This window comes from Odocoileus virginianus, chromosome 8 (genome assembly GCF_023699985.2).
Source record: "Odocoileus virginianus isolate 20LAN1187 ecotype Illinois chromosome 8, Ovbor_1.2, whole genome shotgun sequence".
Lineage (NCBI taxonomy): Eukaryota > Metazoa > Chordata > Mammalia > Artiodactyla > Cervidae > Odocoileus > Odocoileus virginianus.
Genome location: NC_069681.1, coordinates 54139613 through 54211701, shown reverse-complemented (window position 1 = coordinate 54211701; position 72089 = coordinate 54139613). Strand labels below are relative to the sequence as shown.

At 38.6% G+C, this 72089-nt stretch overlaps 1 pseudogene; it reads right to left on the bottom strand.

The window, feature by feature from the left end:
* Positions 1–63557: 63557 nt before the first annotated feature.
* LOC110137066 (eukaryotic initiation factor 4A-II pseudogene) lies at positions 63558–65212 on the bottom strand (annotated as a pseudogene).
* Positions 65213–72089: the final 6877 nt, after the last annotated feature.

The window sequence follows — 72089 nt, the reverse complement described above, 5'->3', positions numbered from 1 at the left end:
CAGCATAAGACTGATCAACTGTACTATGCAGAATATATATTATAGGATTTTAAAGATGATTAGATAGTCTGGTTTGATAGTAAAATGAAGCTTTTATGTAAGAGGCATCACTTGAAAAAGGATTTGAAGGATAAGTAATAAGTAGGTAGGTAGAGTTAGGGCATCTGGTCCCATAACTTCATGGCAAATAGAGGGGGAAATATGGAAACAGTAACAGACTTTGTTTTTTGGGGCTCCAAAATCACTGCAGATGGTGACTACAGCCATGAAATTAAAAGATGATTGCTTCTTGGAAGAAAACCTATCTACAAACCTATATTATTAAAAAGCAGAGACATTACTTTGCCAACAAAGGTCCATATAGTCAAAGCTATGGTTTTTCCAGTAGTCATGTATGGATGTGAGAGTTGGACCATAAAGAAGGTTGAGCTTCGAAGAATTGATGTCTTGAACTATGGTGTTGGAGAAGTCTCTTGAGAGTCCCTTGGACTGCAAGGATATCAAACCAGTCAATCCTAAAGGAAATCAATCCTTAATATTCATTGGAAGGACTGATGCTGAACCTGAAGCTACAATACTTTGGCCACCTGCAGCAAAGAGATGACTCATTAGAAAAGACCCCGATGCTGTGAAAGATTGAAGGCAGGAAGAGAAGGGGACAACAGAGGATGAGGTGGTTGGATGGCATCACCGACTCATTGGATATGACTTTCAGCAAGCTCCAGGTGATGGTGAAGAACAGGGAAGCCTGGCGTGCTGCATGGGGTCAGAAAGAGTCAGACATGACTGAAGCAACTTAGCAGCAGCAGATAGGTAGACAGCAAGGTTGAGATGATTCCAGGTGGTAGAAAAGAAGGATTAAAAGCAGCAAGAGGGACTTCCTTGGTGGTACAGTGGATAAGAGTCTGCCTGCCAATGCAGGGGACATGGGTTTGATCCCTGATGTGGGAAGATTCCACATGCTACCGAGCAACTAAATCCATGCACTACAAGTACTGAAGCCCTAGCACCCTAGACCCGGGCTCCACAGCAAGAGGCACCATCACAGTGAGCAGCCCATGCACTGCAGCTAGAGAGTAGCCCTAGCCACAACTAGAGAAAGCCCGTACACAGCAACAAAGACCCAGATATATATTTTGCAACCAAAATATATATATATATAAATACAATAAAAAATATTTTTAATAAAAGCAGGGAGGTGGTAATAAGACATGTAAATAACCCTGACACATTTTCTATGGGTTTACGTTTCTTACTAATATTGGTGAATCTGTGTTACGTTACAGAAGTCTGATAGTGAAGGACAGGGAAGCCTGGCGTGCTGCAGTCCAGGGATCACGAAGAGTCTGGTATCACTTAGCGACTCAACAACAGCAACAGAATTCTGAAAGTGGTAGTTTTTAGCGATGCCTGCTCAGACCATAAGCCAGAACTAAGGAAGTACCTTAGTTCGCTCTTCTGTGGAACAAATCATCCATAAACTTAGCAACTTACAATAGCAGAGAGTTATTACCTCACAGTCTCAGTGGCACTCAGGAGCAGTTTAAAGAATAAGTGGTTCGGGTTCTGGGTTCTCGGGAGACAGCAGTGAAGTCATATCTGAAGACCAGCCAAAGGAGGATCTGCTTCCACTCCTCGCTGTTGGCGAGCCTTGGAAGATCGTCTTCTGGAGGGTAAGAGCAAATTAGCCAAGATGGCGGTAGTCAGGCTCTTTCATCCCACGGCCTTCCTCTGTCGCCCCACGTTTTGTAAATAATGATTCTTTAACAGTGGAGATCATTTACAGCACTGCGCACGATCATCACGATGTGCTCGCTTGGCCCCGGACCACTTTTCTTCCGTTTGTCTATATTAGCTCCACCTGAGAACCCCTAGCCGCAGGCGCTAGGAGATAATAAACATGTCTGCGGTTTCTACAGCTCCTCACATCTTCTTCCAGCTTCCCTGCTCACTCCTTGCCTACCCTGGGTTCAGCAAACAGTGTGAACGGCGAGACACCTTCCAAACTCACCTATATGGGTTTCTCCACAGGACTCCCTCTAGAAAGGCAGCTGGCTTCCCTTAGAGCGAGTGAACCAAGACCCAGTGAGAGCTTCCAAGGTGGAGTCAGGTCTTTTTATAACCTAAGGTCAGAAATTAAAATCCAGGAGACAGGATAAATTGCAGGCCATCTTGGAGACTGCTTATCACAGAAGGCGAGGTTGATATCAGGTTGACAGAGAGGAAATTTACTCTCTTGGCTTCATGCTCTTGTAGGTAGAAGTCATAGAATTTTGAGGTCTTTAAGAATCCTGCCTTATTTTCAGATACTACTTACATTGCAGAGAGGGAGATGGGAATTAGGAAAGAATAAAAATTAGGATATTAAAGCTTACAAAACATAGTTTAATCCCTCTTTCTTCATGTGATATTATTTCCCTTTGTAATTGTTTAGTCTAAGGACATGAAAGAGATGCTGTTTCCTTCATCGTGTGTCTTGAGGCAATGGTGGCCACTGTTACTCAGTGGTGATTTTCTTTCATTGAGCCCAGAGAGTGACCTCAGGATCACTGAGTCTCTGTGAGACACACTGGTACTGTGTCCCAGATGTTTACAATCAACTGGTCAGACATAGAAAATAACTATTTTTTTCCAGTCCTAGCCTTTACAGGATAAATATTTCAGCTTTCATTCATATATGTACATTTGATTTATATAAAAAAAATTCTCTCCAGAGTAGCAAGGAAAAAATCACTTTTTAAATAAATGGTCTTGGGTCTATTGGATATTCATTTAGAAAAAAATTCATTCACCAGATGCCATATACAATTCTAGGTACATGATAGATCTAAATATGAAAGGCAAGCCCATAAAGAAAAGTATTTGTAAAATAGACTATATTAAAGGTAAAATTTCATGTATTATAAAAAGGCAAGCTATGGGTGCAAATATATATGCCATTGGTAAAAATATATGCAACACATATAAATGGTGAAGAATTTATATCCAAAATAGATTAAACACACTTATAGATCAGTAGAAAAATGGGAGACAACTCAATAGAGATAGGGGCAAGAAATTTGAAAAGGAATCTCACAAAAGATGATATCTCAGTGGATAGTAAACCCACTAAAGATGGTTCTATATCTACTGGAATAGCTGAAATGAAAGACTGAAGTTATCTTGTATTGTCAGAGATGTAGGTAATGTCAGTGTCATTCACATTCCATATAATGTGAATGTTAGTACAACCAATGTGAATGTTAGTACAACAGTCTTTAATGTTGGATAACAAATTAGGTAATCACATATTATACAACTGGGAATTTAATTCCTATACACACAGACTAGATAAGTGGTGATATGATTATGAAATACTATACAATAATGAAAATGGAAGAGAAAAACCAAAATTACATGCAAAAATTTGAATTAATCTCACAAATGTAAAGCTGAGCCAAAGAAGCCAGATGTGAAAGGATATATATTTACATGTTCATAATGGCAGCCCACTCCAGTGTTCTTGCCTGGAGAATCCCAGGGACGGGGAATCCTGGTGGGCTGCCGTCTATGGGATCTCACAGAGTCGGACACGACTGAAGCAATTTAGCAGCAGCAGCAGCAGCATGCCATATATACAGAGCTTCCCCAGTGGATCATGGGTAAAATAACCTGTCTGCAATGCAGTAGATGTGGGTTTAATCCCTGGGTGCAGAAGATTCCCTGGAGGAGGGCACGGCAACCAACTTCAGTATTCTTGCCTGGGCAATCCCTTGAACAGAGGAGCCTAGCAGGCTACAGTCCATAAGGTGGTAGAGTCAGACATCACCAAAGTGACTTAGCACACACACATACACACACACATGTCATATATATATATAAAATGACATATATATATATATAATGACTCCATTTATATAATTTAACACATGCAAAAAACAATCCATGGTGTTAGAGGTCAGGAGGTCAAGATAGTGATTGATTGATTTGGAAGAAGAAAGAGGAAATAGATGTTGGTAGGAGGAGTATGAGGGACCCAAACAGGAATTCCAGAACACTGGTAATCTGTTTCTTGACCTGCACGGTAGTCACCTGAGTGTGTTCATTTTATGATAATTTATTTTCTATGACCTTTGTACTTCTCTGTATGGAACTTACATAACACTAAAAACATGTAAATAACAGATGAAGATCTATCTCAGTGGAATCAGAGGATATTAAGGAAAAGATTCTATGCTAGTTTAGAAAATCAGTCATGAAAAAGATCCATCAACCTTGAAATCAGTATGACCCTGAATTACATAGTAACAAGGAATCTAAGAGAGTTGAGTACAGAGTTTAAGAGATAAGTGTCACTTGAAACATATATATGAGATGTGTTTAGCATTGCAGCATCTCCCTGTAGCTTATTTGATTCAGGTGAAGAATATTCTTATAATATATCCCAACTGGAATTTTAATAAAAATTTTCAAGTTAGTTAGATTCAAGTTATACTTTCATGCATTAATATTTATCCTTCCTGACTTCTTGATGTGTGAGTTTGGACTTCACAGAGTTTGGTCTAGATTTGAGAATAGGAAAGAATATTAACTCAGAAGGGATGAAGATAACATTTCTTATTGTTTATTATCAAATCAAAGAGCAAGCCTGCCAAGGGCATATTCATGATTAAGGATGCATAGAGTTGTGAGCAGACTCAGGTCCCCAGGGCATTTGTTGCTTGTAAATGTAGACCTGAAGTTAGTGGTCATAGTAGCCACACAGAAGAGGGAATCACCAGGTGGGAGCATTATGTATGAGCTCACTGTCTTTGTATATCAGTTTAGACTAGAAAAGGAAGGGAAAGGGGAATGTCAGCTCTCAGGGGTCCACTCTTACTATAAACAAAATATCTTGCACTGACTATGCTTGCTTATTTTCATCCTAGGGTATCAGGGGTGGGGGCAGTTTATGCCTTCCTGTTTTTAAGCCTACTCTAAATTTCTGCTACCTGCCCTAATGGGTTACTTTCACTTTCTCATTCCTTTATCTCTTCATTCTTAAAAAATATTTGTAAATCCCAGTCATGTATCAGAAACTACAATAACCCCAGCAATTTAAAGTTGAGTGGTACTTAGTCCCTGCTGTCTAGAAACCTTTAATAGGTACTGTCATATTCCAAAATATTTACTGAAAGAATCCAAAAATGTAAAGTGAGTATTCATCTTTTAGTTTCATGTGGCTTTGAATTTTTTCCTTCAAATTTACAAGGAAAGTAACTTGAAAAAACAAAGAGCGTATTAACATGTTAAATTGCTCTCAGCAAAGATCTGAGGAATTTTTAGAAATGATGTCCTTTCTATTGGATAAATAATTTTCGAACTTCCTTCTTGGGTTCAAAGATCAATGTCCCCATAACTGTAACAACATGTGATCTTAAGATAGTTGCTGTTTTATTCCCTAAAGGAATTAACCCATGAAAAAAACAAAGGTTGTTTTTTCCATTTCAATTAATTCTAAGTGGAGTAAGCAGACTTAATTGTATGCACGAAGAAAGCAACATTAAAACCCTAAAATTGTGAATCTACAAGTAGAAAGGATACTAAGAGATAATCTTTCCTTTTGACCCCAGGGACAAAAGGGGTCATTTGATGACAATGAACAGCTAGTGTCAAAGAAGAAGCTACACAGCTTTGACATTATATCCATACTAAAACAGCATGCATCTCTATAAAATCCATTTTAAATGACAATTTTCAGTGTAATGATCAAGAATTTCCTTGATCAAAAGTTTAATAAACTTTTCCATAGGTAAATGTACCTTGAACATTTCTTGAAGCAAGGTCCCTAGGTATCAGTTGCAATCAAAACTAGTAATGGAGTGGGCATCTCCTTTGTTGCTTCGTCGGTGCAGTGTGATGTTCTCTCATTCTATGAGAATCAGGCTTCTGGATGCTGAGATCCAGTTACAGAAGTAGGCACTTTATTATCTGCTTTGGCATCTGGCCAGTTTTGAGTTTTATTTAACCAACATTTTGGAGAACTAGGAAATGACAACCCACTCCAGTATTCTTGCCTGGAGAATTCCATGGACAGGGGAGCCTAGTGGGCTACAGTTCATGGGATCACAAAGAGTTGGACATGATTGAGGGACCACCACTTTCACTTAACTATATGCCAGGAACTCTGTTGGATGCTGACAACTAGAACAAGTTTCAAACTTCATGACGAAGCCACATGGGATATTAAAGTGACATTCCAGGTGAAAAATGATGGGCCTTGAACCAATGAGTCAGTGTGGAGGAAAATTTTAAGAGAAACTGAGCAAGAGGAGTTTTGAGAGGTCTGTACTGTGTGTAGCCACTCAGTCATGTCTGACTCTTTGCGACTCCATGGACTGTAGCCCGCCACGCTCCTCTGTCCATGGGGATTCTCCAGGCAAGAATACTGGGGTGGGTTACCATGCCCTCCTCCAGGGTTTCTTCCTAAACCAGGGATCTTACCCAGGTCTCCCACACTGCAGGTGATTCTTCACCATCTGAGCCACCAAGGAATAAGTGACTGTGATAAATGTCTATTTAGAAAGAAAATAAGAAGATAGGTTAAAACTGCTATCCTGGAAAATCTGAACTGCTTTGTCCCTTCAATAAAGACACTTCAGTTCAGTTCAGTTGCTCAGTCGTGTCTGACTCTTTGGGCCCCATGTGCTGCAGCACGCCAGGCTTTCCTGTCCATCACCAACTACTGGAGCCTACTCAAACTCATGTCCATCGCATCAGTGATGCCATCCAACCATCTCATCCTCTGTTGTCCCCTTCTCCTCCCACCTTCTATCCTTCCCAGCATCAGAGTCTTTTCAAATTAAGTCAGTTCTTCACATCAGGCAGCCAAAGTATTGGAGCTTCAGCATCAGTCCCTCCAATGATTATTCAGGATGGATTTCCTTTAGGATTGACTCATTTGATCTCCTTGCAGTCCAAGGGACTCTCAAGAGTCTTCTCCAACACCACAGTTCAAAAGCATCAATTCTTTGGTGCTCAGCCTTCTTTATAGTCCAACTCTCACATCCATACATGACTACTGGAAAAACCATAGCCTTGACTAGATGGACCTTTGTTGGCAAAGTAATGTCTCTGCTTTTTAATACGCTGTCTAGGTTGGTCATAGCTTTTCTTCCAAGAAGCAAGTGTCTTTTAATTTCATGACTGCAGTCACCATCTGCAATGATTTTGGAGCCCAAGAAAATAAAATCTGTCACTGTTTCCATTGTTTCCTCATCTATTTGCCATGAAGTGATGGGACCAGGGCATAGACTTGGATTACTGCAGCCAGTAATTGGTAAAGCTGCTGCTGAAGCCAAAGCTCCAATACTTTGGCCACCTGATGCAAAGAACTGACTCATTTGAAAAGACCCTGATGTTAGGAAAGATAGAAGGCGGGAGGAGCAGGGGACGAAAGAGGGTGAGATGGTTGGATAGCATCACTGATGTGATGGACGTGAGTTTGAGTAGACTCCAGTAGTTGGTGATGGACAGGGAATCCTGGCATGCTACAGTCCATAGGATCGCAAAGAGTCGGACACAACTGAGTGACTGAACTGAACTGAACTGAACTGATGAGACTGGATGCCATGATCTTCATTTTTTGAATGCTGAGTTTTAAGCCAACTTTTTCACTCTCCTCTTTCACTTCATCAAGAGGCTCTTTAGTTCCTCTTCACTTTCTGCCATAAGGGTGGTGTCATCTGCATATCTGAGGTTATTGATATTTCTCCCAGCAGTCTTGATTCCAGCTTGTGCTTCATCCAGCCCAGTGTTTCTCATGATGTACTCTGCATATAAGTTAAATAAGCAGGGTGACAATGTACAGCCTTGACACAATCCCTTCCCAGTTTGGAGCTAATCCGTTGTTTCATGTCCTGTTTTAACTGTTGCTTCTTGACCTGCATACGAATTTCTCAGGATGCAGGTCAGGCAGTCTGGTATTCCCATCTCTTTAAGAATTTTCCACAATTTGTTGTGATCCACACTGTCGAAGTCTTTAGCTTAATCAATGAAGCAGAAAGAGATGGTTTTCCTGGAATTCCCTTGCTTTTTCTATGATCCATTGGATGTTGGCAATTTGATCTCTAGTTCCTCTGCCTCTTCTAAATCCAGGATGAACCTCTGGAGTTCTCAGTTCATGTACTGTTGAAGCCTGGTTTGGAGAATTTTGAGCATTACTTTGCTAGGTTGTGAGATGAGTGCAATCGTGTTGTTGTTTGAACATTCTTTGTCATTGCCTTTCCTTGGGATTGGAGTAAAAACTGATCTTTTCCAGTCCTGTCACCACTTCTGAGATTTTAAAATTTGCTGACATATTGAATTCAGCACTTTTACAGCATCATCTTTTAGGACTTAAAATAGCTCAGCTGGAATTCCATCACCTCTACTAGCTTTGGTCATAGCGATGCTTCCTAAGGCCCACTTGGCTTTGCATTCCAGAATGTCTGGCTTTAGGTGAATGATTATGCTATTGTGGTTATCTGTATCATTAAAACACTGAAAGACACTTCTTCAGTTTCTCCTAAATTTGCTTTGGGGACATGTATTGTTTGACTCAAAATAAAATCTGTATTGAAAAAGAGAATAGCAATTATTCTTGCATTATTTAGGGAATAGTAAAATAGTTGATTAAAATCCCATAAAAGCTGATAGAGTTCATATGACTTGATAAGAATGTGGATGCAACTGTAGATAGGAAGTCAGAAAACCCAACTTCTAGCTAAGTACTTGAAGCAGGTGGGCTATGGGCTATGTTTGAGTGTACTTAGTCAGAATGTACTCTGAGTGGCCACAACACCCTTATAGTCTAATACCTAGCTCACTGATTCACTACTTGCCTGGCCATAAAGTCATTTGAATTCTATTCTCTTCCTTGTTAAAATTCTGCCATCAACTACTTGCATATCCTCAGGCAAGCAAAAATGTACTGCCTTTCAATATCTTCCTCTCTAAATGAAGAGTATGGTGATCTTCCTAAAGTTTTCCACTTCCAGCTTAAGAGTGGATGGCCTGCACACCATAGCAATTCATTTCTTCTACATTTTATGAACAATCAAGTTTAAGAATAAGCTTAATGATGTAGACATAATTTGTTGCAGAAGTCACTATTGTAAGCCATCACATACTCTCATGAACAGTGAAGTGGAACTTGAAATCTAAAGGCCTGAATTGTCTTGCCTGAACTAGTTGTCTCACTTTGTCACCTTTGCTGTTTAAGCATGCTATACCACAGTGTCTTGTTCTATGAAACAGAGGAAACAATTGTATCTACCGAACTTTGAGAGAAATAAGAGGATTATTAAAGAATTATACCCACTGAACAAACTTGCATGCCGAAGTATGTGGGATTTTTCAAAGGGAAGATAACTGAATTGATAAAAAGGGGAATATTTGCTCTAATCAGCAAATTTATGTTATCTAATTTATTATTTTTCCAAATGTTTGTCAGGACTCTTAGAATTCTCTTCACTGTGTTCTTGTTCTGCCCCTCATGTCAACTATGACAAGCAAGCCAGAATGATAAAAATGTTTGCCATCTGTCTTGCCAGTCTGGAAAAGTTGCCAATTTGTGTTGCAAATAAGGACTGCTTGTAAGAGAAAGCCCTTTCTATGGATAAGACAGACTTGAGAGAGGAATATGTTCTTTGGCTTATTTGAAATATGATAATCTTCTAATGTCTCCTGTACCAATGAAGACTATGATTTATTGGGGTCTAGCACCATTTTACAAAGATGGCAGTGATGTGTCATTTGCCATGTTTCTATAAAATACCTTCGCTATGCTAGTGTGAATTATTGCTCAGTTACCATTGTTTACCACCTAATTATTGAGAAGCACTTCCATCCATCACTGACAACTCAGTAAATGACTCAAGACACTATTGTATTTGCAACTAGAACAACAAGGTCATCGCAAGTTTAATTAGCCACTATCCATTACAAAACAGCAAATAGCCTATGATGACAAGTAAAATTCCAGTTTCTGAGTATGCCTCATAAAATGGTGGAGGGATTGCTCACATATCAGTGATTTTAATAACAAATACATGTAATATAATCTAAGGTTTTTTTCATCATGGTCTGTAATGAGTGATACAAGGAATTAAACTCAGACTACTCATAAGTCAATGCAAATTGTTTCTCAATTTTAAAGCAAATAATCATCTCCCAACATTTAGAGAAAATAGAGACCTCTTAACTGTGTGACATGTTAAAATGAGTTTGAAAATTCTTGGAACTTGTAAGTTGGTAAATAAAGCAAACTAGTTTTTGTTGTTGGTGATTTGACTGGGACCTACAAATATTTTGGAAATTATTCAAAATTTAGATACAATTTCACAAATCTCCAAGAATTGCTCCTGTGTACAAAATCCTACTCCTAGACATTTTCTTGCAAGAGTTTTAAAGTTGTCTGCATCCTGTCTGGTAAATAGGGAACGAGCCCTCTGAACATATGAACACATAGTCGTTTGGATAAAAGATAAAGTGTAGAAATCTGTCAAGGTCAAGACCCTGATAATCACCTTGAATCCACCAAAATCATTATTTACAGAGACCATGTGATTAGGACCATAAATAATAGCGTAGGAAGTTGATGAGTTATTTCTAACTATTTTCTCTTTCCATTCTTTGAAACTTCAATAGTTTTCTTCTAATTCTACAACCTTGGTGGGTGAAATGAGTATTATTTTATAAAACATGCTTATATTTAACATTATCTTTTTAAAAATATTATTTAAAACACTTTGTTACTTGATTATTTTATCCTATAAACATGACCCAGTTAGTTATAAATTTTAATATTCTAAAGGGCTTCTTTGATGGCTCAGTGGTAAAAAATCCACTTGCCAGTGCAGGAGATGCAGATTCAATCCCAGGTTTGGGAAGATCCCCTGAGAAGGAAATGGTGACCCACTCCCAGTATTCTTGCTTGGAAAATTCTGTGGACAGAGGAGCCTGGTGGGCTACAGTCCACGAGGCAGCAAAGAATCAGATATGACTGAGCGAATGAACATACTCTGAGAGGCTAAGTGGAACTTCCACATTTTTCATTGCTATCCAAAAGAACTCCTAAAGGTAGAAAATTATCTGCATTTCTGTGTCAAAGAGAAATGAAAAATTATTGATGATGAACATTGATTTATTATGAACACTATAATTCATGTATTAAATGTTTCACAACATATTTTTATTGATATAACTCACAATTATTTCCCATCTACAGTTTAAAAATAAACATTGAGACAACTTACAGGCTGGGAGAAAATATTTGCAAATCATGCTACTGACAAGGGATTAATTTCCAAAATATACAAACAGCTTATATAGCTTAACATGAAAAAGCAAACAATCAAAAAACGGGTAGAAGACCTAAGCAGACTTTTCTCCAAAAAAGACATACAGATGGGCAACAGGCACATAAAAAGATGCTTAATATTGCTAATTATTAAAGAAATGCAATTCAAAACTACAATGAGGTATCACTTTACACTGGTCAGGATGACTGTCATCAAGAAGTCTACAAATAATAAATGTTAAAGAGGGTGTGGCAAAAAGGGAACCCTCCTACACTGTCAGTGGGGATATAAACTGGTGGAGCCTATGGAGAACAGTATGGAGACTGCTTGAAAAACTAAAAATAGATTTACCATATGATGCAGCAATCCCACTCCTAGGCATATTTCTGGAGAAAATCATAATTTGAAAGGATAAATGTACCCCAATGTTCACTGGAGCACTATTTACAAAAGCCAAGACCTGGAAGCAACAGCAGATGTCTATCAGCAGATGACTAGAAGACGTGGTACATATATGTACAATGGAGTATTACTCAACCATAAAAAAGCACTGCTGTTTATTTCATTAAATACTGTTATTTGTAGCAACATGGTTGGACCTAGGGATGATCACTTCAAGCATACTGCTGCAATGCACATTCCTGGACTCCAGCCCTGGGTATCTAACTCCCTATATCTGGGGTGGGGTGCAGAGATAGGTTTTGCAAAGTACCTCAGACCAATATCAGAAAAAGCTGCATCAAAGCAAATCCAGACTATTAAAAGCAATAGCAAGGTGCAAAATTTAGTTTCCTTTTAAAAAATATGTATTTCTTTATTTGGCTGTGTCAGATGTTAGTTGCAGCATGAAACTCTTAGTCATATGTAGCATGTGGGATCTCATTCCCTGGCCAGGGATCAAACTCAGGCCTCCTGCATTGGGAGCTCAAGTCTTAGTCACTGGACTACCAAGGAAGTTCCCAAAGTTTAGTAACTATAAGAATCTTTTTTGAAAAATAAACTGTGAAACCTTCTTTGTAAATTTATAACAATTTTCAAGATAAAATAACACGGTCATTTATCTTGTCCATTGTTCTATTTGAGTTGTGTTATGGAAGTTAGAGTTCTCTGATTTAAACAAAGATAAGTACCACTGTTAAATATTTTAAAATATTGCCAAAAATTTAAGACTTAAATGGAAATCAATAGATTTTTTAAAGTAAGCTTATAATTTTAGTAAGGATATTTGTATGCAGTATACTGTTTTCTCTCATGATATGGCTTCAGTTCAAATAAAAAACCTGGTGCCTTAATGTAATACTGCTTTGTGGCACCAGAATACTTAACAGGTTCTCATTTCTTGCTTTATTTCAAACTATGAATATATGCTCTTAAATTTTCCTGGGGTGAAAGAACTGGTGTGATATAGCCATGTAGATGCAGTCTGCTGTTTCTTCTTAGTTTGCGTGGAGAAGAGAAATGAAGTTGCATTTCAAAGAGAAAACTCATTTTTCTTCATGTTTCTTTTCCACCAATTAAAATACCCTGCTTTTAAAAGTGCATCCACTGCAAATTCCTGTCACTATTTCTATCAAATAAGAAAGTAAATGACATAATGGCACCAGTAAAAGTCATCACATGCCCATTGAAATCATTGTCCTTTGTTTAATATACCTGTATATTTAAAATCTTGAACAATTGAAAATCAGATTTTTTATACCCATCTTTGCACAAGTTTGGATTGGGTTTTTGCCCCCACTACATGCTCTATTCAATTAATCAACAATAATTGCAATAGTAATATATTTCTGCTAATCTATATTGCTATGACATTTGTTAATGGTTCCATCATCTCCAGTGCTCTATTTCCCTTGCTTCCAAAACATTCCCATTTATTCATTTATTCTTTCACTCATTCACTATGTATTGACAGTCTACCATGCACGGTTGAAAGGTCTATGTGCTGTTCAAGGCACTGTGTTACCCTTGACGTGTCTCTCAAATCTAGTTTTTACTTTATGAATTGGCACTTACAGATTTTCAGGTTTTTATTACCTTTATCACAATAATTTTCAAAAGTCTTCTTGCTTTCTTCCTCCCATTCATCATCCCAACTCTCTTTCATCCATTTTACCTAGCCTGTACCCAGCACCCTTCACTACAGAAGAGTGTTTATGACTATGGGTTTTGGACTCATTGTTTGGGTTGACTTACAAACCTGCTACTAATTCACTGATTCACTGAATGACCTTGAGTAGATTAAACGAGGCACAAAATTGTTTGGCACAGCACCACACACCATGAAGGTCTTAATGAATATATATTTTATTTTATAGATTTCTTTATCCATATATATTGTATTATTGCTGCATGTCAAAATTTTCTTCCTAAAGCTTCAAAGCATTCCATTTATCACATAATTTACATAATCAGAAATCTTCAAAAGGTCCATAGTACTTACCTGAAAATTGAAGACTCTTCACAGTTGGGAGGCTGTCTCCATTTAAAGACTCCTCTCCCATTTCTCCTCAACACAAAAAAAAACTTCTCAACCTGATGATTTACTTTGTATTCCTCATGCTACCAGACTTCTTTGCATCTGAGCATTTGATCCCCCGGTTCCTCTGCTTTTGCAATGTTCTCCTCTATCTGTCTAAACCCTGCCTGTCCTTTAAAACACATTAAAATGCTTACCCTCTTCTCTCTCCACTGCCAACTGGACTGACAACTCCATCCTCTGAACTGCAACAGCACAAAATTGTTGTAATGTTCAAATGACTAATATTTTCTGGTGGCAATTATTCTGCTATTGTTCTGATCTCTTTCTTAAAGATCTGTTTCATTCACTTTGTATTTGATAGTTCATTCGGTTATAGCTTGTCTACCCAGCTAGTTTGTAAATCTATTTAGGATAGGGTCTGTCTCTAATCTTTACATCCCCATGTCCATCCAGAACAATATCTTATTTATGACAGCTACTCAAGTCATTTTTATTACTGAAACAAAACAACAAAAAGTGAGATAGACCCTAAATATATATTCATTCATAAACTGTGTACTTGTTTTTCTCTTTCTGACTTACTTCACTCTGTATGACAGATTTTAGGTTCATCTACAGCTTTACAAATGACCCAACTTCGCTCCTCTTTATGGCTGAGTAACATTCCACTGTGTACATGTACCATATCTTCTTTATCACTTCATCTGCTGATGGGACATTTAGGTTACTTCATGTTTTGGCTATTGTAAATAGTGCTGCAATGGACATGGGGGTGCACATGTCTTTTTGAGTGGTTTTCTCCGTGCATCTGCTCAGGAGTGGGATTGCTGAGTCATATGGTAGTTCTATTTTTAGTTTTTTAAGGAATATCCATACAGTATTCCATAGTGGCTGTATCAATTTGCATTCTTACCAATAGTGCAAGAGGGTTCCCTTTTCTCCACACCCTCTCCAGCATTTATTGCTTATAGATTTTTTGATGATGGCCATTCTGACAAGTGTGAAGTGATATCTCATTGTAGTTTTGATCTGCATTTTTCTAATAAGTAGTGATGTTGAGTATCTTTCATGTGCCTCTTGGACAGCTGTATGTCTTCTATTTAGTGGATGTGTCTATTTAGTTCTTCTACCCATTTTTTGATTGGGTTACTTTTTTTTGATATTGAGCTGCATGAATTGTTTCTATGTGGAATCTAGAAAAATGGTACAGATGAACCTATTTGCAGGGCAGGAATAGAAATGCAGACACAGAGAAAGGATGTGTGGACATGGGAGCGGGGAAGAGGGGGTGGGATGAATTGGGAGATTGGGATTGGCATATATACACTGCTATGTGTAAGTCAAATGGCTACCAAGAAGCTGCTGAATAGCAAAAGGAGCTAGACAGGTGGGATGGGGAGGGTGGGAGGGATGTACAAGAAGGAGGGGGTATATACATATATATGCATAGCTAAATAACTTCATTGTACAGCAGAATTTAACACAATATTGTAAAGCAACTATACCCTAATAAATAAAAGAACTATTGAAAAAGAGCTTAACCTCTTAAAAACAAAAGCTTGTACTTCTATCAACCTATTGATAAAATACTGAAGTTCCAGGAATAAAAAGATAAATGAAAAGAAAGGGTTGCTTTCTGCTTAGGTCCCAGTGGACAGTTTTGTGTCCTCCCTCAGGGGATGTCTAGAGGAGGAAATGGCAGCCCACTCCATTATTCTTGCCTGGAAAATCCCATGGACCGAGAAGCCTGGTGGGCAACAGTCCACAGGGGTGGGTTGGCAAAGAGTCGGACATGACTGAGTGACTCAGCACATCAGGGGATGTCAGTATTCTGCCGTAGACACAAAGGACCTGGAAGACTGATCCTCAAAGTAACGGATCCATGAACTCTGTGCTATTAATTCAAGAAGAGATAAGTCCCTCGGCTTGGAATTTAATCAACTGTAATATTAAGCCCAGTGTTTGGCTCAGTTGAGGTTTTATTCAAAGCAAGATCTTCTGGATGAGGGCAGCAGCATGACGATTGACCTAGGAAGCTTCATACCTCTTTACAGGCTGGTAACTTGGAGTATTACTAACAGAGGGCATCAACTTGATTCAATATTCACTTATTACCACTTAATTTTGTGCAAGGCCATGTACTGACCACTACTAAAACCAAAATAATCACACTGACAGTCTTTTCACTCAATAACTTTACAATCCAATAAATTAGCATATTAATTCATAGCATTCTTTCTAAACCAGTGTTTTTAGATGAAAAGTGTATGGACTCATGTTGATTCTTATGAATAACTCTGTGTGTTAAGTCACTTTCAGTTCAGTTCAGTTCAGTCACTCTGTCATGTCTGACTCTTTGCAACCCCATGGACCGCAGCACACTGGGCCTCCCTGTCCATCACCGACTACCGGAGCCTACTCAGGTCCATTGAGTCAGTGATGCCATCCAACCATCTCATCCTGCCATCCCCTTCTCCTCCTGCTCTCAATCTTTCTCAGCATCAGGGATTTTTCTAATGAATCAGTTGTTTGCATCAGGTGGCCAAAGTATTGGAGTTTTAGCTTCAGCATCAGTTATTCCAACAAATATTCAGGACTGATTTCCTTTAGGATTGACTGGTTGGACCTCCTGGCAGTACAAGGGACTCTCAAGAGTCTTCTCCAACACCACAGTTCAAAAGCATCAATTCTTCAGTGCTCAGCTTTCTTTATAGTCCAACTCTCACATCCATACATGACTACCGGAAAAACCATAGCTTTGATTAGACGGACCTTTGTTGGCAAAGTAATGTCTCTGCTTTTTAACATGCTGTCTAGATTGGTCATAACTTTTCTTCCAAGGAGCAAACGTCTTTTAATTTCATGGCTGCAGTCACCATCTGCAGTGATTTTTGTCTCTGACTCTGCAATCCGTAGCCCGCCAGGCTCCTCTGTCCATGGGATTCTCCAGGCAAGAATACTGGAGTATGTTGCCAAGCCCTCCTTCAGGGGATCTTCCCGACTCAGAGACGGAACCCATATCTCTTACAGCCTCCTGCACTGGCAGGCAGGTTCTTTACCACTAGTGCCACCTGGGGAGCCCATATGAATAACTTTAGGTGTATAATTGTTTTGTATTTGTTCTGCTGAAAGCTTAACAATAGATAACCAAAAAAACCCTGACATTTCTTCCATTCTCATCTCTGTGCAATAGCTGTTCATTTCAAGGAAAAACAAAATTAAAAATTTCTCTCAATGCCTTCACCTCCCGTTTACTTCCATTTACCTCTTTAAGTGTTCCTTATTTGTCACCTGTGTATAATGTACACTTTATTTCTGTTCCTGAAATATTACTGCCTAAGGGATTCAATTCTTAGCCCACTGTTTTTTATCACTCTACTATCTATCTGTCTACCATCTATCCATCCATCCACTTACCCCATCTATCCATCCATCCATTCCTCACCCACTCTTATCAGATTTTTTGTTTCTCTTCTCTAAGGGTAGCTCTAGTTTTCACCTCTCTCATGAACTCCAGACTAGTTAGATGCTTGGGTATATGTTGATACTGACCTCAAACTCACTTTTTTCCCGTGATCTCACAACTCTTTAACCACAAGCAATTTCTCCTTGAGTACTCTGCCTTTCAGTTAATATACCCCTACTCATTTAGAATAGGTGGAATAAGACAGAGAAAGACAAATATCATATGAGGTCAATTATATGTGGAATTTTTTTAAAAAGATCCTTGAAGTGATGGTTAGTTTTTTTTTTTTTCTTTTCTCCCCAGCTTATAGATGCAAATACTGAGACGTGAAGAAGAAAAACCCTTTTGCCTATGTTCACATTGTTGTTATTTAGTCCCTAAGTTGTGTCTGACTCTTTTGCGACCCTATGGACTCATCAGGCTCCTCTGTCCATGGGATTTCCCAGACAAAAATACTGGAGTGGGTTGCCATTTCCTTCTTCAGAGGATCTTCCCAACCCAGGGATTGAACTCAAGTCTCCTGTATGGCAGGCAGATTCTTTACCACTAAGCTACCAGGGTTCACATAGCCAGTAAATAATTAAGCTGGAATTCAAACCCAGATTCCTCTCCAAAAAATTCATATTATTATACGAAATCACAATACTGTCTCATGCCCTCCCCCCCCCCCCACTTTTTAAAAAAGATGTTTGTATTATCTGAGATAAATGCTCTTCCCATTTTGTTCAACTGTTTTTTCAAGCTTAGATCTGGTTAGCAGTTCCTTCTCAAAGCACTCTTAGTGTACAGTAAAACCTACAATTTTAGACTTTGTATTAAAATAATCTTTTTCTCACAATTGTTTTATTAGAATATTCTCTTTTTTGGGTGCTGGAACTATATCTGACTTATCCCTCTGGTTCTTTTACTAACTCCAGTTCTTGAGAAATCTAAGCAAGGGATGAATGCATTTGTAGAGCAAATTATAGTCAGATTGGGAAAATATAATTGTAGAAATGAAGTCATCATTGTAAAGAGTTGATAATAAGTAGTGAACATATGTGTTTTCCAGAAAAATAAGACTATAATTTTTCTTTTAAAATTAGGATCCAGAGCCTCCAAAATTTAGTACAGAGAGGAAGTGTTATCTGCAGGGTGGGCCATGGTGGCTGACAAAAGGTCTATTCTGTCCACTGAAGGTCCACATTCTCTCTAGTGTCATCTTATTCTCTCTCTCTTTTAAATCTTTTGGCTGAGCTGCTTCTTTTTTTTTCTCCTTTTTAACCTTTTGACTGCACCAAGTGGCATGTGGGATCTTAGTTTCTTGACCAGGGATTGAACCTGGATCCCCTGCATTCGCAGCCTGGAGTCTTAACCACTCAACACCAGGGAAGTCACCTCTTGATCACTGCCTCACACTCGTCTTCCTACTGTCTTCTGTTGATCACATTTTTGGGCAAGTTCCAGAAAATAAAAGAACTAGAACATCCTGAAACTCTATGAAACTTTTCTTTTTTCACTAGCTGATTTCCAGGCCTGTAACAGTGCTGACACTCCAAAAGTTATCAATAAATCTTTGTGGAATGAGTGTTGAACTAAGTTTTCCTTTCCTAAGAAACTGAAAAAAAAAAGTGCATAACTGGATCATTTTGTTGAGCACCTGAAACTAACACAATATTGTAAATCAATATTACTTGAACTTGCAAAAAGTTCTTAAAATCTCCTTTCCTTCTTTTCCTTTGCCACAGAGAAACTGAGACAATTCCTAAAGATTTCATTAACTCTGAAAGAACTAAAAATAGGAGAAAAAAGAAAAGAGATAAAGAGGCAGGTTTGTAACATATATGCATTCATGCTAAGTCACTTCAGTCATGTCCAACTCTTTGTGACCCTGTGGATTGTAGCCTGCCAGGCTCCTCTGTCCATGGGATTCTCCAGGCAAAGATACTGGAGTGGGTTGCCATGCCCTCCTCCAGGAGATCTTCCAACCTAGCAATTGAACCCATGTCTCTTGAATCTCCTGCATTGGCAGGCGGGTTCTTTACCACTAGTGCCACGTGGGAAGCCCTATAACATATGTACTGCTACTTTAATCCCTCCAACTTATTCTTCCACCCAGAGCTAGCTTGAACTCTGGGCTCCTTCCATCAGCTGTCTTACAAGAGACAAATAGGCAGGCTAAATTTATAGCAACCATGACTGGTTCCCTGTCTGATTTCAAGTGGAAGACATCATCTCTCCCACAGTCACCTTGCAGCTTCCTCATAGGCTTCTTACATCTCTGTTAGCAACACCACAACCAACATATTCCAAAACCACCTTGTAACTTGAATCATCATGTTCCTTCTCAGTTCTGATTTTTAGTTAAGAACCAGTCCAGGTTGGATGCATGAGACAAGTGCTTGGACCTGGTGCACTGGGAAGAGCCAAAGGGATCGGGTCGAGAGGGAGGTGGGAGGGGGGATCGGGATGGGGAATACATGTAAATCCATGGCTGATTCATGTCAATGTATGACAAAACCCACTGCAATGTTGTGAAGTAATTAGCCGCCAACTAATAAAAATAAATGAAAAAAATAAATAAATAAAAAAAAAGAAAAGAAACAATTTTTTCTCTCATGATGAGCACCGAGACTATCATTGCATTTAAAGTAATTCAAGAGAGTCCTGGTAGTGTGGAATAAACATACTCTACCCTTTTGCTTCCATTGAATACAGGACAGAAAGCATCAAGTATCTATTTAAGAATTCTGAAACGGAACAGCAGCAGGGGGCTCTGAGATGAAACCAGAGTTAAAGAACCTTGGAACCAGTATGAGTTTACCATGGAAAAATGATTTTACCAATAAAAAAATAAAATTCTTCCATTATTTCTCAGCCAACGTGGAAGTGGCCACAGGTGTGCAGCCCAAAGGAATTCAAGGAAAATCTTTCAGTTCTTGCTGAAAGAGCTGGAAAAGAAATTCATGACACAAAGAGAATGTGAGAAACTTTCATTTATTTTTTCCCTTCTTTTCTCCACTCTCCTGTATAGTTCTGTGATAGGAGTGGCAGTGACTGGCAACTGAAGCCTAGAGGAGGCAGAATTGAGAGATTGGGGTTGACAGATATACCACTGCCGATACTATGTATAAAATAGATAACTAAAGAGAACCTACTGTTTTGCACAGGGAACTCTGCCCAATGCTCTGTGGTGACCTAAATGGGGAGGAAGTCCAAAATAGAGGGGTATGTATATGTGTAACTGATTCACTTTGCTTTACAGCAGAAACTAACACGACACCGTAAATTAAATATACTCCAAAAAGGTTGTTTTTTAAAAAACTCTGAAGAAAGGGAAACTTCCTCTACATTCAGCGGTCCTCCCCATCCAAGGGGGTTGAGTCCAGTCTCTTTTATCTTCTGACACTGGGCACCAGACGCAGACACCTTTGCAGAAGGGCACGGTAGAGCAGGGTGAAGAAAGCCCCATGTTTCTAGCCAGAAGACCAAAATGATGAACCTCAGAAATGGGAAAGGACTGAGAGACTATGAAGAGGTGGGGATTGGGGAAAGTGGTTCCATAAAGTCCTCTGAATTTATGGATTCAACTCTGAGCTCATGTATGTGGAACTGATTCTATCATATTGAAGGCTTTGAGATAAGAACTAACCCCCATATCTTAGGCTGAATGGCACATGTTCAGGACATATCCAAATATCAATGCAAAGGCCATGAAAACTGAAGTGGCAGCCCACAGAAGGAAGGTTTGAACTCACATCCTAAACCTAACCAGATCAACTGTCTACTAAATAAAATTATCAACACTCTCCATAGTGTTAAACAAGACTTAGTGTCTCATAAAATAACACTTAATGCATCCAATGCACAATCCCAGATTACACAACATATGAAGAAGCATAAAAATCTCAGAAAAAGGCAATATACATGCCCCAACACTAGGATGACGCAGATGTTAAAATGATCTGGCAAGGACTTTAAAGCAGCTATTATAAAAATTTAGCTTCAAGCATCCGTGAAGATTCTTGAAACCAATAGAAAAATAGAAACTTTTAGCAAAGGCGTAGAAGATACAAAGAAGAATCAAATGGAAATTTTAGAACCCAAAAATACAACAGCTAAATTTAAATGATTCTATTTGCAATGTACAGATAAAAGTTCATCCTGAGAGGCCCACACTTATAACCATATCTTTAGGTAGTACCATAACCATTAATCACACATACTCACATATACAAAATATATCAGTATAATAAAAGAAGTGAAGACACTTAAGTGCATACAATTATGGATAAAGAAATCTATATATTGAAGTTGTTCCCATGAATAATATCTAGTGATCTAGTTACCTTACATTTTGCTTTCAAAATAGTAGAACTAAATCTGAGCATTACATAGTTTGTAGAAATTGAGGGTTTTGCATTTACAAAGGTAGATGTCCATTGTTAAAAAGTACCATATGTACATAAGCAGCAATTCTATTTACAAAGAACTGCCCTAATGTGTCTATTTGCATATCATTTGCATTTTTGTCACCATACCTGTCAATCAGCTCCAGCAATGAGCAAATCAGGTAGCCCACTTGGGAACCTGGGCCAAAGGAAAAAAAAAAAAAAAAAAGCAAGGTGATCTAAGGTGGATGAAACCCTCATGGGTTTATTTTTAAGGCAATATTTTTCAAAAAAGCATATGGTATTATCAGAATATAATCAATTTGAATGTTTTAACAAACACAGCTTCTTTTAAGAACTTTTAAAAAACACATTTTGGGAACTTCAGTTTAATTTTAGTCTTTCTTGGTGGTTTCTTCAAATTATCAAGCTAAGCTAAAGTAATTCTAACTACCAAGTAATATTCTGTGGTTAATTGAGTCTAAGAAACTCTTGACATGTATGAGTTCTGAAAACATTCTTACATATGTGAATGCAACAAAATGAAAGATGTTTAGGAAATTCTAAAACCCAGGATTGTTAACAGATGCTTGCAGATACCAAAGTTATAGCTAGGAACATCAGCATCAGATTCATAGATTTGGTAGCAAGCAAAAAATCAACAACAAAAGTCTGGCATTTCTAGAACAAAACCTGCATGATGTTGAGTGACACTACCCTTTCAGGTAGCATTTCTGTGGTTTTCTCCTGGTGCTTGTACTTCAACTTGGAAAATAAACCCTCTGTGAATGATGACACAAGGAAAATCTTGCTTGCTTAATAATGAAGCTTTCAAAACTGATGTTTCTTTGGGGGGTAATATCCAGTTATTATGACTGCACAATCCTGGGACAGGGAAGATGCTTAGTAATCGTTACCATGATGATCACTTGATCTGGATGCTGAATTCGGCCTCATAGACATCTAGCTCAGTGGTCCTGGCTGGCAAATGCATTTTCCAATGGGTAAAATATTTCATTTGGTTTTACATGTGGTATTATGAAGCCAACTTTTGCACATGGGTACACTGTAAAATTAATATTTTGACCCTATTCATGAAAAAAATGAAAGTGGACATCAAACACACTTCATAAGTTAATTGTGAAGTTGGGATGTTGGGATTCTTCTTGGAAACCAGGTTCCTGCCAGGCTCTTTCCTTTCCCTTAAATCTGTGACTACACCAACGTTCATTAAAGGAGAGGGAAATAACCCAATCAACAAGTTTGCTTAAACAGATGCTCTTTCTTTGTTAAAACTTGTACACAAAAGAGATGTTGTATGGAAGTAAAAACTAAGCAAAAAACATTGTAGCAATTTGCTGAACATGGAGACTTATTGAGGATGCAGTCCTGAATAATACACACTAGCTTTGCTCTTCCTCTTTAGTCTGTGTAGAGAAGTTATGAATCATTCATGGTCTCCCAGCTGAGAAGGGCTTCAAAGGGGATGGTTCTGATTGGATGTCCTGTGTGAATTGCCAGGCTGCAGAATCCGCTACACCCCTAGCACTGGAGGGTGGAGGAAGCACTTTCATCTGGGCCTCCAAAGTGTTTAGGGTCACAGTTCACCAGGAGATAACGATGTAGATGTACATTCAGAATTAGCTGCCGAGATACCTGTGTAGTGCGGTGTGGAAAAGTGAGCCAGTTAGATCCCCAGTGGATGCTGTGAATCAATTACTGTATTCTGAATACAAGGTTGGCTGCAGGGGATAAACAGATGTCAGAGAATTTTTCCCTAATAAGACCCTGGTAATAGAAGAGCACTGTCAGCTTCATTTTGCATTAAAAATCTCATTTCCCCTTTATATGACCAATTTTATTAGGTCCCTAAACAAAGATATTTTGTGGAACTGTTAGCAGCATAATGTGAATGGTGTCACTAAATTTCATATTTTCAGATTTTGTCACAAAAATCAAGAGGCAACATAGGAGTCTATCCCAAGTTGTGACTTCAGATCTAATCAAAAAAGGTGTTTTTTTTTTGGTGTGAATCTGTTCACATGCTGGTTGTTAATGGTTAATTTTCATTTTCAATCAGAAATATCAACATTCTTAAAGAATATAATCCTCAGGGTGTAAATTAAAACTAAATTTTAACTCTGTGCTCTTTTTTTCCCATTTACCAATCATAGGTGCCACTAGCAGAAAACTGCCCTAACTAGAAAATCAGGCACCATTGAAGTTTTCTGGGTAATTTCATTTTTAAAGCCTCACACATTGGGAGATACCTCTGACACGTTGTATTTTTTCTCCCATACATCAGTCTCTCACAATAAGAGACTGACACCCGGATCCTTCCCTGCATATCCTATGGAGACCCAAATTGAAGTAGAAATATCATTTTGAGGTATCTGCTAATATCCAATTAACCTCTTCCTGCATTTGCAACTCTTTTGAAAGAGAGATAATCTCCTTTAGGCTGTCAGGCAAAATATTTTCTGTATTCAGCTCCAAGTGGAAAAAGCAGAAGCGGGGCGGTGAGGTTAAGTTCACTTTGCAATGCCTTCTATTGATTTGCTGAGGAAATATCATTTTAAGATTCACTGGACTCCAGTCCCCCAAATGTAAAAACCTTTGTTCCCAACGTCTAAAAAGGAAGACAGCTCAAAGAAGAGTTGCTTCTTCCTGGTGGGAAGAAGACAACACAAACGAGAAGCCAAGGTGAAGTTATTCAAATGACACAGAGAAACAAATTCATGTCAACTGGAAATATAGGATGACAAAGCTAAAACTCCAGGAAGAAACAAGCATTAAGCAAAACACATGTTTTACAATGTTACTGTATTGGAAAGCTTATGTATGTTGATGGATCTAAGATTATTAATTTTGCTATTAACTATTTTCAACTACTATGCACTCTTTGATGCGGTGTTAGCTGTGTTGGCAGAACTCAGACGACGGAGCTAAAATAGGAAGGAAAAGTACTATTGCAATACTGCGTAACTGGTCAGCAAATTTCCGCAAAGAAGTTTCACAAGGTGTAGAAAGGACTTTGACAAAGTTGCAGCAGGTGGCGCTGTTCCACTGGCCTGGGCTGGGATGAGCGCAACACCCTCAGGTGGTACCCCTATTGTTGGATGTGCTAAGTTGGGGTGAAATCTTCAAACAGACTGAGATTTTAATTGTTAAAGATACTTTGATGCGTTTTCAAAAAGTAGTGTTGTCTTATCAGTATCCCAAATTAGCTAATTTTGTTTTTCCTTCCAATGATTTTTTGGATTTCATTTCAATTTGGCATGTTTAAATTTTGGTTAAAAAATTGCTGATACTCTTGAATACCTCATATGTTTCTATCCAGAAGTCGATAAATTTCTCTCATGGCTTCAATTATTTTTGCATAGAAAATATTCTATATGATAAAAACAAAATGAGTGGAATTAGTCATTGGCAACTTGCTCAGATTAATTAATAACAAATAAGTTAAGAAAGGTGAAAGATAAATCTGCAAGAGTATTGCCTGATTAAGTATTGAGTGAAGTACTCATGGAAGATGGTACCTAAAGTGGCGTTTGTCCAGAGGAGATAATTAAAGTCTCCATTGGGCTTCCGAGTTTAGTTTTCATGTTTATGCATCACAGCCAAGTAAAACAAAATCTACTTAAAAAGTGAAACTCCAAATTAAACCTGTTCTTAGTACTATGTGTGGGTGTGATCAGTCGTCTCTGACTCTTTGCAGCCCCATGGATTGAAGTCCACTAAGCTCCTCTGTCCATGAGATTCTCCAGGCAAGAATACCGGAGGGCTTGCCATTCCCTTTCCTAGGGGGATCTTCCCAACACAGGGATGGAACCCAGGTCTCCTGCATTGCAGTCAGATTTGCTATAGAATAATAATTGGTTATAAAGCATTTAATAATAAATTAATTAGCTACTTCAGTTCTGTTTGGAATCTTCTTAGCTATTCTTTGTCTAAAGCAGTGGTTGCTTTGCCATCTCAAAGAAAATATGGAAGATGTAGAAAATAAATAGTTGTGTTCAGTTTCCAATGCAAAAAAAAAATAGGAAAATCAGCCTCTGAGGGAGTAGAAAGAACATCAACACCAATATTGAAATAGGAGTTTCCAAGGGCAGAGTAGCTGTGGTGCAGGGCTGAGACGGGGCTTCACCGGGGGCTCAGGCAGTAAAGAATCTGCCTGCAGTGCAGGAGACCTGGGTTCAATACCTGGGTTGGGAAGATCCCCTGGAGAGGGGAATGGCACCTCACTCCAGTATTCTTAGCCTGGAGAATTCCATGGACAGAGGAGCCTGGTGGGCCACAGTCCATGGGGTCTCAGAGTTGGACACAACTGAGCTACTAACACATACATACACACACACATACACACACACACGGCTGAGACTATGTATCTGTGGGAAGCTGCACCCATATTCCGGGGTTCTGACTCCACCCTGTTTGCTTTCTCAGTGTCTGAGAAATGACTTAACTATAAGCAGAATTTCTTGCTCACCTGTGAATGCCATTAGCAAGGTTAATTTGGTGATAGTGGTAAAAAAAACCCTACCTGCCAATGCAAGAGACATAGGAGGTGTGGGTTCAATCCCTGGGCCGGGAAGATCCCCTGGAGGAGGAAATGGCAACCCACTCCAGTATTCTTGCCTGGGAAAACCCATGGACAAAGGAGCCTGGTGAGTTACAGTCCATGGGGTCTCAGAGAGTTGGATATGATTTAGCAACTAAACAGAAACAATGAGTCACTAAAACCTCACTTGCATGCCAGATTAAGAAAAATTTTAATGTTACTTATCTGTCTAGGTAAGAACCTCTTAGTTTTCATTATCATTTCTTCCACAAAAGCAAGCATTTCCTCTGGTAACATTTTATGAATAGGAAACATGCATACATTGGCATGGATAGTTAAATTCAAAGTATCAAAAGGATGGCAGGTTCTCATAAGTGGTTTGAGAAATGAAATGTATTATCTGCTAAGTAATGGACTAGTTTTCTGGGAAATATAAAGATTTATTTACTCATACCTTCATATTCATTCATCTGTGCAACAACTGTGTTCTGAAACATGCTTACTGTTGGGCAAAGTAAGATACTTGACTTTTAAAAATTCATAGGTGAATGACTGTACACAGGAAGAAAAATAAACAGATAAATGCAATATGCTAAGTGCAATAATAAGAGAAAGCCCAGGGCATTTAAACACACCTAATCTGGTCCTTGATGTCAAGGATGGCCTTTAAGTGATAAAGACATATAAACTGAGCCTAGATTGGAGGACATAGGAAAGTCAATGGACATGATGATGGTTCATGGTGCAAGACAGGGAAAGGTGATCCAGACAGAAGGAAGAATATGTACAAGGGAGCATATAATTCAAAGACCCGAAAGTCATTAAATAATGCCACCATATGAAATAAACTGTCACTTAAAACATTATACAAATCTGATGATAATTATGAAGCCACCAATGGAGAGAAAGCTCATGAATTAAAACTATGACTGAATAAATAAAAGTGATACAGAAAAGGTCCATGATTTTACAGGAATTTAGTGTTCTATATACTTTGAGTTGAGCAGATATGATTATAGCTAAAGAAAATGACCAAAAATAGACATAATGAAAAGATGATATTTGAAAGGACACAACAGATGACAATTTACAACTTTAAAAGTCAGCAGACAACAAACAATCCTCTTCTAAAATGTGTAAGATTAAAAAGAGGTGTCACAAAAACATTAAAATTAAGGTCAAATCATAGGCTTATAATGTTATGGTGATAGTTTACTTTATGTCTTAGGTCGGTCAAGAACATCCAAAGAAATTTGATACTCATTATGAAATGAGGAAAAAAGTTTTTCTCAACTCTGGTTCTCTGTGTTCCTGGGGATCCTTTATAGTAAAATATAACTATTCTTTGATCTTGCCTATCAATTTGGTAATAGAAAATCAACACAGAGATAATATATATTCTAGGATGATGTAATTGACAGTGAGATTCTCTTAATCCCTGGAGGGGCTCCGATACCAGGCACACATCTCTTATTTCAACATCACCCCTCCATTGCCTGCTAACTCTGGTGTTAGCTGCCCTACAGTAAACTTCTGCTCGAGGAAAGCCACAACTGGTACTTCTCAAACAAGTGGGCTGCCAGGAAGAATTTAGTAAAGTCATTAGAACAGTACTGTGACACAGTTTTATGTCATTTGTGTTCTATTTTACTTTGGTCTTAGGGAAGTGGATGACAGCTTCTTGGCAGGATCAGTTACATTATTTTGAAGTCCAGGGCAAGATATACTTAATGTTCACACATTACTAAGAAACAAAGCTGTAACATAAGAACATTAAATCAAGACCAGGGCACTGTGCAGCCACACAGGTTTTATGTTCATGAAGATAGCCCTGATTCCTAGCATGATACAGCAATAAATCATGCTTTATTGATGATAGTATGAAGTTGGTATAAATGTTTACTCTGGGGTGGAAGACTCTGAGAAATCTACTCCTGAAAGAACAGTGGTGGCTGTTGAGACTTCACCATTAGGAAAAGAGGTAATCAATTTCTCTATACCAATAAGTGTGGGAATAGGAAAAAAAGATGAGTAAGCCACAAAATGAGATATCAGAAGACCTGGTTTTGGATCCCAGTAATGCCACTCTCACAGCAAACTCGGGCAAGTATCACACCTCTTTTAACTTTGACTTGCCTACCTGTAAAAAGAAACTAATAATTCCTATACAATCTATTTTGAAGTGAAGTTGTAAAGAAAGTATGAAAAAAGACTGTGAATTTTTTAAAATCACGTGTGTTATTCACAGCTAAGATATAATAGGCTTTCCTGGTGGCTCAGACAGTAAAGAATCTGCCTGCAATGCAGGAGACACAGGTTTGATTCCTGGGTCGGGAAGATCCCCAGGAGAAGGGAATGGCAACCCACTCCAATATTCTTGCCTGGAGAATCCCATGCAAGAGAGAGCCTGGGGGGCCATAGTCCGTAGTCACGAAGAGTTGGACATGACTGAGTGACTAATACTTTCACTTTTCAAGATATAATTATTGTGGAGTAAAATAACTATGGTAGCAATAATAACAGTAACAAAAATAGCAATAACATATTCAGGCATTATCTTTTTTTGGAAAAACTATGTAAATATATGTTGACCTTTTTGGATGAGCCCTATAGTTTAATATAGAACATACTTTTTTCCTGCTTCAGGTAATAGTAATGCACTCTGAATTTTGTGCTAAAAAGTAAAGTTTATCTACAAATGAATTCATTTTGTAAGTGTAATTTACTTGTTTTAAACTAAACATTTCACATCAATAAATAATATGGGAGTCAATAGCCAATTTCAGTAACTATATGCTGGAGGAAAGGAATAGTTAGAAACCTACACTGAATTTGCCAAGATATTAAAATAGTATTTATTTCTTAACATTAAATATTAGCGAGTATACTATATAAATATCAAGCAAAGACAAATTTTACAGTCAATAAAGTATGTTAATTTAAGATGAGTATATAAATAAACGTAACTTTTTATTTCCCAAACTTCCATATGCACATGAGTCCATGCCTCTGGAAGAAAATTATCAGCCATGAATATAATAAATTTACAGAAAGCAATTCTGATTTGTCTGCTTGCAAGCAAAAGATTTATTCCTAGAGAAGAATGATCCCTTCACCTTTATAAGCAATTTGGTGTCTGTATGTGCTTATTGATGGGCGCTGTTTTCACAATTCAGCACTAATAATTAATTTGTATTTTCAGGGGGTTATGCATATAATCCTCATTATTTCCAAGGGATTTTTGTAAAGAATACTTTAGAGCAGAGGCTGAAAATGCATCTAGTTCTCCCTTCTGGTGGCACATTACCTGTTGGTGGCACATTATAGCCCTGTTGAGAAGCAGTAAGTGTTCGCTGGTATTACACCTCCACATTTGAGGTGCTTATATTTTTGTGAGAAGAGAGGGGTTTTCTGTTAGAGGATTACAGAATGAGAAGTTGGTGCCTGGATCCTTTTTCACTGTGGTGGCATGTCTTTAGAATCGTGAATATTTCAATGTGCACACAAGAAAGTTCATAAGGGGGTAAAATACCAACAATAATGTCAGATTTATAGAGTCTTATCCCGGAAACTCTTAAACTGCTTCCAAAGCAGGATCAGATTATTTATCTGAACTTCTTTTCACTTTCTTTTTTATTTTTGGTAAAAGAGAAATAGGAAACATCAATAATTTACAGACATTTTCTTTCACTTGGAAGAATTCATTTTATCATTTATAATAGTTTTTTAATGGGGATTAAAAAACATGTTTGTTTGTCTATTTTTTTTTGTTTGTTTGTTTGATCATCAGGAACTAAAACATAGCTTTGGGTGGGCAGGATATTTTTTTTTTTATATCACAAGTTAATGTCATTATTTTTAAATACTTTATATATGATCCTAGAATTTCATGGTAATACATTGAAACTAACAAAATGAAATATTTTTTATCTAATTAAATTGATACACATGTGTCAGAAGGCACTATACTTGAGTATGTACTAGTATCTGAGGGACGCTAAATAAACGAGGCCTGGAGGCTTGCCCTCAAGATATCCATCATCTACCAGGTAGCACATGGACAAGCCAGTTGTGGGTGAGCTCCTGAAGACACATGCAACGTGATGAGAAGGTCAAGCAGGAAGATGGCACGGGGGTGAACGGTCGGGAAAGGAGGAAGAGCTTGAAAGGCTTCCTGGAAAAAATAACATATGAACCTTAAAGAACGAGTAAGAATTCAAAAGTTCAGCATTTCAGAAAAAGAGATGAGTCAAAGAAAGCATATGAAAAGAGTACAGATGAATTGGGAAGTAATGAGTAGGTTTGATTGGTTTTGAAGGGCATGTTAGGAGAATAGAGGGAGAAATATACCGACTACCATAACCAGACTTTATAATTTATTCTGTATACAACACTGAATGCTTATGAATTGGAGAGTAATGTTATATGGGCTACACATGAGAGAGATGACCACGTCAGAATTGTGCAACCTGGGCCAAAGTGGGAGCCACACTTGGATCAGGGGACACCAGCCCCAGATTTGATAATGATCAGAAATTAAACAGCCTGAAGTCTTTCAGTCTTTTTAAAGAGCCAGTAATGTTAATGGTGATGATGGTGGTGGTGAGACATGTAACTGAACCCATGTTTGGGAAGTGTGGGGAGGTTTTATTACATGGACATACTTTTGTGAAAAAAATAGATTGACACAGCTTAGTTGCTTGTTAAGAGCAATTTTAAAGTGCTTTTTAAATGAGTACTTTATTTAGACAAATAAGAACTTTCCTGTTTGTATTTTGAATTGCAGGCAGAGATAAATTGAAGCCTAAACACTGTGTACTTAAGACATCAATCATTCTTGAATTAGCAAATTTTACATTAATCTGATGCTTTTCAGTTTTGCAGAAGATTTTGATATATTTGTGAGTGACTGGGGACTTGGGTGAAAACTGTCTTGATCTGCAGTAATCACATTATTCTGGAAATGAAACAATAATTTTTTCAAGGGTAAGAGCAAAAGTCATCCCTCATAATTCACAAATTGCATTATCTATAAAAATATTCTACCTCTATTACTGAAACAAATACTTAACGAAAGAAAACCTTCTCCGGACTCTGAAGTTCTTCAGTACAGCTGAATTGGATGAGCTACATGATTACAAATTTTGAGTTTAAATTTCTGCTCCTGACCTTGTTTTATTTTCTTCTTCAAATCTTATTTCTTGAGGCTTGCCCCCACCCTCTGTAGTTTTATGTCTTTTCTCCTGAGTATATATATAACCTATTTGTTTGCTTACTCAGACAGAGACTTCAGACCAAGGAATTGGAAGTTGCTGCCTCCTGACAGCCTGTGCTTTATTCTTCTCTCATAAAAAGGATCCTAAGTAAAGAACACCAGCAGTGACTTGTGTAGCTTCTGGGCATTTTTTTGTTCTTGTGATCTGAAGTCCACTTATTGTGTTTTCTGTTATTTGGAGGTCATCAAACTTTGATCACTAGGGGGGAGTGTGGGGTTTTGCCTTGATCTATGAGATCACACTACAGGCTGATTTTTAAAAACACATATGAAAGGCTTATTTTAAAATAATAAGCCATGGTTCGTTTGTATCCATGTAAAATGTTTCAGAATGGTAAAATTCAAAACAGCACTAATTAGGTTTCATTTATCAATGGAGATCGGAACATGGCCAGTGTTACTCAAGCCCCTCACGTTCATGTGGGTATTTTGTGAAATAGAAGGTTGCTCTCCTTTTCTGCAGCTGTTTGACCAGATGTGCATGTGCCCACCATTGGGGTACCACATGCTAGTCCAGAGTGGAAGTGGTAAGATCTGTCACGCTGTGTGTACGTGATCAGTCGTCATGTCGTGTCCAACTCTGCGACCCTGTGGACGGTGGCTGCTAGACTCCTCTGGCCACAGGCAAAAATACTGGAGTGGGTTGCTAGTTCCTCCTCCAGGGAATCTTCCTGACCCAGGGATTGCACCCACGTCTTCTGTGTCTCTGACATCGGCGGGCAGATTCTTTACCCCTGAGCCACCTGGGAAGCCCTTCTATACCATGCCCCATGTTATCCACTATTTACTCTATACTACCATCAGACTAGAAAGGTTAATTTTCCTCTTGTTTTTGAATGATAGTATCAGCATTTTTAAAAGTGTGCAGGAGTGTGCCCTCCAATAAATAGAAGCAACAATTTCTGTTATTCATTAAGTCATAGAATTTTAGCACCAGAAACCATCTTTAGAGTTCATAAAGGAATCCAGTCCTCAGTGACCATCATGCTTGCCTAAGATCACTGAGCTATATGAGAAGAAAGAAATGTTTCTATAGCATCCAGTTCCTAACATTGATTCAATACTTCCTTTTACATCAGTCTGAATTGTTATTTATTCTTACAGATTCACTCCCAAGTAATCTTTTCGCAGAAAAGGATTTTTTTCTATTACTTCAATTGCCACTTTCTGTTATACAAAGAGAATTAACAAATGCTTCCCATATCTATATTCATTCCGTTGTGTTGATAGATTTACTACTTTGGAGGAACCATTCCATGAAAGTAAAGAGGAATCAAGCCATTTGAAATCCAGTGTAGATTAGATTATATATGAAAGGATAAATTGTTCTCTTTTATTTCATGTTGAAATTTATGGTTTTAGACCTATCTCTTCTTCAGCATCTTTGAAATTCCTCTTATTCTATATTTTTATCTGACGAATAAACAAAGTAATGAGGAATAATAAGATATCCTCGGAAAAGTCAGAAAATCTAAATAATTCTAACTAAGATACATGTCTGGGACCCTCAGATTTGACAATCATCTCTAGAACATGGGTTAGTTCTTTCTAGCTGTAAAGAGTATCTCTGTTTAAATGTTCATCTAATCATTCATGGAGAAACTAGATAATGGCTATATTCATAAAATGTTGCATCAAATTCAAGTAGCACTCTAAACAAAATATAAAGCATCGTCCTTAGCCTCTAAGAATTAACTATCTTGTCAGAAAAACACATACACACAAAAATTCAAGTTGAAAAGCAATAAAACTGAGATATTATTGAAATTAGGTATGTCATAAATATGATAGTCACTAGAAGAAGTCAGAAAGTGGATAGGTCTTGAAAAGGTTTTTGTAGGTAGAGAAAAGAGAAGCCTTTTAGGCTAGGCATAAACATCTACAAAGACTTATAATTGGCAATAAATGAACTGCGTTTGAGGAACCATGATTTGGCTAATCTGGCTCCAACAGAGATTCAGTAAGGAAGCAACTGAAGTTACTTTTGAAGCAAAAGAAGCAGACCTTGAATGCCAACAAGAAACTATGGATTTGATTCCTATAGATCAAGCATCTCTTAAAATCCTGTTAGGAATAGAGATCTGTCAATCCTAGACTCTTCCTGGAGGCCCATGTGTACACTAGCATGTTAAACACTCTGAGATCTACTATTAAAAATGTCATCTCACCAACTATAATGTACCCTCTTCTCATCATTTAAAATCTAAAAAAGTTTCCATTTTGCCTAACATTCTTGAGATCATCTATTCCAATGCAGAATATTTCTCAGAATAAAATTTGGGTGTTTCTGTGGAAGAGAGTAATAGTCTAAATAGAAACATGAGAATTTCATTTTGTAAACAAGAATTTCTCTTTTTATCCAAATATGAAAGTTGCATAAATTCAAATAACCTCTGTCCAATTATAAACAGAGATCAGGAGGTGCAGGCAGTCCAGTTTGTGCCTCGTGAGTTGTTCTCTACTGTGTTCACCATTTCAACAATGGGATCACTAGATTTTATTGTTTTCAGGTGCTATCAGGTGTGATAAATTATCATAAAGTTCGATATGTTTGACACAATTCTCTCACCAGAATCCATAAAATGATGAATTGCTTTAAGTTTTAACATAATTAATAAATACTGAATGACCACCTGTAGCAAAAATAAAACTTATTTAGAAAGCAAAGGAAAATAAGCAAAACAGAAGTGTAATAATAATAACTTCCAATCAATAAAGATGACAATGGGGCAAGTAAGAGTACTTGCACTCTATGCAACGATGAATTAAACTCAGTTAAGCTAATTTTTTCAGTGTGCTTGTTATAACTGCTGTTTTGAATGAGACACTCACTCATGTCTGGTAATTGTACCAAAGTTGGATTTTAAAAGACAATTGGTGAGCTCTATAGAAGAACAAGAACTTTTTTCAGGAAAGGAATTCTCAGAGCTTGGTTCACTCTGGTACTTAGCTCTTCTTGGGGCTTTGCAGTCAGATTGAAAGGCATTAAGAATTCCTCTCCTGAAAGTTTCTAAAACCACAGACATCACTTAAATAGCCATTTAGCAATGTCAACATAACACTAAGGTCATAACTCTGCTATGAAAAGGAGGTTCTCTGAAATCTACTGAAAAAATAGGGAGCATGAGTAGACGTTAAAAATAAAAGCTTATTCATAGCTACACAAGGGGCTGTATGAATGAAGAGCATAGCATAACAGAAAGTTACTTCTCAGTTGTGATAGCCATTTAAGTTTCTTAATTCCTTAGTAAAACTGCTTGCACATAGAAACTATCAAAGCTATCATTACCAATTTTTATTCAACAAGGAAGAGGAATGTATATTTATACATAGGCACATACACAACAGACCAGCAAACAGCTTTTGAGAAAAACTTCTAAGTGTTCTGTTAGCTGGAAGATTAATTAAGGGGCTTCCTCCAAGAGATGGGGGGAAGTGAAGGAAAAAAGCAAAACTTTCAGTTGAGAGTAGAAAAACCCTGAAGAATTAGTGCATGAAATTCTGATGACAATATTTGTCAAAATCAAAAGACAATACATTTGTATCTATGAGGGTTTTTCTAGAGAAATAGAATCAATTTATATACATATATGTAAAGAGATTTATTACAAGGCATTGTCTAGCACAATTGAGGCTAGGCTAGTCTGAAAGTTGTCCATAAGTTCATCTGGAAGGGCAGATTGGAAACTCTTAGGTAGGAGCTAAAATTTCAGTTCTGTTCCTAAGAACTCTCAATTGATTGGATCAGGCCTACTGAGATTTTTCAGGATAATCTTCTTTACATAAAGTCAATTTTAATGATAAATGCTAATCACAACCATAAAATGCTTTCAGAGTAACATCTAGATTAAGGTTTGATTGAATAACTGGGTACCAGTAGCCTAGAATGGACACATCATACTGACCATTCCAACACCTTTCTCCTTTAGTGAAGGATCTTAAGCACCTTTGGTGTGTGAATCACTCAGTCGTATCTGACTCTTTGTGACCCAGTGGACTGTAGCCTGCCAGCCTCCGCTGTCCATGAAATTCTCCAGGCAAAAATACTGGAATGGGTTGCCGTTTAGGCTAAGTCAATTAAGTAGATCATTTAGACTGGTCTATGTGTGTATTTTATCAGAGGTTTCTAAAACTTACTAATGAATATGGGCTTCCCAGGTGGCATAGTGGTAAAGAATCTGCCTGCCAATGCAGGAGATGCAAGAGATGTGGGTTCGATCCCTGGTTGGGAAGATCCCCTGGAGAAGGAAATGGCAACCCACTCCAGTATTCTTGCTTGGGAAATCCCATGGACAGAGGAGCCTGGTGGGCTACAGTCCATGGGGTCGTGAACAATCAGATACAACTGAGTGCAACACAGGAATGAATATACTGGTCACACTTAAGGATATAAGACTCTCATTTAACCTATTGTGATTAGTTATTACTGAACACTTTAGTGTATAGTAGGGTTTTCCTAGTGAACAAAGCAGAGATGAGGGGTGGCCTCATGGTTCTTATGGTACAGTGGGACAGAGAGATTGTTTACAAAAATGTTCTTAGTTAGTGTTTTCTCAGTTACTAATCATAGCCTTCAATGAAAAACAAAAGGATTCTACTTTCTATAAGCAAGTGTATTGAGTATAAAGCATTCACTCACTCATTCATTCGTTCATTCAAACAATCCATATTGAATGTTCAGTTCAGTTCAGTCACTCAGTTATGTCCGACACTTTGAGACCCCATGAATCACAGCACGCCAGGCCTCCCTGTCCACCACCAACTCCCGGAGTCTACCCAGACCCATGCCCATCGAGTCAGTGATGCCATCCAGCCATCTCATCCACGGTTGTCCCCTTCTCCTCCTGCCCCCAATCCCTCCCAGTATCAGGTTCTTTTCCAATGAGTCAACTCTTCGCATGAGATGGCCAAAGTACTGAAGTTTCAACTTCAGCATCAGTCCTTCCAATGAACACCCAGGACTGATCTCCTTCAGGATGGACTGGTTGGATCTCCTTGCAGTCCAAGGGACTCTCAAGAGGCTTCTCCAACACCATAGTTCAAAAGCATCAAATTATTCAATATTACTTTTAAAGCATGTTTTAAGATCTCTACTTTGTACCAAGTCTTTGCAGGTTTTGGATATAGCAAACTAAATGATAAACTACTCACAGGTGCTAGAAGGTTTGGAAAGGTCTTCTGGGCATGGTTTCAGTAAGGACACATCACTCTATATGAGGATGCTTAGGAAGAAATGACCCGGAAAGTAGGGTTTGAGCTGTGTCTTCGGAGGGGCTTTTGCCAAATGAGTGATGACAGATGTGACTTTAAAAAGAAAATCATACACAAAAGTGAACCCTGGAAAATGCTCATCTTGCAAAAGAAACTAGTAAATTTGGGTTTATTTGCTCCCCATTTCTTGTTGTATGCCCTTTATCAGGGAAAATGATAAGTGGATGGGAAGCTGTTGATATAAGGGAAATGAAATTGATAATAATTGGAGATATTGCACTTGTTTCTTAGTCTCCCAGATCTGCAAGAGGATGAGAAGTCTTGGGTTCTCCTGTTGGATATTCTGCAGGTAAAGCTGTGTGTCTGGAGAGAAGCTGTAGAAGGTAATCTGAGAGGAAACAGAGGAAGGAAGGAGAAAACATTTAGTAAAGGATACCTTCCTATTGAGCATCCCTGGAGGTGCAGACGGTAAAGAATCTGCCTGCAACATAGGAGACCTGGGTCTGATCCCTGGGTCAGGAAGATCCCCTGAAGAAGGGAATGGCTATCCACTCCAGTATTCTAGCCTGGAGAGTCAAACCCGATGGAGTGACTAACACCTTCACTTCTTTCATCTTTCTACCAGACTCAGGAGAACCTGGGCTCTAATGGAGCCCTCTGCCTTTAAGTGATGGTGCAGGCAGCCTGCCCCAGCTGTTTCATTTCCACTGGTGTGTGTGTGTGTGTGTGTGTGTGTGTGTGTGTGTGAGCTCTGTTGCTCAGTCACTCATTGCGACCTCATGGACTATAGCCTACCAGGCTCCTCTGTCTATGGAAGTTTCCAAGCAAGAATCCTGGGGTGGGTTGCCATTTCCTATTCCAGGTGATCTTCCCCACCCAAGGGATGGAACCAGATCTATTGTGTCACCTGCATTGGCAGTTGGATTTTGTGTGAAACTTACATATTGTTGAGAAGGAGACTGAAGCCCAGTAAGGCATTTGCTCAAAATCACCTGTCAGAGAGCTTGTGACTGGAGGTAAGTTGATTCATGGGACTGTAGTACTGTTTTTTCTTTCTTTTTTTTGTTGTTGTTGTTTTTAATTTTAATATAATTTCTTAAAAATGTGGTGTTAGTTTCTGCTGCACAATGGGGTGAATCAGCTGCATAATATACATATACCGTCTCCCTATTGTACCTCCTTTCTGTACCTCTTCCCCCCCCCGCAACCCCTCCTCCCCCCGCAACCCCTCCTCCCCCCTGCAACCCCTTGCCACCATTCCACCTCTCTTGATCATCACAAAACAGCAGGCTGAGCTCCCTGGGCTTAGAGAGCAGGTTCTCACAAGCTATCTATCTCACACACAGGAGTATGTATACTGTTTTCATTATACTTCTCAATCAAATCTCAGCTCAAGGTATGAAATGATGTTATATGTTAGTGTTTCTCCGACAATTGGTAATAGCTCTTTCTTACCATCAAAGCCAGTATCCTGCACTAGAGGACAGACCTGGACTTAATAATTCCTGGAAACAGGAGGCCACTTGGTTCTCCATTAAACATTTTGCTAAAGAATAAAAATTCATTAATATCACTTCCCTATTTTAATGAGGGGGTTAGATTTAAAAATAGGAAATTTATCAAGCGTTTCAAAATTTTTGATTGGTTCTCCATGAAATATTTTGCTGAAGAATAAATACAACCATTTTTAGTTCTCTATTTTAATGAGATTTCTAAATTTTTAAAACAGGAAATTTACCAGTCTTCACTATTTTGCAAAATGTTATATAAATTGATTGATAAATCTGCAGTGAATTTATTTAGGAAAAAAATTATTTTTCTACTTTAAGCATTTTGCTGATTTTACAAATGCATTGGAGTTAAATTTATAATTTCCTCCAATCTGTAATTTAGTTGGTGTAGTAATTTGTAGCTGGTGATTTTTCAGTATTTTCTTGACAAGTGTTATTCATGTAAAAATGATACTTTTACTGATATAGCATAATTTTCCATCAGATGATTTATAAACATATGTGTATACAATGTGTAGACTCCTTATATTTTACATATTTATGGTATAAATTAGAATTAAGGTAGTTTTCTTCTTTCTTTTAATTAAAAAGATGTCAATATTTAAAAGAAAATACAGTAATTGTGGGATAGAGACAATTGTGGGATAGAGATCAGATTCATTATGTTTTCTATGCTACTCTTAAGGGGTTTTCCATCCTTCTCACCCACCCCCTTGTCTTTTGTTCAGAGTCATGTATTCTACATTAGTATCCTTTTCAGGCTCTCCAGTGCACCAACTGCCAAAATTACAAGATTAGGTACAATGGGTTTATGTTGTGGACGTCCGTGCACCAGGGACTTAACAAGCTGAAATTGTCAAATTGGACTTAAACCAATGGCCTCAAGCTAAAAGGTAAGTGAAATTTCAGCTGCAGTATAGAACACTTGCAAGCGTGTCTTCATTAAACCAATGATGTTCTCCGAAAGAGTTATTTCCAGTCAAAAATACAATTTGGCTCCACTATCAGATGATGTAAAAAAAAAAAGAAGAAGAGAAAAACATTCAATAAACAAAAAAGGCTGAGCTAGATGTCAAGAGGCAGAATGTACCTTGGCATCTTCTGCACTTAGAATCTTCATAAGAAGTGGAGCTTTGTGTGATATTACGTCAGCGACCTCTTGGAGGGATTCTACTTTTTCAATGATAACTAGTCGGGTGGAAGTGTCCCTAGTACTGTGTCTACTGGGTTACCATTCTCCCTTCTGTTCTCGAGAACACTGCTGATTTGTTTGAAGCCAGAAAGGAAATACATCTTTCTCTACTCTGTCTAGTGTTTGATATACTGCAAAGACAAATGAGGGGATCTTTACTGTAAGCTACTCATTGTGATTGGATTTGACGTTTAGCTTAAAACTGTATTTATTCACTTTTCCCACGTTAGAAAACTCATAGAATGTTCTGGACTGTTGTGGGGACAGCCACCTGTTCATAGTCATTTCAAAATTTACTGTTTGAATACTGAGGCACAAGCTGTAGAGGAAAGCAATTTCAGATGAAAATTGTCTCCTTTAAGATCAAAATACTCCTAGTAAGCATTCTAGGACTATAACTGGATTCACTTAGGTGGATTTTTAGGCAATATGCAAAGCAAGAATATTAGCTGTGAATATTTTGGGTCACTTGAAAATGAGGACACGCAAATCTAGATGTGAGTGTAACTCTGAAATCTGGAAATAAAATATTAGTCAATTAACCGTACTTATTGGAGATGTCTTCCAAAGTTAAGATTTTCAGATTAAACAAAAAAAACTATTAAACATAAGGTAATCTCTTATTTTATTATGTTATCTGTTGCATATGCTTTGGGGAATTCAGTTTTGCAGATGACATGACCATTGGGACTTCACTTGGTGTTTGCTCATTTAATGCTTGCTTACTTATTTTATCTGCTTATTTATTTAAAAGAAAGAGAGAAAGAAAAAGGAAGAAGGAGAGTAGGAGAGATGAAGAACTCTTATGAGCCAGGCTGTGGACTAGTTTAAACACAAATTCTGTCTTCTACAAACTTAAAGTTTATAGGGAAGACTTGTGTAAACAAAAAATTATGAAGGTGTTAAGTCCAGTTGTAACACGGTTTGGTGCCAAGGGAGTATAGAGAAGTGAGACTATTTACTCTGTCCAGATAACAGAAGATTCACACAGAAGATGACCCTAAACAGAGCCTTCAATGATGAAACGGTGGTTTACAAAATATGTAGGTGGTACACTCAAGAGACAAAATAATAATAATATTAAATAAATCAAAAAGATAGGGCTGAAGTTGTCAACAACAAAAACAAAAATCTTCTCTTCATTTTCCCCTGTATTCATCTCACCTTGCAGATGTAACTGTTTATGTCTGTCTTCAAGTATTTCTCTATTGCCATATTCTATTATATTTATATATTCATTTAGTACTGACCTTGCCCTGACTCCTATGTAGGAGGAGAGACATTACCAACTCATTTCTTTCTTCTCTTACTCCACCTACATCCCCACCTTCTTAGTTTTGTCAGACATACATTTAACTATTATGTCAAGATGGATAATATTTAAATGTCATTCTGGGAGCATAATGAAATCTCCTTTATCTGGTCTAGGTTGATGTTGTTAGTCACTTGATCATGTTGGACTCTTTGAAACCCCAGGGACTGTAGCCTGCCAAGCTCCTCTGTCCGTGGAATTCTCCAGGCAAGAACACTGGAGTGGGTAGCCATGCCCTCCTCCAGGGGATCTCCCCAACCCAAGGCTTCCCTGATGGCTTATCAGGTAAAGAATCCACCTGTATTGAAGCAGACACAGGAGATGCAGTTTCAATCCCTGGGTGGGGAAGATCCCCTGGAGAGTGAACTGGCAACCCATTCCCGTATTCTTGCCTAGAGAACCGCATAGTCAGAGGAGCCTGGTGGGCTACAGTCCGTGGGGTCACAGGACTGAAGAGACTGAGGACACACGTAAGCACATCATCAGGATTAAGTTAAATATTGCTCACGTCTAAGCCAAATGGTGAGCACTGACTTCCAGACACCCCTGGCCCCCTCTAAGGGAAGGATGGTTCTGTGTATTTTCTTATGCATCATCAATTGCTTTGTATCCTGTCATGTCTTAATTTACTTCTAATATGAGCTATGACATCTCCTCTGGAGTGTTTTCTTCTTGCAGTTTCTAATCATATAATTTTTTTTCACACTGTTACCCAAATCTTTATTCTCTTTTGTAAGATACACATTCTGCTTGCCCTAACAGTTTCTTGAAAAATCATCATCAAGACTTGCACATGACCTGAGTATGGCTTCCCAAGCTTGACACACAGTTGTTCTCCTGGGTTGGTTTGTTTGCTTGTTTTTCCCCCCATATATGCTGAGTTAGTTCTGCTGTTTATCAAACTTTGTTATTTGTCTTTCTGTGTTTTTTCTGGAGTATATGTCAAGTGACTATTTCAGAAAGGGCAATTGGAAGGTGACTATCCTGATTCTGTATTTGTCTGAAAATGCTTTACTTGTCCTTCACACCAATTCACACTTCAGACATAAATTTTGTTTTAACTTGTGATGTAACAAGTGACAAACCCTGGCCTAAAACAACATGAATTTATGTATCTTACAGTTTTGTAAGTCAGAAGTCTGAAACAGTTCTCATTGCACTAAAATCAAGGTGTTGGCCAGGCTGTGTTCCATTCTGTAGACTCTATGGGAGAAGCTGTTTGCTGATCATTTAGGTTGCTGGCAGAAATCAGTTTCTGTGCTTTTAGGACCAAGGTCTCCATTTTCTTGCTGGTTGTTAGTAAACAGAGGGCCATTCCTGGTTTCCAGAAACCACTGCATTCTGGCTCTTGGCCTCCTGGTCCCATCTTTAAAGGCAGCAGTGGTGGGCTGAATGCCATGTCACATCTCTCTGATCTTTGTTCTATCACATCTGTCTCTGACTCAGCCAGAAAACGGTCTTCTAAAAAAGTGGAACCTTTTTACCCTTTGTCCTGTATGTACATTCCAGGATAATCCTTCCCATTTCAAGGTCCATGAGTGTAAGCACATTTACAGAGACCCCTTTGCTCTGTAAAGTAATATATTCACAGGTTTTGGAGATTAGCTTGTGAACATCTTTAGGGGCTGTTGTTTTGCCTAGGTTTGGGAGCATCTGCCCTTAGAAATTTAAAGACACTGCTCTTTTTCCTTCCATAGTTGAGTGTTATTGACAGAGAATTTCATGTTGATTTTCTTTTTATTCCCATGGAGGTAATTTCTTATCTCTCTGGAAGATGTAGGAGTCTATCTTCATGCTTGCATTCTAACATCCTCAATATCTAGTTGTGGTCTTTTTTTTTAAGTTCCTCCTTTTGGTCATCAGAAGGCCCCAGCTGTTAAGACTCCTCAGGTCTTTCTTTATGTCAGGGTATTTTTGTCTAGAATTTTTTGAATGAGTGATCATTTTAGTTTTCATATCCAGAATTAGGTCTTAGTAACTATTGCACTTAGTAAATACTGATGTGATTGAGGAATGTTTAAGCTGGGCATATAGATTTGACTGTCGGGAGCATAAAGAAACAGAATGTGAATATATTATGAAGAGAAAAAGCCCAAGGAAGAAACCAAGAACACTTTCATTTAAGGTTAAACAGAGGAAAAGGAAGAAAGGGCCAGTTATCTTGTGAAAGGGCAACATTAAACAGGAAATTGATTCTGGTGGAATTCCGTCCCCCAAAATACCCAGTTCTCCCTTTGAGTTTTAGAATTAGACTTCATTTTTAAGAAATATATACTTTTCCCTGATCTGATAAAAGGAATTTTTTTTAAGACTGCATAGTTTGCAACTGCTCTGTAAACTATAAAGTGCCAGGTATACAGATTTAGAATGTTAATGTGATTGCTCTTATCTCAGGTGCTTTCATTCTTTCTACAGATAATAGCGTTTCTGTTTTTTAACATTATTGAGGAATAATAGACAAATACAATGGTATTCATTCAAAGTGTACTATGTGACGATTTGATGTAACTATACATTGTGGAATGATTATCATGATCATGATAATTAACACACCCAACACCTCACATAGTCAACTTGTGCGTGTGTTTTGATGTGTGTGTGTGTGTTGAGGATGCTTAAGATCTAATCTCTTAGCAACTTTCAAGTCTACACTATCATATTATTAACTATAGTCACTATGCTGTTCCTTAGAACCAGTATTTCTTATGAGTCAAATTAAGCCTTAATTATGCCAGGCCACTTGCCTTAGTACTTTGGTTAGATCATATCTTAAATATTTACTATGTACCTTATCAATAAGATTTATACAAGGTCCTGCTGCTGCTGCTGCTAAGTCACTTCAGTTGTGTCCGACTCTGTGCGACCCCAAGGACGACAGCCCACCAGCCTCCCCAGTCCCTGGGATTCTCCAGGCAAGAACACTGGAGTGGGTTGCCATTTCCTTCTCCAATGCATGAAAGTGAGAAGTGAAAGTGAAGTCGCTCAGTCATGTCCGACTCTTAGCGACCCCATGGACTGCAGCCCACCAGGCTCCTCCGTCCATGGGATTTTCCAGGCAAGAGTACTGGAGTGGGGTGTCATTTCCATCTCCATACAAGGTCCCAGGAATGTTATATTTGAAACTGAGATTCCAACTGCAAAAAGGAAAAAAAAAATTGAGATAATTGTTGCCTGTTTGAAAACACTGAAGGAGAAAAAAATTTCCTTAAAAATACTCTTCATTTAGATGCCACCTGAGCACGGATAATCATCGCTGCTCAGTATGGTGGGAGACATAATAGGTGTTCAGCCTTCTCCCTACAGAACAGTGGTAAACAGTCCCTACCATTTCAACAGATGAATATTTTTGCAAGGCTGGCCCCAAATAGCTACTTTTATCCAGAGTCAGTCTTCTTGTTCTGGTGATTACAATAGCAAGGTAGAGAAAATAACTAAGGGCTGCTGTACAAACTAACATTCTAATGAAGATCTAAATTTGCTCATTATCCCTTGAAATAGCAGTTGGAAGGTACAGGGGGGCGTGATATGACTGTTCTTTTGCATACTCTGCAAGGAGAAGGAAGCAATTTGAATAAAATATCTGACAAATAAACTGTTGAGAATTTGTCAGAAGTGTGTTCGTGGTCTCTGCAGGAAGCCTGTGAGGAGAGCTGAAGGCCTGTAATGATGAGGAAATCTTTGCCCCAGTCTCCGATACATTGAATATGGGAGCACATCTTTTCTAGAACTCTGTATCTTGCATGCCCTAAGGGACCACTCCTGCCCCTCCTCAAGCCTAGCCAGCAAGCTCAAAACCAAAAGATTCTTCTGAAGGGGTTATTTAAGATGTGGTGAATTTTCCTATATGACTCATAAATACTTTGTATCCAGATTTGGTGATCTGCGTAATCTATGCCTGAACCCATCGTCTATTTTCAAGTATATTTATAGTCTCCACTCACCAAAAAGAACTGAAAAATATAAAGCTGCCTTTAAAGAGAATCATAAAAATGGCTTACTATTTTCAAGGCCACATTTTAAATAAGCAGCATTCACTCTTCCATTAAGTTACTCCACAATTTAAAATCCAGTGGAATAGTGAGTCTTAGTTGTTCAGTCATGTCTGGCTCTTTGTGACCCAGTGGACTGCAGCCTGCCAGACTCCTCTATCCATGGAATTCTCCAGACAAAAATACTGGAGTGGGTTGCCATTCTCTTCTTCAGGTTTCTTCCCAACCTAAAGATCAAACTCGGGTCTCCTGCATTGCAGGTGGATTCTCTACCATCTGAGCCACTAGGGCCACGCCCACCCCCCCCCCCACCCCCAGAGAAATATGTGCATGTTAAAAGTTTATTGTGATTTTTTAAACTTAAAATTTTTGAAGATTTGGTTAAGATAACTTTTCAAAGAGCTATTCAAATTTATTTAAAATTGTCTCATGGTCTTAAGGTCATGAGTTGAAATATCTACACAAACAATTCATAAGAAATTGCATCTGACTTTAAAAAAGGGGGGGAAAGAGGAGTGGTTACAACTTAACATGAGATAAAATAAATACATCTTTTATCAATCTGAAGCAGGAAGTGAGTTATGAATTTGAAGTTCCTTCATAAAGAGAAGCTATTCTGTTTCCCTGAGACTTAAATAACTGAATTTTTTTTTTTTTACAAAATGTTTAAAGTTTCTTAATGTAAAAAACCAAGGTTTAGACTTATTTCTATATTTAAAAGGATAGTAGAAAGTGTATTGGCAATAGAAAAATATGTAACTGAGGATCTTCAGTGATAGAGTCTGTCTTTTTGATTTTTCAAATGTATTTATTTTTTACTAACCAGATGGAAATTATTTTTGGTTACAGACTGATCATCAGAGAGAGCTCACCATTTCTCTCACTTCTGTGTGAGAAGGGTCTAGCCTGAAGACTTTCAGGAATCTCAGTCCCTGGACCATGATGTTCTTTTAAGTTTCTGGGGATCTTATTTCTCTCTATTGAGAGAAAAAACTCTTTCTGATGAGTAATTCTTGGAGTAAAATTTATAGCCTTACAGTTCTACTTGAATTCAAACTCAGTTCCTGAGTTCAAACTCAGACTCTTCTCTCTGGATTTCTCCAACTTTCATAGAACATAATGGTTTGCTATATTTCCTGTATCTGTGTAGTAGCTTTCTGAGCTTGGTTATTCAAGGACCTATTGGAAACATTGTCTTATCAATACACTGTAGGAGAAAATTAAACACAATCATCTCAACAGAGACAGAAAACTACTTGATATGATTAAACATCCATTCATGATAAAATCTCTCAGTAAGAAAGTTTTGAAGAGTGCTTGATGAAGTGCTTTTCTCAGTTGATAAATATGTAAGCAGTTAATAAAGGGAAATCTCAATTAAACAGAGTCAGGAGACCAGAGGACCTGTCATGCTTTACAAAGATAGCAGAGTCCAAGGAAAATAAAGACTTAATCTTTCCTGACAAGATCTCAGTCAACGAGAGACTGTCATAGATCAGCCAATGCAAAGGCATGGACTTTTCCATTTTATAGCCCTGCCTTTTCTCCTCTAAAAAATAGTTCTCTCCATTTCTGCAGGGGACTTGCATATGGTTTGCTTATGCTTGCAGACCCCAAATTGAAGTTCTTTGCTGATCCCAAATAAACCCATTTTTTCTGGAAAAATAACTGGCAGTCTATTTGCTTTAGGTCAACATTTTGGTGGCATGTGTAGGAATCTAGAGGGGACTCTCAACAATTCCAAGGCCGGTAAGCAAATAGGTGCAGTTCCCACATTAAGCCCATTGACACTCACTGCTTTCCTCATCCTGTCCTGGAGCTGAAAGGTCTGCCTTTCTCCTGGATGAACTTCTCTGCTCCTTGCATCCTGAAGCTCTCTGGGCTTTATTTGGAATCTAATTTTGGAATCATCTTTTCTGGTTAAGAACTTGTTCTGGCTTGACCTGATTTTGAAATCATACTGTTCAGGGGAACTGTGCATGCCTTTGGCCCTTTCCTTTAGGGACCGAGCTGTGTCACTGGAATTCTGCTGGTTCAGTATTTGGTTGGCTTACCTTGGGGATAGGGGCTATTCTGTTGGAACTCTACTGAGCAGTTTTCAGCCTGGCTCCTCAGTGACCAGACTCTTCTCTTAGAACTGGCTAGTATTAGATCTACAGGGTGTTTGAGTTGTTTAGGCTATTTAAAGATTACTCTCTTACTCTAGAGAAAAAACTCAGAAATGGGATTTCAGTTATCCAAATATTTTGAGGGCAACCTCCCTTACAGGGTCCAAGGCCTATTTTATGTTTTAGGTTTGAAAACCCTGGTCCTTCTTGATGTGCATGCTAACTAAATGTGTGTGCTGTGTGTTAAGTCACTCAGTCATATTGGACTCTTTGCAACCTTATGGACTGTAGCCTACTGTAGGCTTGTCCTTGGGATTCTCCAGGCAGGAATACTGGAGTAGGTTGCCATGCTCTTCTCCAGGGGATCATCCCAACCTGGGAATTGAACCTGCATCTCCTGCATTGGCAGATGGGTTCTTTACCACTAGTGCCACCTGAGAAAAGGTAGTTAAGATTATGGAAGTTATGGGGAACTTTGAACATCATCTGGTGACCTGAAAGTAGAGTTCTCTGAAATGAACGGACAACCTCTGATAAGAAAGCTTTCCCAAGATCTCCAGACCAGACCTGTTGGAATTTTGTCATCAGGTCTTTGACAACGACTTAACAATTCAGATGATTCTAGTTTCTTTGATCTTGATAGTATATGAACCTTGAACCTTAGATGAAGACTTCCTGCCTATGTTCCCTTTTGCCCTTTGTTACTCAAATGTGACCTCTTCAGTCTTGCTCTTTCTTGCCCATATGAAGACACAGAATAGGCAGATATCTATAAAACAGGAAGAGTTCCCACAGGAGACCTGACCCTGACAGCACCCTGATCTTGGGATTCCAGCCTCCAGAACTGTGAAAAATTAATGTCTGGTGATTAACTATCTTACGGTGGCTCAGACTGTAAGGAATCTGCCTTCCATGTGGGAGACCCAGGTTCGATCCCCGGGTTGGGAAGATCCCCTGGAGAAGGAAATGGCAACCCACTCCAGTCTTCTTGCTTGGAGAATCCCATGGGCAGAGGAGCCTGGTGGGCTACAGTCCATGGTGTCACAAAGAGCAGGACATGACTGAATGACTAACATTTTCACTTTCACTAGTGTTTTGTGATGGCAGACTGAGCTAAGACAGTGAGGAAACAAAAAGGGGTTTGACTCATCCGCTGTTGGTGCAATGGGCCCCTTACAAGTCTAATGAGATCTCTTCCAGGGCAGAGCATCTCCTTCAACAAGTGTTGACTGGGCACTTGCTTGAACCTCCATTGAATTCCCCATGATATAGATTTGATGGTGTGCACTGCCTTGGGATCTAGGCAGTTCAGTAAAGGTACCAATTTATCCTAGAATTAAATCAAGAGGAAGATAGATTACTATCATGTGTGTGTATGTGTGTGTGTTTACTCTATTGAACATTTTAACAGTGTTGAGGGAGGGGGATGAATATCTTTGACAGTGTATTTCCAATTCCTAATAACCTGAGTGCATTTTTCCATATTTTCAGAGTATTTGTCTCTTTTCTGATGAGTTTTCTTTATATTACTGTGATGGTCTGGTGCTAAATTAGCATTTAAGGGGGTACATTTAGAAGAGTGCAGTTAGGGACCTCCCTGATTGTCCAGTGGTTAAGAATCCCCCTTCCAATGTGGGGATTGGGTTCGATCCCTGATCTGGGAACTAAGACCCCAAATGCTGTGGGGCAGGTAGGCTCATGCACTGCAACTAGAGAAGCCGATGTGCCAAAGCCCACACATAGCAACCTGTGCAGCCAAAAACTTGAAAAGAAAAAAAAAGGGTACGGTTATATATCCCCCAGATTCTGTCTATAAATCATATCACCAAGTGACCTGTGGGACCCCTTGCTTCCCCAGCTAAGGAGGAGCTGCCTTTCCAGCCTAGATGCGGTATGGCTGACAAACAGGGAAATACCACACAGGGATAGCTATGCATGGAAGGTCTGCAGCAAATCGCATAAAATAAGCTTTTCTTCTTTTAATCCCTATTAAATAGAAACAATATAAATGATTATAACACAATACCATAACTAAACAACACCATGTATAGCAAGGCAAAAAGCATAGAGCACATAGCTTTTGAATATGCATCTCTTTTGAATAGGCATGGTTCTATTCTCTGTTTATTTAAAATCCAAGTCTCATGGTTTCAGTATAGTGTTACTGTAAAGATCCCAAAGAATCTGCTTACTACACTGCTCTCTTTGTTGTTGTTGTGTTAGTTGCTAAATTGTGTCTGACTCTTTTGAACGGACGCCTCTGTCCATTTGATTCTCCAGGCAAGAACACTGGAGTGGCTTTCCATCTCCTTCTCCAGGGGATCTTCCTGATTCAGGGATTGAAACCATATCTCCCGCGTTGACAGGTGGATTCTTTACCATTGAGCCACCAGGGCAGCCCAATACTCCTCTCTTAAACTATTGATACAGTATAGTCCACAAGCTGCTCAAGAAGTGGGCATCCTGTGTATTTATACCCTCTAAACAATTAATCTCAGGCTTCCCAGGTGACTCAGTGGTAAAGAAACCACTTGTCAATGCAGGAACCATAGGAAACATGAGTTTGATCCCTGGGTCGGGAAGATCCCCTGAAGCAGGAAATGGCAACCCACTCCAGTATTCTTGCTGGAAGAATCCCACGGTCCATAGTGTCTCAGAAGAGTCTAATACAACTGAGTGCCAGAGCATGCACCAAGTAATTAACCTCATGGTCTAGTAAAACCTGAAGTGAGACAGTTCACACCAGGTGAACTTCAATCCAGCTGTTTGCAGAAGTGTGCAAAACCATGTATGATACACACACAAACATAAACAGGCTTCGGAATAAAATAACACAGGCCATTTAGTCTTACTGTCTTGCTGCTTGAATTATGAAATCATGTGTGATTAAGCCTAGTTTTGAAAGTGTTCAGTGGAAGCCTATTTTTGGGGTCTCTGCCAGTGGGACCATTTAGCTGCTGACCACTGCTCAACCCATGGAGCTTTGGAGCAGTTCAGCACCAATCCTTTCTTATTCTATGGCAGACACTGAAGATGCCACTGTGTCACATTTTTCCAATTAATCCCCTGCCAGTCTCTGACTGAATTACACCATCACTGATACGTTTTAAAGGCTTAACTAATTTGAAGCATAGTCATAGGTTAAGCACTATTGAGTCGTCAAACACGAAATATATGTTTAACATAAACAGATCATTTTGCAGATACTAACATGGCTAATGGGGTGCTAACATAAGGGGAGGTAAATACCTTTGTCTTATTTTGTCCTTATACCCAAAAGATTATAGCACCCATTCTTTTAATAGTAAAAATAAGGTACAAGGAGAATTCTCCATTTATTACAGTATAGACAAACAATCTGAATAATTCAGGCTGTGTTTACAGAGCCCAAAGTGAGGTTCAGATTTCATAAATATTCATGATTAGTGTGGGTAAGCCATCCAGATAATTCAGAAGCTGTCCTATCCCTGAATGGTTCAATTTGCTAGTATAGAGGGAGCCAATTTGCCAGATAATTATGATGTCTCTACTTTACCGCTAAGTATGGAACCAAAGAGGAGAAAATATCTCTTTGGTTTTTATCTTAATTCAGATGGTTGTTTCAATCTGATTATGTGAAATTAGGTGGATTTAGTCAAAACAGAGATTATTCAAATTCCTGGCCTCTGCTTAAACATGGTGTTTCTCTTTGCCTCCATTTTTGTATTCTCCCTTTCTGCCTTTGATATGGACAGTGTGCAAGAGAAATCAGCACTTAGGTATAACTTAACTTCCTGTGATTTTATCCAATCAGGTTAGTGAGCACCTGGTGATACTGTTACACAGAAGGCAGGGACACTCTCTACTTGGGGAAAATGAATGGTTTTCTTCACAAGGATATTCCTCCGAAATAGGTCAACTTATAATTAGAAGAAGATTTGGCTACCTGATGCAAAGAGCAGGCTCACTGGAAAAGACCCTGATGCTCAAAAAGGAAGAGGAGAAGGGGGCAACAGAGGATGAAATTATTTGATGGCATCTTTGACTCAATGGACATGAGTTTGAGCAAATTCAGGGAGATCGTGAAGGACAGGGAAGCCTGGCATGCTGCAGTCCGTGGGTCACAAAGAGTCAGACACAACTTAGTAACTGAAATGAAATGAACTGAGAAGGAGGTAACAGAATGGCATTCAAGATTTAGGCCACCATTTTATTTTTTTACTTTTTAATTGTACCAATTTTTATTTCAATTCACTTCTATAATAGGTGGTATATTTTTTAGTAATCAAATTTGACAACTAAGAATATTACTATACAAAACAAGTAAATAGAGCACCACCTCTTAATTCCAAATATACTGTCTCTATTTTCCACTGGGAATTGCTCTTAGCTATGAAGTATATTGGGCTTCCCTGGTAGCTCAGGTGGTAAAGAATCCACCTACAGGACAGGAGACCCTGGTTCGACTCCTGGGTTGGGAGGACCCCCTGGCACGGGATAGGCTACCCACTCCAGTATTCTCAGGCTTCCCTGGTGGCTGATGATAAAAAATCTGCCGGCAATGAAGAAGACTTGAGTTCAGTCCCTGGGCTGGGAAGATCCCCTGGAGGAGGGTATGACCACCCACTCCAACTGCTGCCAACTACTGCCTGGAGAATCCCCATGGACAGAGGAGCCAGTCCATGGGGTCTCAAAGAGCCGGACATGACTATGTGACCAAGCATAGCACAGTACAGCATGAAGGATATTATCAAGGTCCTGTAGGCCTCCATTTAAAAATCTTTGTCCTTCTACTTATCTCTATTACTGGTTCTTTTAAGAAATCTGTTCAGTAGCTAGAAACAGAAAGTAGCTATACAAGAGAAAAAACTGATGAAAAATTGTTGGTGGAAAACGGCAGGAAGGAAATTGTTTAATATGACAATGAAAAGAATTACAGAAACAGTTCTCAGAGTCAGACCTTGTGCTGTGTTTTGAACACGTCAGTGAACGTTGCTCTCAGGTGGAAATCTTGACTCCCCAGAAACTGACAGTTTTGCAGAGCTTTCCTTCCAAAGCGTTGTGAGTTTCACAAGCAACTCCTCTGTTTTATCTAGTGTCTATCAAGAGGCTGTTGCCACAACAGCATAGTGATAGACAGTCTGACGTATTATGGTGGGTGAGAGCTTTCAGAGAACTTCTCTATCTAAGGAGGCAGAAAAGTTGGCAGAAATGCAGGGACAGCATCAGGTCTCTGTCTGTTTCCACAGAAGGTGACAAAACTGCCATTTGCGTCCACAAGAAAGTCTGGTTGAGCCTTCAATACCCATTTTCTTGCCAAAAGAACTTCTGCTGGTTGGTCTGGATTTTGCATCTTCAGCAGTGATCAGAATAGGGCTCTCTTACATAGGCAAAACACTCTCCAATATAAATCACAACAGGATCATCTATGACCCACCTCCCAGAATATTGGAAATAAAAGCAAAAATAAACAAATGGGACCTAATGAAACTTAAAAGCTTTTGCACAACAAAGGAAACTATAAGCAAGGTGAAAAGACAGCCTTCAGAATGGGAGAAAATAATAGCAAACAAAGCAACAGACAAAGGATTAATCTCAAAAATACACAAGCAACTCCTGCAGCTCAATTCCAGAAAAATAAACTACCCAATCAAAAAATGGGCCAAAGAACTAAACAGACATTTCTCCAAAGAAGACATACAGATGGCTAACAAACACATGAAAAGATGCTCAACATCACTCATTATCAGAGAAATGCTAAACAAAACCACAATGAGGTACCATTACACGCCAGTCAGGATGGCTGCTATCCAAAAGTCTACAAGCAATAAATGCTGGAGAGGGTGTGGAGAAAAGGGAACCCTCTTACACTGTTGGTGGGAATGAAAATTAGTACAGCCACTATGGAAAACTGTGGAGATTTCTTAAAAAGCTGGAGATAGAACTGCCATACGACCCAGCAATCCCACTCCTGGGCATACATACCGAGGAAACCAGATCTGAAAGAGACAAGTGTACCCCAATGTTCATCGCAGCACTGTTTATAATAGCCAGGACATGGAAGCAATCGAGATGCCCATCAACAGACGGATGGATAAGAAAGCTGTGGTACATATACACAATGGAATATTACTCAGCCATTAAAAAGAATACATTTGAATCAGTTCTAATGAGATGGATGAAACTGGAGCCCTTATACAGAGTGAAGTAAGCCAGAAAGACAAAGACCAATACAGTATACTAACACATATATATGGAATTTAGAAAGATGGTAACATAACCCTATATGCAAGACAGAAAAAGAGACACAGATATGTAGAACAGACTTTTGGATTCTATGGGAGAAGGCGAGGGTGGGATGACCTGAGAGAACAGCATCGAAACATGTATATTATCAAGTGTGAAACAAATCACCAGCCCAGGTTGGATGAATGAGACAAGTGCTCAGGGCTGGTGCACTGGGATGACCCAGAGGGATCGGGATGGGGAGAGAGATTGAAGGGGGGTTCAGGATTGGGAACACATGTAAATCCATGGCTGATTCATGTCAATGTATGGCAAAAACCACTGCAATGTTGTAAAGTAATTAGCCTCCAACTAATAAAAATAAATGAAAAAAAAAAAAAGAATAGGGCTCTCTTAACAATTCTGTAAGAAGGGCGTCTGTTTTACTTTCACAAAATTCAGAATCCTTGTTTGAAATTGGTCATGATAAAGGAGTGAGTACGGGGTAGAGGGCAAGGTAACAGTGCAAAGTATGCAAAGTAACAAGGGGGACTTCCCCGATGGTACAATGGATAAGGATCCACCTGCCAATTCAGGGGATTAATCCCTGGTTCAGGAAGATTCCACATCCCATGGAGCAACTAAGCCGGTATGCCACAGCTACTGAAGCCCCTGCAGCCTAGAGCCCATGCTCTGCAACGAAAGAAGCCTCCACAAAGAGAACCCCTTGCGCCGCAATGATTCAGTAGCCTCTAGTCACTGCAGCTAGAGAAAAACTTGCACATCAACAAAGACTGGGCACAACCAAAAATAAAAATGAATAACATTTTTTTAAAAAACAGAACAAGAGGAAGGCAGTAGGGCAGGTAAACTGGAGTGATATATCCACTTTGGCAATAATTTGTTTATATCTCTGTTCGTCTCTACAGAGGAAAGTTCCTTGAGGGCAGGAACTATTTCTTATTTGTATTTGCAATTATCGCATCCTGTTTAGGGAAGTGAAATATTCCCACCCCTCTGTCCACCTTCCCTGTTACTGTCTTTCTCTTTCTCGTCCCCAAGGGCCAAGATGTTGCTTCTGTGTTGAGTGTGAGTTCACATCATGACGGGCCACATTGATCAGAAGCTGGGGTCATTGATGACACTCATTTGTTGGGTTAGGAAGTTAAATAAGCCAAGATTAGTGAACACTAACAGAATGGCTAGAAGGGATGAGAAGTCGGTGACTTGAAGCCTAGTAGATAAATATTTCAAATGACAGCGAGCAGTGTATTTACATTTGCTGGATATGAACCTCTGGCCAGATACATGGAATCCCTGACTGAAATATGTCTAGCTTGTATAAATTGTATAAATATGTAAAGATCAACTTTGAAAATAACTTTTTAAAATTCTTAGATTTGCTGCTAGTATACATATATAGATGTCAGAAACAAGTATTTTGCTAATGTTTTCATTCATTAATTATATTTATCAGGAGTTGACTTTCATCCCTTCATTTACTCCCTGATCTGTTCCACGCAGAAATGAATGTTCTGGGTATTGCTAATGCTTTGCAGACGCATCAAGCCAGACTCTGCAGCTACTCTCAGAGAAGACCGGCATTGTGGGTGTGCAACCTGTGTCATCTCACAATGCCTCACACTCAGGAGGAGCCCACTCTTGGCTTAATGCTCTGCCATCACTGTCTGGAAAATCTTATAAATTTTTTAATGAGGGGCATCACATTTTCATTTTCCACTAGGACCCACAAAGTACATAGCTGATCCTGCTTTCAGAGTCAAGATAATGGCATCTCATGATGAGGAAATTCAGGTTGTCTGATGGTCAAGAAACCACAGCCCAAACATTCCTTAAAAAGCCATTGGATAGTAAGGATATAGAGAGTCCATAGGCATATCTTGACTCTCAGTATTCAGAAACTAGTATACTCTGAGATTAGCCAGGTATCAGGTAAGATGATTATGAAATATGAGAACCAGAAAGTTTTGGAAAAGACACTGACCGAAGGAAAGTCCAAACTCCCAGATATGTCAACTTTGGAGTCTGTAAAAATTAAAATGAAAAAAGAATCCATATGAAGAAGGCATGGTCTCTGAAGTGGTTCCATACCCCCACTATTATTTGTTTTATTTTAAACTTATTTTATAAACATCTACTTCTGCTTCATTGACTACACTGCAGCTTTTGACTGTGTGGATCACAATGAACTGTGGAAAACTGTTAAAGAGATGGGAATACAAGACCACCTTACCTTCCTCCTGAGAAACCTGCATTCAGGTCAAGAAGCAACAGTTAGAACTGGACATGGAACAATGGACTGGTTACAATTTGGGAAAGGACTATGTCAAAGATGTATATTGTCACTCTGCTTATTTAACTTATATGCAGAGTACATCATGGGAAATACTGGGCTGGATGAAGCACAAGCTGGAATCAAGATTTCAGGGAGAAATATCAATAACCTCAGATATGCAGATGACATCATGCTTATGGCAGAAAGTGAAGAACAATTAAAGAACCTGTTGATGAAATTGAAAGAGGAGAGTGAAAAAAGACTAGTTTAAAACTCAACATTCAGAAAACTAAGATTATGGCATCTGGTCCCATCACTTCATGGCAAATAGATGGGGAAACAATGGAAACAGTGACAGAATTTATTTTGGGGGGCTCCAAAATCACTGTAGACAGTGATTGCAGCCATTAAAATTAAAAGATGCTTATTCCTTGGAAGAAAAGCTATGACAAACCTAGACAGCATATAAAAAAGCAGAGACATTACTTTGCTGACAAAGGTCTTTCTAGTCAAAGCTATGTTGTTTCCAATAGTCATGTATGGATGTGAGAGTTGGACAATACAAAAGGCTGAGCACTGAAGAATTGATGCTTTCAAACCGTGGTGTTGGAGAAGATTCTTGAGAGTCCCATGGACTGAAAGGAGATCAGACCAGTCAATCCTTAAAAAAAATCAGCCCTGAATATTCATTGGAAGGACTGAATCAATAACCTCAGATACTCAGATGACACCACCCTTATGGCAGAAAGCAAAGAAGAACTAAAGAGCCTCTTGATGAAAGTGAAACAGGAGAGTGAAAAAGTTGACTTAAAACTCAACATTCAGGAAACTAAGATCATGGCATCCAGTCCCATCACTTCATGGCAAATAGATGGGGAAACAATGGAAACAGTGACAGACTTTATTTTTGGGCTCCAAAATCACTGCAGATGGTGACTGTAGCCATGAAATTAAAAGATGCTTGCTCCTTGGAAGAAAAGCTATGACCAACGTAGACAGCATACTAAAAGCAGAGACATTACTTTGCCAACAGAGGTTCGTCTAGTCAAGGCTATGGTTTTTCCAGTAGTCGTGTATGGATGTGAGAGTTGGACTATAAATAAAGCTGACTGCTGAAGAATTGATGCTTTTGAACTGTGGTGTTGGAGAAGACTCTTGAGAGTCCCTTGGACTGCAAGGAGATCCAACAAGTCCTTCCTAAAGGAGATCAGTCCTGAATATTCATTGGAAGGACTGATGCTGAAGCTGAAACTCTAATACTTTGGCCACCTGATGCGAAGAACTGACTCATTGGAAAAGACCCTGATCCCGGGAAAGATTGAAGGCAGGAGGAGAAGGGAATGACAGAGGATGAGATGGTGGGATGGCATCACCGATTTAATGGACATGAGTTTGAGTAAACTCCAGGAATTGGTGATGGACAGGGAAGCCTGGCGCGCTGCAGTCCCTGGGGTTGTAAGGAGTCGGACATGACTGAGCGACTGAATTGAACTGAACTAGGTGTTCAGTTCATGTCCATATTTTTCAAAGATCTTTTTTTACAATTACTTTGTCCAAACTAGGATACACTTAAGGTTTGCCTCTGTTTGATATTGTGGTGTCTCTTTTAGCCAATCATATGTCCTCCTATCTCCATTTTTTCATGTTACTGATTTGTCAGAGTATCTGGGTCATTTTCCCTGTATCATTGTCGTTTAGTCTCTAAGTCATGTCCAACTCTTGTGACCCCATGGACTGTGGCTTCCCAGGCTCCTCTGTCCATGGGATTCTCCAGGCAAGAATATTAGAGTGGGTTGCCATTTCCTTCTTTAGGGGAATATTGGGTTTATGTTATTTTAAGGGACAAGAAAATGTCATAAGTGATGTTATATATTTCCTTCATATCAGTTTGGGAAACATATAATGTCTAGCTGTCCTGTTTGCAGTACTGTTGAAATTAGGTTGGATATTGGCAGCCTGGTCCCTCCATTTCAAATGTTCTCATTGGCTTTTCTGATAAGAGTCTTAACAGTCATTGATTATTACTGACTTGATACACTATTTCATTAGAAGTTGCAAAATGGTGTTTTTAGTTTTAGAATATCTTTTGTTTTCATTATCTAAAATTCTTCAATATAGAAAATTTTTCTTTCATCTCTTTATTTACCATAAAATACAGTTCATATAGGAAATTTGGTATACATGCTTAGTTCCTCCTACTCCAGGTTTTTTTAAAAACCACTGTTTAGGCTAATAAACTGGTACCCCAGCAACCTCTAGTGGTGATCAGTGAGTGTTTTGGGGTTTTATTGTTGTTGTTAATTATAAGTTCATGGGCCTTGAAAATATTTGATATGTTTTAATCTACTGCAATCACTATTTTTCATGCTGCAGTTGTTTAATTTATGGCTAGTGGGATCTCTTTAAGTAGGTTCCTGCCTCTCTTTGACACATCCCCAGAAGTTTGATATCTTTTTCCCTTTTTGATATAAGATGTTCCAGATTCACCTTGTATCTTTTCTTCCCCAGACCTGAAATCAACTATTTCTCCAAGAATCTCTCATCATTTTTATGGGAAATAGTATTAATACATAGAAACCGTGTTCAGTGCTGCTTTTTTCAAACAACTTTTTACTCAAGTATAATTAATTTAGTGTTGTGTTAGTTTCAGATGTACAGCAAAGTGATTCAGTCAAGACATTTGGAGCAATTGTCTTGGCTATTTTGATGTCAATCTAAGACTAAGATTTTGTTTATACAACAAAGGTACTTCTTCTTCTGTCTTCAGGAGCTATTATATGTATACAGAATAAAGAAGGGAGACAAAATTAAGAGAAATTTTTTTTAAGTTCTCTTGTTTTAATCTTTTGTCTTCTGCACATTCTTAAAACAATGCTAAAGTGGTTTTGTCCTAACAGATAGTCTCCCAATAAATAAATATTTGATATGTCTTGTTTTAATTTTTTAACCACAGTAAATGAAATTATAGTAGAAACTCAGATTCTTGATGCAAGAGTTAATAAACAGGTAAATATTTTTGGAACAATTTTTTTTATTATTGACTATGATGATGATGGTGATTCACACTCATGTGGCTAAAGGAAGCCCTTGTAAGTAATTAAGCACTTCTGGGAGCCAGGACTGTCTCATGGAAATCCCTTAATCTTAGTAGATCCGGAAAAAAGTGAAAGTCTTAGTCCCTCAGTCATGTCTAACTCTTTGAGATTCCATAACCTATAGCCCGCCAGACTCCTCTGTCCATGGAATTCTCCAGGCAAGAATACTGGAGTGGGTGGCCATTCCTTTCTCCAGAGGATCTTCCCCAACCCAGGGACTGAACCTGGGTCTCCTGTATTGCAGGCATATTCTTTAGTGTCTCAGCCACCAGGACCCAGGTGCATGACAAATATGCCGATAGACATTTATCCACTACCATTTCAAGTGCTCACTTGTTGCTCCAGCCTCTTTTCTGATATAATAGAATACTTGTTCCATGTAACACAATCAGGGACAGTAATAAAATTCATAGCAGCAGAAAGAGAGAGCCAAAGTCCCTTCCAATTCTCTTTCCCCATTTCCAAGTACAGATGAGAGCAAGTGTTCATAGACTTCAAGCTTCCCTTAGGTCATAGAGTGGAACAAGGGTGAGATACCTGCTTGATCTGTTTACTACGGAGTTTGAATGGCTTGAATGGGAATCCGTGACTACTTTTGCACAACTTTACCACCCATCAAGATGTCAGATTCACAGATACTTCTTTCAAAGGAAATATTCTTAATTTGAATTGTTTCAAGTTTGTCCAAACTGTTATCTCTTGATTTAAGGCTTAGCATTTTCAGGATTTCCCTAAATTTCCAGACAAGTTACAAAATTCCTAAGGTTGTACATGTATCTTTTTTCCCCCTGAATTCTTCATTAGCATTAGGGTATCTGATTATAAATTTATCTGTCAATCATCCACCCAATTTCATTCCACAATACTTTCAATTTTGTTTTTCTTTGTTGTATTCAGTCTCTAGACTGGTATAATAAAATAACTTTAGGAATCTTTTTCTTCTTAAAAACAATTCTATAGGGCTACATTACCATATTTAAGTAAATGACATTTACATTTTTACATTCTTTCAAAGGAAAAGAATAAAAAGTTCTTAAATTATTAACTCTTTTGTCAAAATGTTTTAAAATTCTCTGTGTTTTTACTTATCAGATATTTTTAATTGAAGTTGTTTCTTAGAAAATGAATTCCTTGTGAAGAAAACTTTGAATTCTCCTTTTATCTATACATTAAACAACTTATGCATCTTTTATTCCTTTAATTTTAAATGCCAATATTTTACTCTTGGGTACTTTCTATGCAGAAGATGCACAACAAGAATGATACTTATTCTGCAATTCTTTATATACAGGTGAGTAACTATTCAAAAATTATTACAAGCTGATGATCAAAGTCTTCTATAAGCTGCTGTGCTACAAAGTGGATGATGACATTTTTTGGCAGGCTGTGCATGCCCAAGTCTGTTTGCAACCTTGATGATACTATAAGAACACAAAAGCAAGAACTCGAGTATGTGATAAAGTTAGAACCTTGAATATTGGCAAGCCTTTGTTACAGTCTAATGATGAGAACCCAGCTCCCAAATCCACAAGGGTGACCATCCAGCTTCTGGAAAGAACCAGGAGGTATGTCTTCTCAGTGATTTCTCTTATACTCTCATACAGTTCTTGTATTGCTGATTTGGCAGAAAAACAAGCTGAAAGCACTGAAGTCCATTTCAATATTATTTTCATCAATCTCTGAACTCACACCAGAATTTATTGGATGGCTTAGCTTATATATATATATATATATATATATATATATATATATAGTGAGGAACTATAGGAAACAACATTTAATGATTCTTTTGTTCTCAAAGATGTGAGGGGTTGAGGTAACATTGCCACCATCTCTTTTGGAGTGGTTTGAATTGCTTTGCAGGTGTACACTCACACGTGTATGGCTAGGACACTGGAGCCTATGATAGTTACTTTATCAATGTCACCTTAAGTACTATTTCATATTTATTGGCAGTTTTTAACTTTCAATTTCTTTTTGCAGTTGAAGATGATGCTGTTGTTAAGTTACCTGGTTGTGTCCAACTTTTTGAGACCCCCATAGACTGCAGCACAGCAGGCTACTCTGTCCCTCCTCATCTCCCAAAGTTTGCCCAAATTCATGTCCATTGCAGCAGTGATGCCATCCAGTCATTTCATCCTCTGATTCCCTCTTCTCCTTCTGCTTCTCAGTCTTTCCTAGCATCAGGGATTTTTCCAGTGAGACAGCTGTTCACATCAGATGACCAAAATACTGGAGTTTCAGCTTCAGCATTAGTCCTTCCAATGAGTATTCAGGGTTGATTTCCCTTAATATTGACTGATTTGATCTCTTTGCTGTCCAAGGGACTCTCTGGAGTCTTCTCCAGCACCTGAGTTTGAAGGCATTAATCCTTCGGTGCTCAGGCAGTTGAAGATAAGGTCTTACAAATTAAATTGACTTACTTTTCCTAAAATCATCCACATCTTGTGGCCAAAAAACAACCAGAGATCCACATCTTCGAATCTCTTGGTATCAAGAATGTGCTCTTCTTGTACTGCCAGTCTTTCCCTCTTCACTTTCTCTACCCTGTCCACTGACAAACATGTTTAAATAACTACCAATTCTTTCAACTCGAATGCCTCCTACTAATCAGTTTTGGAATGAATAGCAAGTACTTATGAATCTTAAAGGCGAGCATTTGTTTCAGTCTCTATCTTAATATGCAATGATCTATACAAAGAAGGATGGAGAAGGCAACGGCACCCCACTCCAGTACTCTTGCCTGGAAAATCCCATGGATGGAGGAGTCTGGTAGGCTGCAGTCTATGGGGTCGCTAAGAGTCAGACACGACTGAGCGACTTCACTTTCACTTTTCACTTTCATGCATCGGAGAAGGAAATGGCAACCCACTCCAGTACTCTTGTCTGGAGAATCCCAGGGATGGGGGAGCCTGGTGGGCTGCCGTCTATGGGGTCGCACAGAGTCGGACACGACTGAAGCGACTTAGCAGCAGCAGCATATAAAGAAGGAATAAAGCAGCATTGGCTGTGTGCTTTCCATGTACCAATTATTCACCTACATATAAATCTTTATTTTAATTATCAAACACCTTTAAAAATAGATATTGTAATGCTCAATCTATAAGACAATAAAGTGATAAGTGAAAGTGTTGGTCACTCAGTCATGTCCAACTCTTTGGGACCCTGTGGACTATATCCCGACAGGCTCCTCTGTCCATGGAATTCTCCAGGCAAGAATACTGGAGTGGGTTGTCATTCCCTTCTCCAAGGGATCTTTCTGACCCAGTGCTCAAACCTGGGTCTCCTGCACTGCAGGCAGATTCTTTACCATCTTACCCATGACTAAAGTTTATGTAGGGTGGTAAACAGAGGCCTAAATAATCATAACATTAACTAACATTTATTAAGCACTTACTGTATGATGAGTTCTGTGCTGAATGCTTTACATTTACATTCCTAACTACACATTGAATACTGACAACAACTCTGAGAAGGATATGCTATTATTATACCCACTTTAAAGATGAGGAAAGTGTGGCTTAAAGAAGTGAGTAACTCTCCCAAGTTCAGATGTGATGTGTACATTGTATTGCTGAAAAAGGGTCATTCTAGAATCTGTATTCCAAGAGGCTCAGAATCTTTAGGGCTGTGTGGATATTGGAGAAAAAAAGTAATCCTTTTCCTACTTAAAAGTTTTCCATTATTAGTAGTATAGCATGATTAAGGGGGATTCAGAGTCTTTCCTGCTGCCTCTGAAGGAATTAGGGAGCTAAGATGTAGGAGGACCTTCTCTCACCAGGCATTAGACTCAGTGCTTTATATGTTGTCTTATTCACTCTCTCCATGTGAGATGGCCTGATCTTACTTGACCAGGGAGGAAGCTAAGATCAGAGGAGTTAACCATGATCACAGTTAGCAAGTGGCAGCCTGGGATCCAGAAGCAAGGTCAGTTCAGGATGCCACGAACTGAGATAAGCACAAATCATGAGGATTTGGAAGACTGTACAAGCTGAAGCTCCAATAGTTTGGCCACCTGACATGAATAGCCAGCTCTTTGGAAAAGACCTTGATGCTGGGAAAGACTGAGGGCAGGAGGAGAAGAGGGCAGCAGGGGATGAGATGGTTGGATGGCATTACCGGCTCAATGGACATGAGTTTGAGAAAACTCCAGAGGACAGGGAAGGCTGGCATGCTGCAGTCCATGGGGTCTCAAAGAGTTGGACATGACTTAGCAACTGAACAACATGTTAGAGGGCCTCCTGAGTTCCAGGCACTGTGCTAGACCCTTCCATACTTCCTTAAGCAGCCATATATTTATTTCTTCAAAACTCTTTTTGGGAGCATTTAAAGGGGAAGCTCTGTTAATAAAGAAGTCCTACATCTACTCCAGGGATCCCCAAACTCTGGGACCTAATGCCTGATGATCTGAGGTGGACCTCATGTAATAATAGAAATAAAAGGCACACTAAATGTAATGCGCTCTAATCATCCCTAACCATGCCCCCATCCCTGGTCCACAGAAAAATTATTTTCCACAAAACTGGCCCCTGGTGCCAAAAATGTTGGGGACCACTGATCTGCTGTAAGCACTCAGCAGGGTACCCAGTTCTGCCCCTCCCTCTCAGAACCTTGAATCTACGGCTTATTTATCTCACTCTTCACCTTAGAAAGTTTCAGCTTAGGCCCCATGCAAATATGATCGTGTCTTGGTTCACACCCTAGCTGGTACCCCTGACCTGTTGGACAAGGATTTTGCACTCTTAGCCAGGTCCCTCTGGCCCTTAGAAAGCCCACACACAAGGAGTATAATCTCTCTGAGTCTTCCTTTTCTATTGAGAGGTTAAAATTATGTCTCTATCACTGTGTAGAGATAAATTCTATAACTATGTCAAAGTACTTGGAAAAATGTTAAAGTGCTCAACACATCTTACTTATTATTATTAATAACCCAGAGCACATGGCCCTATTGCTAGAAACAAGCATAGTAACAGACATGGACTGTACCAACAGGTGCAGAGGAAGGGAACTAATATTTTTTGAGTGGTTCCTGTACCAGGGCCTTTCCAAGTTCTAGGGGGAACTTGGAGAGAGTCCCAAAAGATGGGGAAAGAGACTCCACCTCTTTTTTTTTTAAGCACTAATTAAATACTTTATTGAATAAATATAATACCAAACAAAATGCATTCAAATGCTAAAAAAAAAAAAATCAATTTTAAAGGCCTTTCTATTCAGGCTAATGACAAACACAATAAAGGCAGATATGCTAGTTTAACATAATTGGCTGATTTTATACAGCACTTATATCTTTTAGTTCACAAGTATATTATTAAATGATAGAGAACATCTAGCACAACCATCTCTACAGAACTAGGAAATAAATTTCTAAGAAAGAAAGATTTTACAGACCCCCATCTTTTATACCCACCCCAACAGTCTAACTCTAAAGAGGATAAAGCCAATGACTTTCCTCACAAGAGCTCACGACTAATGTCGCTTTGCTATCAAAATCTGTATTTCTGATCCATTATGAGCATTGAGACAAGATTCAAATATTCCCAAAGAAAGAAGCACAATGCACGCTGTGATCGCCTATTCAGCAATAGCAAGCACTGCATTCAAAACTATCTCATCCCAGGAATTAAATAAAGGTCGGCCACATTCATTGGCATTTCCTCCACTGTAGTATTGTAGAAAGTCTCAATGTCACGAAGAATCCTCTTGTCTTCTTCAGTAACAAAGTTTATAGCCACACCTTTCCTCCCTAATCGACCTCCTCTGCCAATTCTGCGAATATAGTTTTCACAATTGGTAGGTAGATCATAGTTTATAACCAAAGACATTTGTTGCACATCAATTCCACGAGCCAACAAGTCAGTAGTGATCAAAACATGGCTTGACCCTGATTGAAATTCCCTCATAATAACATCCTTTCTTTCTGGTCCATGTCACCATGCAGCGCAGAAACTGTGAAGTCCCTGGCATGCATTTTCTCTGTGAGCCAGTCCACCTTGCGCCTTATTGAGAAAAATAACAGCCTGCGTAATTGTCAGTGTCTCGAACAAGTCACAAAGTGTATCCAACTTCCATTCCTCTCTATCAACATTAATATAAAACTGTTTAATTCCTTCAAGGGTCAATTCTTCCTTTTTCACCAAAATTCGAATTGGATCTCTCATGAATTTTTTGGTCACTTCCAACACATCCATTGGCATTGTGGCAGAAAGCAACACCACCTGAATACTAGTATTTAATTTTTGGAAAATCTCATAGATTTGATCCTTAAACCCTCGGCTCAGCATTTCATCTGCTTCATCCAAAACGAACATTTTGATCCATTTTGGAGAGAAATATCTTCTGTTTAACATATCAAACACTCTCCCTGGTGTTCCAACAACAATATGTGGTACTTCAGCCTGCAGTTTTTGCATTTCATTTTGAACATTTGTTCCACCAATGCAGGCATGACAAGTTGCTCCCATATAATCCCCAAGTGCCAGAATTACCTTTTAGATCTGTTGAGCCAGTTCTCTGGTGGGGGCCAATACTAGTGCTTGGGTCTCCTTGAACTCTATCTCCAACTGTTGCAGGATGGAAATAGCAAATGTGGCTGTCTTGCCAGTACGTGACTGAGCTTGAGCAATCACATCATACCCTTTAATACATGGAATGATAGCTCTCTGCTGAATAGCTGATGGCTTCTCAAAACCATAAGCATAGATGCCCCGAAGAAGAGACTCGTTTAAGTTCTATATCATCAAAATTATCAACAATCTCGTTCCAGTTGCTCTCGATGACACCATCGGGGTCCATTCCCTCTGAGCCTCCATGTACTCTGTTATAATCTGTGGAGCCACCAGACATGATCTGAAGAACCACTCAGTGCCGGACTGAAAAGAAAAGTGAGACTCCACCTCTTAAATGTAAGGCACACCAGGTGCATCCAGGAAAAGAAGGATGGTCAGTGACTGTGTGTGGAGACTACCACTGTGAAACTGTCTCCTTTTCACCACCGTGGTAACCATCTTCCCAGATAGCCCAGTGGTAAAGAACCCACTTAGCAATGCCAGAGACGTAAGTGACCTGGGTTCTGTTTCTGAGCTGGGAAGATCCCCTGGAGAAGGAAATGGCAACCCACTCCAGTATTCTTGCCTGGGAAATCCCATGGACAGAGGAGCCTGGTAGGTTACAGTCCATGGGGGGGTCACAAAGAACCAGACAAGACAGAGCATTCATGTGCGCGCGCACACACACACACGCACACACACACACTTTCTCTCTCTCTCTCTGGGATAAACAGACAGCCTTCTGGATTCCTTTTCCCCTCTTCCCATCTCCCATTGAGGCACTAAAGAAACCTTTCTCTTCCCAAGTTCTCTTTCTCCATGGACATCAATATAAACAAGAGATATCCATGCATTTGTGTTCTATGTAGACTTTGCTGATCTAGAGGTGTTACCAACTCCCATGTTAAGCATGCAGAGCTAGAAATTCAGTCTGAGTTTTTTTTAATTTATTTTTAATTGGAGGACAATTGTTTTATGGTGCTCTGTTGGTTTCTGCCATACCGCAATGTGAATCAGCCACAAGTATGCATATATCCCCTCCCTCTTGAACCTCCTTCCCACCCCCTCATCCTACCCTTCTAGATCATCACAGAGCATGGGGCTGAGCTCCCTGTGTTATATAGCCACTTCCCATTAGCTGTCTAATTTACACATGGTTACATGTATATTTCAGTGCTACTCTCAACTCGTCTCACCCTCTCCTTCCCTCACTGTGTCAATCTGAATTTTGGCTCAGCAGATACTTGAGATACTCTAAACTAAGTAGTCTCATTCTCTATTTCACTTAACTTTCTTAAACTCAATGAGAGACATATCATGCTTCCCATGTTATACATGAGGACATATATTCAGCAAGGTAACATTCCCAAGGATGATAAATAAAAGAACTGCAACCTCCTCTCTTGTCCGTCTAAATGCAAAGCCTGTGTTCATGACTTTTCACTCCACTGCCTTTCTGCAGGCTCATGGGAATAATTAATAAAATGGTTCTTCATTCATGAAATATTTGTTGATTGTTTTTTAAAGAAAAAAGTTTTCTTTTAATCTACTTTTAAGGAAGCTCCTTTCTAGGAGCTTCAAGCACTGTGAGTCTATGGTTTTAACTCTGTACAGTAAATAGAAAATTATTAATAATAATTGAAAATGATTTTAGTCAAAATGACCACTGATAGACATGTTTGCTGCTGCTGAGGCTGCTAAGTCGCTTCAGTCGTGTCCGACTCTGTGTGACCCCATAGTTGGCAGCCCACCAGGCTCCACCATCCCTGGGATTCTCCAGGCAAGAACACTGGAGTGGGTTGCCGTTTCCTTCTCCAATGCATGAAAGTGAAAAGTGAAAGGGAAGTCGCTCAGTCGTGTCCAACACTTTGCGACCCCATGGACTGCAGCCCACCAGGCTCATCTGTCCATGGGATTTTCCAGGCAAGAGTACTGGAGTGGGTTGCCATTGCCTTCTCCGGATAGACATGTTTATACCAGTCTAAAATACTGGAATATTGATTCTTAGGAACATGTCTCTATATAGAGTCTTTAGCTAAGCGGTGTAAATAAAATTCATGGTTTAGTATCAAAATGTATTTATTGAGGGCCAGGGATGTCTTTGGATGCTGGTAGGCATTGGAGAAATATGAAAGACAAAGTTTTTGTCCTTTAGGAGTTTATAACTGAATTTAAACAGACAAAAACATTCCCAGGACACAGATAGGCAACAGATTATGATCACATAAAATAAAGTAAGATAGAGTAAAAATACCCTGAGATTATAGAAAGACTAGATCCATCAGTGCTGGCTGGGGTGGTCAATACATAACAGGAATTGTGAGTTGAGATCTTCAGAATAGGAAGGATCTAAATGTGCAAAAAAAAAAAAAAAAAAAAAAATTGAGGAAGAGAAGATAAAACCTCAAATGTAGCTAGAGGCTCATAGAATGACTTCAAATTAACATTTTTATTGAAAAAAGTAAGGCAGGAAGCAGAGGTAAGAAGCTGCCTAAAGTTAGCCAGAGTAGTTGTACAGTTCTTCCAATTTCAGAACCTGTCCTTAACATGGCAGAGTTGGTGGATGAAATCAGGTGTTAAAAATTATTCCCAGTTCAAATGCTGGAATAACCTATGTGGCATTATGTCTTTTGGAGGGCCTCTGAACCCTCCAAAGGATGGCAAAGAGTTTGTCATCAACTCTTTCTCTGGAATAAAGAACAGCAAGCACAGATTTAGGGAGGGAGGACACAGATGGGAAGGGACTCCAATTTTACACTACTCCCATCAGTCCTTAACCCATTTCTGCCTCTCATTTAGAGGTTCCTCTTGGCAATGAACTTGGCACCATCTTGAGTAGTTTATACTTGGAGCTTTTAAGATCTGAATTTCTGAACTGGGTGCTAGTGGTGCTGATGGTAGTAATACAAATTCAGTAATACCTACATCTCATATCACTTTAGTGAATAATATATTATTTTACAAGCAATGGCATGAAGATAATTCGGCAATTTAGTAGGAACTAGCAAGAAATCAAAATAGTAGAAATTAGTTTCCTCATCTGTAAAATGAAATGTTGGAAAAGGTGATCACCAAGGTCTCTTCTTGCTTTATTAAGATGCTATGATTCTAAGATTTTATTCTGTATATAAACAAGATCATTAGTTTGAAATCACAGTATTTATTTTAAAACATGTATTTTGAACACATGCATATGTAAGATTTTTTCAGGTTCCTGTCCTGTGTATTATGCTATTTCACTCAGTATGATTATTGTTATGGTTGAACACTGAAATAACTTTAGTTTACCAAAAGCTCTGGACTCTCTCATGATTAAATATGATGTATAAACATAAGATGGATTATTATTACTTGTGATTACTTTGAATGAATGCAGAACTCAGCACACATATTCTTAATCAGAATATAGACTTCACTAAATGGTTCTGACATCTTACTTCACCCTAATGTTGTAGACATTCCGAATTAATAACTGCAATAAACACAGTCAACCTATTATATGGGTCAGTTACAAATGTAATGAATATATTATAAAACACATTTTAATGTTAAGACCTCAGTTCTCATCTGATTGGTATTCTCTTTCTCCTATTTCCTGAAGTGAAGGAGATTTAAATCTGCTACCTAATACATATAATCAGAAAATGTAGATATGAATTCAAATACAATGTCCAGCATTTAATTTTATCTATCTCCATAGTAATTTCATTTCTTTCATTCCATTATTCCATAACAATAAATAAAACACATTCAGAAACCAATAAATATGATAAAATACCAATTTCTGTTACCCATATGGAAGAAAACTAAAAATTGTTGGCAAGATAGTAAATGCCTTTCTCAGTGACTCCCAAGCTGTGCTTAAGCTTCATTTTATACCACCTCTCTGTATTTCTCACTGTGTTTTAACCACAATTGATGTTCATTATGTACAATTTAGAATTCCACACCTACTTGATGTTCTGTTTCTGCCTCTCTAATTGAATCCTTTCTTTTTGTCCCCATTGTACTTATTGTTCTATAATTACACTTATTACATTTGGACACATTAGAGTTAATAGTGTAACCTGCATTTGATCCATCCACAGAAATGGTTAGCATCAGTATCAGACTTTGCCCCAGGTAACTGGTGTGGCACCTCCATCATCCTTCAAAACTCCCCATTATTTTAGAGGAGTTCCTAGGAGATGCCATACTTATGAACACAGTCCTTGCAGGTTTTCACATAATGTATGTCTTACTTTTTGATTTTTAAATGTTTTTGTCTTAATGGCAGTTTACCATGTGCTGCTAAAGTGACTCCATCTAGAATGAGGAGAAAAGAGAATCTGCCTGCAATGCAGGAGACCTGAGTTTGATTCCTGGGTTGCAAAGATCCCCTGGTGAAGGAAATGGCTACCCACTCCAGTATTATTGCTTGGAGGAGTCCATGGACAGAGGAGCCTGGTGAGCTACAGCCCACGGGGTCACAAAGAATTGGACATGACTGAGTCACTGACACTTTCACTTTCATGTTTAAAAATCAACTTTTTAAATGCCCACACTTCTTAGTATGGCATTCAAGACTCTCCACGACCTAGTCTTTATGTAATTTCTACTTTTATCTCTGATCATTTTCTGCCTTAAAATTTCTATTCTAGAAATATCTACCTACTTTATTTTATCCTACATAGCATATGATTCCATCTTTTGTTTTATGTAAGTTGTTTCCAGAGCCTGGAATGTCCTTCCTACCCTCCTTCAACTGATTTCATCTCCTCTTCATTCTTTAAAATTCATCACACAGATAACCTCCTCCAGGAAGCTTACCTGAAACTTCATATTATCTCAAGTCCTTGCTTATGTGCTAAAAAAGTTACATAATAGTAATAATAACAATAGACACCTATTGATGACTCAGTTCTAGACTTTGTTCTAAATGCTACACTGAATTTTAATCTAATCAAAAGCCAAGTCAAATAGGTATTACTATTCTTCCTATGATGAAAAGAGAGCTCACATAATGTTTGAAAATCACATAGCTAATAAGTGGAGTAACCCATAACTGTTTTCTTCCTGCAATGGCCATAATCACAGCTCTTGTTGTCTGTATCACATTCTTCTTCTTCAACTGGACGGCACACTGGTGAGAAATATAATACCAGGATTCAGGAAAAGGCTTCAGGCAGGGAACATAAATTTAAGAATTGTGTATTGTTGTTAGTGACTGAAGCTAAGGATTTGTTGAGATCACCTGAATAGAGCTTTTAGAGTGAAAGGTAAGAGAATTGAAGGTGACATCTTGGAAATTTAAGGGGTAGTCAGAGAAGCAGAAGCCAGTCACAAAAAGAAGAAAGAAATGACCTGCAGTTAGAGGTGAAGAGAAATGACACAAGATCCAGAGACAGCAAATTAAAACAAGAACAATCAGCACAGCGAAAAGCTGCAAAAATGTCAGTAAATAAGAGGACTGAAAAAAATGATTGACTGGAAGGAAGAGACTTCAGAGAGTTGTAGATAAATGGAACCAAAAACTGAAGCAACAGATGAAGCTTGCATTTCCATGAATGAAATTCCAGAAGCAATTATGGGGAGGCATTCAAGCTGAAAGAAGCATTAGTTAGTTCGTTAGTTAAATTTGTTTATCAGTGAACAGGGAAGAGAAAGTGCAGAAGGAAAGAATGGAAATACAAGAAGGGCACAGTTGAAGACTCTTCTCTGACAAAAAGGATGGAAGAAGTTGGGGCTTCCTTCATTATTTCACTTAACAAATCACCTACATCCAAGGTGTGCCTCTTCAGCACTGGTGGTACGGCTGTGATCACATGAAACAAAAACCCCTGTCTTCATAAATCCTGCATTCCAGTCTAGATGACTTTTTGTTTTGTGATTTCATTTCACTTAATTTTAATCTTAAAGTCAAACATTTTCATTGTCTATTTGTTGAATATTATTTCAACAATTATATACCTATTGATAGGCCTATTATTATCTATTATCTTGTTTTATGGATGAGATTTACTTCTTTATCTCTGACTATATGAAACATATTTCTTTAAATTTTCTTCTGAGTGTTCAATTCACACTACATATTCTATTCATACATGCTTGTCCTTTCATTTGTTGGGGTTTTTATCACTCTTTCACTGTGTTGGCCCTCCTGAAAGGCTAGCTGTCTTCATTACACACTTGCCTTCTGCAACAAATATTTCCTGTGAGCTCTTAGACTTTGGTGTATGTGTATACAGGAAAAGCTTTTGTCAGTGGTTGCAACCTTGGTTTACTGCTAGCTCTGCATATCTACTTCCCACTTTGGAGGATTTATTAATCTCTCAATTCTTCAGCAAGAATTGCCTTTACTGTTTTCAGATACAGTCGTATATTTATTGATTCCATTTTAAATACACATTTTATGACTTGTTGGAGAATAGACTGACTTTACCATATATTCAACATGCCTTCTAAGACCAGAAGTTTCAATGGGTGTTGATGATTGATAGACAATGGCTTTTCATTAAGAATTTTTAGGATTGATTTTTAGGAGCCTCAGATTCCTACTGTTCTTAAGGGGACACTCATTTCTCCACTCGTGTTTTCCATCAGAATGGATTTTCCTTAAACCATTTTGTGTTCCTTTACTTATTCCACATCTGGGCAAACCGAGCAACTGATGGTTTGCTGGGACTGATAAATTTTGCATTTTCATCTCTGTTCTACTTGGGAGTGAGTCTGTCCTCAGAATGATTTTCTTTCGTTCCTGTAGATTGTAAGTCTTATTTATGTTATAAAGTAAGGCTTCTTCAATACCTATCAAAGGAAAGATGTTATTTAGAGAAACTCCTTTGGAAACCTAAAACATATCAATGGGTGGTAGCATTTCTCTTTGAGATTTCATTGACCGCACGAATATAGCAGCCACTTTCGTGTCTTAGACCTAAAAATACTTTGTGATCACTTGAGATAACACCCATCTCTAGAATTTAGTGACATTCTCAGGAATTACAATTAGCTTTAGTATTGTCATAATACATAACGGTGTCTATTTCACAACCAGAAAAAATAAATTTACGCCTTATGAATAGTGGGGATAGATGAATGGATGAATATAGTGGCAGAAAAGCTTTAAACATCTGAGCTCTAGACTTTTTAAATTCATTTTTGAGTAAACTCATTTTTTTTTTCATTTATTTTTATTA